This window comes from Nicotiana tabacum, chromosome 2, assembly GCF_000715075.1.
Source record: "Nicotiana tabacum cultivar K326 chromosome 2, ASM71507v2, whole genome shotgun sequence".
Classification (NCBI taxonomy): domain Eukaryota; kingdom Viridiplantae; phylum Streptophyta; class Magnoliopsida; order Solanales; family Solanaceae; genus Nicotiana; species Nicotiana tabacum.
The window spans coordinates 221537-293625 of NC_134081.1; the positions used below are offsets into that span (position 1 = coordinate 221537).

The following is a 72089-nucleotide window of genomic DNA, read 5'->3' on the forward strand; positions in this document are numbered from 1 at the left end:
ATAATGGTTATTCCAGTTATCCGGCACAGACTCAATGTGAGCAGCCGAACCTGCAGAGGGGTTGTTATGAGTGTGGTGATACAAGACACATCAAGAGAAATTGTCCCAGACTTGGGAGGGGTGGATTTTATCAGAACACTCAAACTACAAGCTTTATTCCAGTTAATACTTCACGTGCATAGTGAGTTAGAGGTGGAGGCCAGGCGGGTAGTGGGCGCCTAAGAGGTGGAGGCCCGACCCGTTGATATAATCACTATGATTTAGCTGAGGCCAATACACTAGATGGTGTCGTACATTCATGATTTAATTTATAATAAAAGGAGCACTATTCTTATTTTGATTCAATTCTGAATATTGAGGTGAGTCCTCCTATTATGCTCCGCTTATGGGTGAGCTTCATAATTTTATGACCCACTTATATGTTTATCCATGTTGGGAGAATTGAGGATGTGGGCCCGTGTCTGTTATTTTTATTTTTTGTGCACCATTGAGGGATATAAGTCCAAAAGTAAATTTTATTATTCATCACATTGGGTTTAATGTGTTTCGAAATAATTGATTCCAAATTTTATGAATTACATGCCCTACCGGTATAAGGGTTCATTATGTGTTGTGAAAAATATTTACGATATTTAGTGAAAAAAAAAAAGAAATTGAAAAATTTCAGTTGGCACAATGTACAAAATACTTGTGATCCGGAGTTGAGGACGAGATCATCGCATTTTTATATGATGTGAAATATTTAAATCGGGTTACAAGCCGCGGTGAAAGTTATATAAGGACGAGGTCTTTGTGGTGAATTATTTATGAGTTTAAATTCTCCCTTTGTGAAATTTAATTTGTACAATAGTATTAATAAGGAGTCATGCCCGTTAGGTTTATTGGATAATTCTTGTATATTTTTTCTGTTCATATTCAACCATTTTCGTGGTGTAAATATTGAGTTTTAGCCTATGAGGTGAGTGGCAGGTGGCATTAAATGTGACTCATTAATCCGAGTAAGTAATCATGAAGTGTTCATGCCTCACATTCTGTTGTTAGTGTTGTGAAAATTCGAAATGAGGTGGTGGTTAATATGAGATTAATTGATGATGCTGGAATTGATTATGAACAACTTAGAATGTAATCATTGATGATGCTGGAATTGATTATGAACAACTTAGAATGTAATCATTGATGATGCTGGAGGTTAATATGACATTTTTGTGCAGAGCCAGGTATTAGAGGTATCAGACCCGGACAGAGTTAGAATGTGATCGCAAGGATTCAAGGTAGAGCTGCTTGGTCATCGCAGTCCCTTGGAGTCTCTTCATTTCATTGTACTGTTAATTTTTAATCAAACAGTATTGTATATTTGGTCCTCGTGATTATTCCATGTATTTAGTTAGAGTTCGTAACTCAGTACTACCAGTCTTGGGAGGTTGTATATTCTTATTTGTTCCGTTGTTAGTTTTGATTACTTATTTAATTAAAAAAAATCTTTAAAATGTAATTGAAATCGGCTTACCTAGTATTAGAGATTAGGTGCCATCACGACGCCTGTGGCGAGATTTTGAGTCGTGATACTTTTCTTGAGCTGCTTGTAAGCTGTCTGCATGAGCTGCTCGCAACCTGCCTGTTTAATAAGAAGTTGTTGCAAATCATTTCATTTAGTTGCTTGCAACCTGCGTGCATCAACTGCTTGTAGATAAATTTCAATAGTGATAATCTTTTTCAGGAAGAATTATCTATAGCGGAGTAATAAATGGACATCCACAATATAATATTTTCATAACAGAGGTGTATTTATGCGATTCCATAATGAGGATATAATTAATCCTTTTTATTACTCCCTTAATATTCCAGTATTTTCAAAGGTATAATTAATCTAGGACAGTACTGTGAAGCTAAGGGCAGTTAGCATGTGGGTTACGGGTTCGATCGAATTCAGTAGTTTGGTCTAAAGTATTTGTTATAAGAAATTCATTGGATATGTACAAAATTATTAATTTAAAACCCAATAACTTAAAAGGATTAGAATCCCGAACTCATAAGTTTCAAGTTCCGACTTCGCCTCCGCATAAGCCACGTTGATTTCTATCAAACTACCTCGTAATGCTTGATTTTAATATCTTTTTTGCACTCCCCATTTCCTATATATTCCATCTAGAGTTTTATGCCACAGCATATGTTCTTTGGTTAAATCGTTCAGAAGGTGAAATTTCATTCCTTTTTAATTCACCCAATAACTCACTATTTGTCAACTTCAAACTAAATTACTTGTAAATATCGATTAAGAAATCTCTAGATTCAATTTTGTTTAATCTAATTTAACAATATTGAAATTGATTTTTGATTTGGATTTTGTTGCAAAAATATAACCCCCCCCCCCCCACCCCCCACCCCCCCAAAAAAAATTTTGGACCCAATTAAATTCTCCACATGTTAGTTGAATCAAACTCAAGTTAATGAAACGACTCGAGATTATTTTACTAATAAAAAGTTGTTAGAGGAGATGGACTTAAATTATTGCACGTTATAGCACATGGATTTGACCTGGAACTAAAATTTCAATAATATTTCATGCACATGTTTCTATTATAATTTAAACCTTGATTAGCTCATAATTCACAATAGGAAACTTGATCGTTGATTTTTAGGTGTCCCAAGTTTGAAATCCACCAATATGCATGTACCTGTTTGCACACCATGATCTTTTCTTGGCCAGTGTTTATTCTACACGGTAGAATGTTAGAAGGTAGTCCAATTTTAAATTTTTATATCAATATTATTTTTTTTTGAAAATTTTCACTTGTAGCCGCTACCCTTCAGGTGTGCACTGGGTAACCTGCTCACTGTGCAATAACTCGCAAATCACACAGGAGATATAAACCGCACCGGCAAGCCCGGTGCCACGAGCACTGACTGAGAAGGCTGCTGGTGAGGAAAATCGATTCCAGATCTCCTATATGGGAAACAACTCACCTAACCAACTCAGTCAACCCTTACGGGCATATCAGTATTATTATTGTTATTCTCGTATTTTCTTATTTTTCAATTTTCATTACTACATGTTTCCGTTCTGTGGGTTTCTTATTGTTTTGTTATTTTGATGTTCTGACTATTCATTTCTTCGGTATTTTCAACACGGCTTCTTCATTTTTGTTCTTTTTTTTCTTGTTCAAACCTGCTGAGAAATGCTTTTTCTTGAGCCGAAAGTCTATAGGCTCCACAGGTTAGAGGTAAGGCACCACACACATTATCCTCCCCAAACCCCATACTGTAGGAATACACAGGGTATGCTGTTGTTTTGTTTATCCTACAATTTAAGCTATATTCAATGTTCTAAAATAATTCAACTGCTCCTCCTCTTCCTCTCCTCCTTATTAGTGTTGTTACTTTAAGAGGAAGCTTCCCTAATTCTATTAAAGAAAAAAGAAAAAAGTTTTGGCCATAGCTGCTTATAATCAGATTCAAGGTCAGCAAAAACGGCGAATCTCATTGCTTATATGCACACGATTGAAAGTTCTCACAAATACAGGATTTCCAAGAAAGAGAGAAGAGACTTAAAAGATAAAAATGAGGACCAAGTATTTAACAAGGACATGTTCTTCTTAACATATGAGTATTCCACGAAAAACGCTCTCGTCAAAACACACACTAATTGCTGCTCAAAATTGCTTATTAGTAAATTCTAATTTTCAAAGTTTAAAAATTGATCCTATGATGTACCACCACTACATTTTGAGTACAAATAAAATTGGACCAATTCCAACCCGTCATATAAGTCTGAGATTTGCTTCCTCATATTGCCAACCCTGTGTTCTGCAATGTGAATATTTCCCAAGTTAACGTAACATACACCACCTCTTGGAAATCTAGTATTTTCCTTAAAAGTATGAAATACAATCTCTCAAAAATGTGATAAACCTAAACGCAATTGAAGTTTGTCCGTCCCCCTATCTCCATGTAGTTTTGCTAAACTCAATCAAACATTGAGGTTGTGACCCACAATCACCCAAGACTGCATGCGGAGAGGCTCTAATACCCTATCTACCAACACAACCCTCTAATGATAGTCCTCTAAGCTAGCACAACTTTAAAACGTGTAGACTTACTTATACAGTCGAACATCTCTACAACAATCAAACATCTTTACAACGTTTTTGGTTACTATAGTAAAGTGTTATTATAACATAACATACAGATTAATTCCAAGAAAAACTTGACTTTTATAGTGAACGACTGTTATATAGATATGTTATAGATAGATCTGACTGTATATCCAACATCCTATTAGTAGATTTTCAGGCTTTTGTCAGTACCCATGCTATGTTAGGATATTTACTTTGAGATGTCATGCAGTAAAAGGCTTTAGCCCAATTGCAGTCAGTAATAAATTCATTACATCAAATTCTCCTGCTTCTAATGCAGTCAGTTCTCATGTCTTGGCATTAGGGGAACCCAAAATATTAGCTGCACCCTTTGCCAAATGGCCTTTCATACCCCCACCAGCTTGTGCTGAGCCCTTTGCATTTGTCATCTCGGCAACTAGACCAGATTTCTTTATCTGCCAAAAGGACGACCAGTCAGCAAACAATAGCGCAACCAGAATCCACACCATTTAACAATTGACCTATATATGTCACATTATCTTCTCACCTTGAAATAGAAATGTAAAGACAAAACCAATCACACCCAAACACCTCACTTCGGTTTGGGGATATGAACATACTTCGGAACTTTTTGTGGGACAAACAAGGGGAAGCAAACAATTTGACTTACCGCTGCAATTCTCTCCTTGTGGATGTCACTTGTAAACTGAGAAACCACAATTGAAACAATCAAATATCCATAACAGATCCGATCAAAGATAATATCGCAAGAAAGTACCTTCTCGGAAAAATCTAATTTTGAAGTGATGCTTTCAGAATAAAGGAGTTATTGAACTCACCGGCTTCTTGTAGGTCCTGATCTCATCCCCACTAAAACCTGGGAGGGTCATGTTCCAATTCCTTTCTGAACCAAAGAATCTATAATAGGTTAGGTACTGCATATTGCTGGACCAGTCAGGAATAGAAGGTAACTTACCAAGATGCAGAAGGATGTCCTTTGCTTCCAAAGTATTGGATTTTCGATGCTTCGCCAATGAACAGCCAAATGTGGTAATCTGGTCAAGAGCAAAGTAGTCAAGTACAAGTGAACAAATGATTAGCACACTGCCAAAACAGAATTCTCATTTGCCTGAAGATTACACAGGTGACTTTGATATTAACAACTTATTCACCACAAGAGATTCAAGCATAAATTAACCCGAAACCGACAAATACGGAAGGGCTAATTTGAAGAGAGATTGCACCATATTCAACATCCCCTCCTCTACACTCTTTAGGTTTATAGAATTACATATAATATAGCTAAATTGAAAGGAAAAAAAAGCTTTTAAATCGCTTGACATTTATATAAAGTTACATTTCAAACAAATCAAAGTATCCAATTGGAAGAGATAAGTGATAACAAGCCACTGATCTGCATGGGAAGAGACATATCATAAATAAAACAAGAACTTAAATGAAAATTGGACCATGATTTAAAATTCACCTTAAAACTAAGAACATTGGTTTCATTGTAGAAAACAACTTTATGTAGAATAGTCAGATCTAAGAGCAAATTTTATTTCCTACTTCCTAGAATTTATTGAGTTAATCTAGGAAACAAATAGTAGTATTTACAAATTCAAGTAGCAATTTCAACCTTTCTTGTACTTACCAGGACGTAAGCTATAAATGAAACCACTATACCCCTGAGCTTACCCTATTTCTCTTTTTAATTTTTGAGATAAATAACCCTGAGTCTACCACATTAAGCAGAACAGAATAGTAAAACTGAAAAGTAATGGCATTAACTATGACAACGAAAAAGCTAGCTTTATCATATCAAAGCAAGGCCAAACCTCGACCCCACCAGAGTTCTTCTAAGAGTAAGCTACAATATAACAACTCCTAACCTATCAGATTGTCAGGTTACATTTTAAATTGAAAGTGATGTTTCAGTGTGAAACAAGTAAAACATGAACTTACAGATTCCACAAATTCCTCTGCTATATCAACAAGGACGTCTTCAACTTCAGCATCCAATTTCTCTGATGGATCTATCTGTCAAGGAGAGATGCAGGTCAAGCAATCGCATCATAAAGGCAAAGAGAATACACAGATACTTGATACCAAAATCGAATACCAGGAGAGACAAAGAGGACACAATGCTAAGAGAGGTTTTGTTCACTTTCCAAGTTGACTATGAATGACAAGGCTACTATTATTATATTTATACACCTCAAAATTCAATAAGATTTCACTCCTTTTCCTCCCTACCTTATACCTTTAAGAGGTTATTTTGGCAAAAATGAGGCCAAAACAGAACTTCGTACCAAAACCTTCACCTGTGGTAAAAGCCCCTTGTGGATTCTCCACTCCACGTCTACCTAAAATGATAAAAGTAAACTAAAGCATATTTTTAACTATAAAGATAAAGACTTAATTTTAAACTAAAGGATAAGATGAAGAAAAAGTAACTTAAGTGCAATCCTTTTTTATCGGGAGCTACATCATCTAGTTAATAATTATAACTTCCCAATCACTGAACCTAGTACTGCTGCATTCTCAACAGAATGCACCTCATCCTATCAACTGATATGGAGTTCTAATAATCTTACTTCAACAAAAATTTCAAAACCATTTATCTCACATGACTTCGCAACAAGAACTACTAATTAGAAGAAAACAAAACAAGAAAACTGCGAAGTAATTTGCGGTGAAAGGTCCTCATCCTTTGCAGGAATTACTATTGTGAAGTGATCCATCCAGCTATGAGCCAATGTAGTGAAGATGGTAAAGCTTTAAACATATATTCTCCTTTAGATTAAATCAGTATATACAGGAATAACTTCAAAACAAAAGGAGTCTTTAAATTAGGTGGATCATGGAAAATGTGCAAAAATGAAGAAACAATGAGTTTAGCATGTCCACAGTAACCTGGGCCAGAATCTCCTGGATGCTTCTCTTGCTTAGAATCCTAGTACAAGGTTCCTCAGTCTCTAAAGTGGTAACCTTACTAGGAGGTCCTGGCTTGACCGTAGCAGATTGCATCAATGCATGAGATGAAGGTCTCTGTACTCCCAATCCCTGCCCCCTGGCAAGTGGCTGATTAGATAATGATTGTGGGATCCTCGATGGGGGCATCTGTTGTCCCATATGATCTTGGGATTGACTTGAGGTTGAAAGCTGTGACTGTTGGGCAGAGGATGAGGTAGTAACAGTATGCTGATGCTGCGAAAGAATATGGGACCTTTGATGCAAAGTCTGAGGGCTAATTTGAGGCCTTAGTGATGGTGTTGGCAAAGGGGGTTTTCCTTGTGCTCCTGAAGATAACCACGGCTGATTCTGGGCTTTTGGACTTTGAGACATAGTATGCAATTGGGAAGAAGGTAATCCCACTGACTGAACTCTCAACATGCCATGGCCTTGAAAATTCTGCAATGGTAAATAAAAAAGAAACAGAAAACCTCAATAATTTACAGCCAAAAACCATGTGAATAATGATCTACAAGCACAATCTGAACATAAACAACCAAATAGTAGAAAAGGACATACAGAGAAATGTTTCTATCTTGCAAGGAAATACTAACCTGTGTAGCAGCAGACTGACTACTGATGCTCGTCTGAGGTCTAAGAGAAGAGGCGACAGGTCTCAGCTGCTGAGGAACCCCTGCTGGCCGCATTGGTGACGTTGAACCAAGTGATCCCATCATTCCCATCCCATGCATTCCTTGTACTGGCTGCCTCACCTACAGACAATATAGAATCAGTTAATATCCAATACAGAATGTAAAGCAAGAACACAGGGGCGTAAATGCACACAAAAGTATGAAGTACCGAAACACCCAACTCAACAACAACAAAAAGCCCAGTAATTTCCCACGAGTGGGAATTGAGGAGGGTAAGATGTACGCAACCTTACCCCTGCCCTGCAAGGGCAAAGCCTCTGAAAGACGGTATATATCAGCATTCAAACCTATTCCTTCGTGGCTAGCCCGTTTCCGATAGACCCTCGGCTGGAGAACGGATGAAAAAAGTAATAGCAACAAGTAGGAATAACAACAAGATAAAATTAAGACCGAAGCCAAGAAAGCAGTTAAATTCTAGGTACTAATATCAATCAATGAATAAAAGGATATCATACTAACACTAATGCTAGCTAACTAAGTAAGACAAAGAGAAACATTCGACTACCTACTATCCTTCTGCCCTAATGTTCGACCTCCGCACCCTTCTATCTAGGGCATGTCCTCAGTCAGCTCCAGCTGCGCTATGTCCTGCCTGATCACCTCTCCCCAAGACTTCTTAGGCCTACCTCTACCCCGCCTAATACCCACTAAGGCTAACCTCTCGCACCTTCTAATTCTGGACATGGGAGTTTTTGACAAGCCAACACTCTACTCCATACAACATAGTTGGTCTAACTACTACCTTGTAGAACTTACCTTTAAGTCTCAGCGGCACATTCTTATCACATAAGACACCGGAAGCGAGCCTCCACTTCATTCATCCTGCTCCGATACGGTGCGTGACATCCTCATCAATCTCCCAGTTAACTTGTATTATAGATCCAAGGTACTTGAAACTCTCTCTCCTGGGGTGACCTGTGTATCAAGCCTTACACCCATGTCCGCTTCCTGGGTAACTTTGCTAAACTTGCACTCCAAGTACTCCGTCTTGGTCCTGCTCAGCTACACCTCCTCGAGTCTCGTCAATCTGAACTATGTCATCTGCAAATAACATATACTACGGCACTTCCCCTTGAATGTGTCGCGTTAATGCATCCATCGCCAACGAAAACAAAAACGGGCTAAGGGCTGATCTCTTATGCAACCCCATCACAACCGAAACACCAAACTCAAATAACCATATTCATAATTCAATTAAATAGACCCAACCACATAAACCAGAATAACCAAGATCCAAAAATCACCTAACAGTTCATGAATTATGTTCCGGTGTTTTAACAGCGATTCAGAATACTTAATCATGCATCCTGAATTGTTATCTATTTGTCTTACTATTTAGTACTCCTCTGGTCATTTTTGTTTATCATTTGAATTTTTCACATACCCATTAAAAAATCGTTTAATAGCATTATTCATTAGGGGTATTCAATTAAATTAGCATGATTTCTTCGTTAAAAGAATAAGTAATTATGATTGTATGCCTTCTTGGAGTAGTAAGGGTAGAATTGGAAAAAATATGTTAATGTCTTCTTGTTTATCTTAAAATATTAAACAGTATGGAACAATTTTTTTTGACCCAAACATCATGGCATAGTCAATTATCTCTTAACTTAGTTATGTTAGGCTCTTTCCTCCGCATCTAATGATAGTACTTTATATTGTCTCCACAATAAAAAGTGAGTGAACGGCTAAGACTGGACCCTGCATGGTGGATTCACAATCCAGTGCCCGGATCCTTTTGACTACATCAGCCCTTACACCTTCACATGTTAAAGTCTCAAATTTGATTCTCATATTACCCAATAATGTGAATTTAATATGGTTATAGCAAATTGTTTGAACTCTAGACGTAGCATGGTACTTATCTTAATTTTTTGTAAGGTGGTGTTCGGACCAGTTTGCACGCATCTCATCGAATAAATTTGTGCAGCTTTTTTGCCTTTGATTGATGGGATTTAAACTTTGAACTTTCATGGTCTTCATTTCTCTTTATCTACCCCTAAGCCACAGGCTTGGATGCTCCTCTAATCTTTTTTCAGTAATTTTACTGCTTAGCTTCTCTTGTTTAAATATCACGAATGATCTTCAGGACCTACTCCTAGTGGATTAGTTTATAAATTAGGCTGCAATTGCAAACTTGTTGCTTTTGCAGGAACTAAAACATCTAATACGCAAAAAAATTAATTGCAATTGCATTCACATAGGAAAAGGATGCACCCAATTTACACGACACTATTTCATTATTAGTCCGTTCCAGAAAGCATGACACGTTTCTATATAGACTAACAATTTAAGTTTAAACTTTCCATTTTACTTTAATAAGAAGCTTTTATAGCCATACAAATGTTAATACATGTTCAAGACAATAAATTTCAAAAGTTTTACTTTCTTTCTTAAACTCTTAGTGGAGTCAAACTATATCACATAAATTGAAACGAAAGGAATAATAAGAAAGTGAAAATTGAATAATACCTGTGAGGCAGTTGAGCTGGGGGCAGAAGAATCAGGCAAATTGCGACCAAATTGCTGCCCAAAAGAAGGCGGCGGCGGAGTCAATGAGGAGAAAGAGGTAGGAGGGTGATGAGCAGGTACTCCCATGGCCATTCCACCACCTCCTCTAGGGTTTTGCATAGAAAGGGAAGAAGACGAAGAAGTAATCGAAGAAGATGATGATGAGTGAGGTGGCGGCGGCGGCGGTGGAGGAGGTAAAGAGAAGTGTTGAAAAGGTGAAGGCTGTTGCCATGGCCTGTTAAAGGGTTGTCTTGTTTGAGCATTTTGTAAAGTGGGTGTTAAAGGGTTTTGCTGTTGAGTAGATGTGGCGGCTGCAGCTGCGGCGGCGATGGTAGTGGTGGTGGTAGGGTTTAGGTTTTGTGGTGGTTGTGATTGTACTACTGAGGTAGTGGTTGTTGTAGTAGACGGGAGTTGACTGGTTGCGGCGGCGGAGGAGGAAGGTGGTGGAGGCGGAGATGGTGGTGGAAGCTGTTGTTGTTCAGTTGGCTGTGAAGTGGACGTCGACGGCGGCGGTGTCGGCGGTGGTTGAGTTTGCTCCATTGGAATGAATAATTTCTTGATTTCCTATGATTAATAGAGGGGAAATGATTATATATAAATGATTAGGCTGATAATATAATGTTTACAATTTAATCTCACTTATTCAAGCTGAGATGAGAAGTTGGCTTAGGAGTTAGGACTTGAAGCTGAGTACTCAGTGCCAAATGTTGTAGGAGTTCGATTTAAACCGCGAGATGGTTAAAATTATGTTTCAATTGCTAGAGAAAATAGATTGTAATGTAACCGATAGTTTACTAAAATATTCTTAGTTATTTTAAATATTAAAAAAAATATTCCTTAGATTAAACAGTATTAGCTAAAGGCAGCCTCATACTTCATGTTTAACATCATGTACTTAACACGGGTTACTTACTAGAAGTACTAAAACAATAAACATGCCAATATATGCACGAGCCACAATATAAAGATAGTGTTATAAGAAAAATTAAATTATGGTGGATGTATACTTTTCCTCCATAATTCTCAAATGCTTAATGACATATTTCTATGCTTAATGACATATTCAATGACATATTTTTCTTCACTTTTCATGCCTATATAAAGGCCTTGTAATAAATAGGAAAATACACACAATTGAAGAAGAAAATCTCTTTCTTCTCTCTATCTCCATTTCTTGTTCATGTTTTACTAAATTGCTTTTATTTCATAACATGTTTTATTCATGTTTTACTAAGTTGCTTTTATTTTATAACACGTTATCAGCACGAATTGCTCATTTCATGATCTTCTACGTCAAGACTATGTAAATTATAAGCAAACAATGAGATCAAGTACAATAAAAAATGTCTTGGATGATAATACAGAGATAAGTTTTACATCCATTTAAACTCATTCATACTTTCATATCTTTGCATTAACTTTATGTGCAGTGTTTAGTAAAAATATTTTTTTTCAATTGTATCCAGTGAAATAAAGAACTGGAAAGGTATGTCTTTATTTGCTACATCTCTTATAGGACAAAGATAATATTCCAATGTATATATATGTTCTAACCTTTTACATACTATGATAGATAATTATTAAGGTAATTTAGTAATAATATTTTTACCATAACATGATGTATTTCATTGAAAGCAAAATTGGCATATATTCTAACTAGCATTTTTGTTGCAGATGAACTGTATCAAGATTGAAATAGTTATATATGTCTTCTTGAAAGTTAATTTACTTATGCCTATAACTATGAAGTAATAATATTTTAAAGGCTCGAGTGCGAGTCCTAGTGAATTTTTGCCTATTATGCCAAAGATTGAGGGTAAGACGATGGATTCAAGTCCCAACGCACTATGTTGATGAAAAGACGTTGGATTCAAGTTCCAACGCATTATGGCCTAGCATGCCTTTATATGGGTAAGGCATTGGGTTTGAGTCCTAATGCACCATATTGATAATAATAATAATAACTAAAGAAAAAATAATGTAATTTTCATGAAAAAGCATGAAGCTTGTCCCACTTGATTTGCTCCATTCTTGAATGAATGTGATAGCAGTGCATGATAAGTCTAAATAAAGACAAGTGGTTGACCAATGAATGTGGGCGTGCGAAAGGCCAAAATAATAATAGTTATCACTATGGTAATTATAAAAAGGGAGAAATTCTTTGAAGAGAATGTGACTTGTGATAAACATTGAGATTGCATACTCATTCCTGAAAGTGAATGTGAAAATATATATATATGATAAAGATTATGCATAATAATGTACTTGTGCATAGTTGGATAAATACTACAACTCACCTCTAAGGGAGGTTTGAGACAAAGAAAGATAATGAATATTATTGTGTAGTTATATGAATATATCATTGGTCGCATGCATGTGATACGCCAAAAATATTTTATCATGCCTTATAAAAGTTATTAAAAGCAAAATTAAAGCAATAAATTATTTTGCTTGTGATGATTTTGAACATGACAATTATTATGATATGATTCTCTTTGTGAAAGGAGACATTCATTATATGGATGGTGTGACAAAAGATCTTGTAATACAAAAGCAGTTAAGAGCTCTGAAAGAACTAATTTGTTACTACCCGGATGAATGAAATTGTTCATGACATTAATATTATAGTAAGTCTCAAAAGAAATATTTTGATTTACAAATAGATTAGCCAAAGTGGTTGGCATATTGAGACTATAAATGAAAAGAAGATTGAATATCTTTATATTACTATAATCATACCGAGTAAATATAAAAGGTTACCTGACTTTTCTTCTATTTGTACTATACAAGTATAAGTGAACAAGCCACAAGTAAACTAGAGGTTTACTGAAATAAATATTAGTTGGCATGACCGGTTGACCATCTCAGTTCAATTATGATGCGAAAAAATTAATTGAGAATTACATTGGCATATATTGAAGAAATATAAGATTCTTCAAGAATTCTTTTGTGCTGCTTATTCTCATGATATACCAGTTAAGGTTGGGATTGAATCCCTTGATTTCTGGAACGAATAAAAGGTGATAAATATATGGGCCCAGTCACCTTCCATGTGGACTGTTTACTATTATATGATTTTAATAGATGCATCTATTCTATGGTCACATGTGCATTTGTTATCAACTTGTAGCTTGGCTTTTGCAAGATTGATTGCTCAAATTATTAGAGCACAGTTCCAGAATATAAATTATGATGATTTACCTTGATAATACTGGTTTAAATCCAAGTTGGTTTAGCAGAAATTGTATGCCTCCAATTATATCTAAACCATTGGTTATGAGAACAAAATTGCCAAAATAAAATTTGGTATGTGATGTATTATTTAATATACAACAGCACTTGTATGCATCTAGCCAAGTTATGATAAGTTCTCCCTATCACAATCGGTTCAGGGTCAGGAACCAAATAATTTCCATCTAGAAATATGAATGTGCTATATGATTTAATTATTTCACCACAATGCACAAAGATGGATCCCCAAATAAGGCTAGGGATATGTGTTGGTGATCCCAACAATAGGGGGAGAAAATGGGCAGCTGAAAAAGTAATGCATGTAATGAATTATTATGAGTACATCGAGATCCTCGTACGAGAAAATGTGAACTTGAAGTTCAAGTGATAGTTCATTTGCAAAATATTGTCAGGCGTATTTGCTGACCCAAAGCTAAATGTCATATTCAGCTGCTAATGCTCCAAATAAAATAAAGTTCATAATGAATAGAGTCCATGGCATGCATAAAACATAATAGACTAATCGGTTCCAAAGATAAAACTCCTTGAAGAAGGAGAAGAACAAATGTTCAGGATGGTCATAATAAGGAGGCAAGTGCTCTAGAAGAGTACCACGACATAACACTTCATAAGACCTCACGGGAGAGGCTCAGGTACTAGAAAATAATAAGATAAAGAGATCTCAATAAGTTATGTCTTTATTGGGTAATAGTAGAACCGATATAAAATGATCGTCGACGATATTGTTAATATAATGTAGCGCTCAATATTATTAATATTGACGAGGATCTTGAGCTCAAATCTGTCATGAAATTTGGACAGATAAATGATTGGCCAAATGAAAAATACGCAATGAAAATTAATTTCACATGAAAAATATAAAGTTGGACGGATAGTCCCAACACCTGAAAGTATAAAGTCAGTGACGGTATAAATGTGTTCTTGTGCGAAAAAAAAAAGGTCAAGTCGATAGACATAAAGACGACTTGTGTTACAAGAAGATTTGTAAATATCCTGGCATTGATTATATAGAGACATGTTCTCCTGTGGTGGATGTCGCCATTTCAGGTTTTAATCTGGCAATACAAGAAAAACGTGATATGCGTATAATGAAAATCATTGAAGGATTTAAATTGTTCTGAAACATATTAAGGTTTTCAAGAAATTTATTAAATAAAGCTTCAAAAATCCTTATACGGATTGAAGCAATCAGGGCGCATGTGGTATAATCGCCTGAGTGAGTACATGTTGAAAGAAGGGTACAAGAATGATTCAATTTATCCTTATGTCTTTATAAAAAGATCTGGATCTAAATTTGTTATAATCACTGTGTATGCTGATGATTTAAATATCATTGGAACTCCTAGGGAACTTCCTAAAGAAGTAGAGCTTCCTAAAATAGTAGACTATTTAAAGAAAGAATTTAAAATAAAAGATTTTGGAAAGATAAAATTTTATCTTGGTCTACAAATTGAGTATATGAAAGATGAAATTTTTGTCCATCAATCAGCATACACTAAAATGATTTTAAAGCGATTTTATATGGATAAAGCACATCCATTCCGACCTCATGAAAATAATGAAGAGCTTCTTGGTCCCGACGTACCATATCTTAGTACAATTGGTGCACTAATGTATCTTTCTAACATTACAAGGTCTGACATAACTTTTTCAGTTAATGTCTTAACAAGTTATAGCTCTGCTCCTACAAGGAGACATTGGAATGGAGTCAAACACATATTGCGGTATCTAAAGGAGACTACCGATATGGGATTATTTTATGGTAATGATTGCAATCCTTATCTTGTTGATTATGCCGATGCTGGGTATTTATATGACCCACAAAAAGTTCGATCTCAAACAGGCTATGTGTTTACATATGGAGGCACTGCCATATCTTGGCAATCGACTAAGCAATCAATCGTGGCTACTTTATCTAATCATGCTGAGATAATTGCTATTCATGAAGCAAGTCGATAATGTGTATGGTTGAGGTCTATAATACACCTTATTCGAGACAAATGTGGTTTGAAGTATGACAAACTACCCACAATTTTGTATGAAGACAATGCAGTATGCATAACCCAGTTGAAGGGAGGATTCATAAAAGGGGATAGGACAAAGCACATTTTACCAAAGTTATTTTTCACACATGATCTTCAAAAGAATGGTGATATCAATGTGCAACAGATCCGTTCAAGTGATAATATAGCTGATTTGTTCACCAAATCTCTACCGACGTCAACCTTCAAGAAACTAGTGTACAAGATTGGGATGCGAAGGCTCAAGGATGTGAATTGATGCTCTCATCAGGGGGAGTTAATACGCGTTGTACTCTTTTTTTCTTACAAGGTTTTGTCCCACTAGGTTTTCCTTGCAAGGTTTTTAATGAGGCAACCAAAAGGCGTATTTCTAAATATGTATACTCTTTTTCCTTCACTAGGATTTTTTTTCCATAGAATTTTTTCCTAATAAGGTTTTAACGAGGCACATTATCTATGGACATCCAAGGGGGAGTGTTATAAGAAAAATCAAATTATGGTGGATGTCTACTCTTCCTCCATGATCTTCTCAAATGCTTAATGACATATTCAATGACATATTTTTCTTCACTTTTCATGCCTATATAAAGGCCTTGTAATAGATAGGAAAATACACATAATTGAAGAAGAAAATCTCTTTCTTCTCTCTATCTCCATTTCTTGTTCATGTTTTACTAAATTACTTTTATTTCATAACATGTCTTATTCATGTTTTACTAAGTTACTTTTATTTTATAACAGATAGTTATTTTTCTTAAAATGGTATCCAACGGACAAGTATATTTATGTGCCAATTGCGAAGGCTTGCTATAAGCCAGTTTGACATATGGCTGAGCACAAAAAAATCAATAAATAAATTGTGATCAACATAAATTTTAATTATAGCATAAACAGTTCGGAGACATGAACAACAAAAATAAATTTGTATATGAACGTAGAAATATAATGTGAGCCCTAATAGAGAAAAATAGTTTGAGAACTAACATGTGATAGATATTTGCAAATCACTGACGGTATTTTAATTGCTTCCAAGGTTAAGAACGAACCACAACTTGGAATGAGAACGACAAATATATATTTGGGTGGAGTAAGTATAAAATAGGATAAAGGGCAAAAATATAATTATAGAATAATAAGTAAGGGCATAATTGAAAAGAAGAGTATGAAACAATCCCACCACACCGATTTGATTGTTTCAAAAAATGGGCCCTTTCGTTGTTTCGAAATAATGGATTTAACAATAATGCAATATAATCAATTTTAAATAAACAATCAAAAAAAATATTATTTTGAAATAATAATACAATACGATACAATGGGTAACAACCATCCAAACAAGCTGTAAGTCTTGACTTATTTACTATTTTTATAATGATATCAGTGCCCGAGTGAGCAAATATTGCGATTAAGGAGTCGGAAAAATTGAATCTTGTTACTTTCCATCAACACAAATATTTGAATTATTCCATCGAATTCTGTTATCTATTGCCAGGACAAGTTCCTACATTCTCATTCTCAACATTCAAGGCTATTCTTTTCACATCGTCGGCAAATTCAACTATTTACCTAGCTTGAATCTTGTTCAATTCATAAATACGTGCAATCCCAATCTCTAACTAATACCACTTGACCGATCTCATCCACTTAAAAATTGGTGTAAAAGTTGCTAATAATTGACTCTTGAGTTTCGTTGCTCGGGAAGAAAGTTCCATAATTCAATTAAAGATAGATTGAAGGGAGAATGCCGCTTTAGAAAAAATTGCCTTACTTAGTACATTAAGACACCCGTTGCGCAGTAAGGCGAATAATCTATTGCCAGCACAAGCATCAAATATTATAGTACAACTAAATAAATGAGAAGAAATCACTAATAATTTTATTTCTCTTAAGATTTGAACTTTGATCTATAAAAATTGCACTTACTTCATTGACAATTAGATCAGTAATAACAACATAGGAAAGAAACTATAGTAGTGAAGAAGTCATGAAAAAATTAGAAGCAATAATAACATCAAGATAATATGAAAACTAAAGCAGGAAAGATATCATGTAATAATAGAGATCTAAGAATAAGAAAATACGAGAATAATACTAGTGCTACCATTAAGGGAACGAAAAATACTCAACAAAGATGATCTCAATGAAAGACAAAGTAGAAACTGAATCCAAAGTTGGAATTAATCATAAACTGAATCATGACATTGTGAGCCCGAAAGACTGGAGAGATTGATGACTGAGTGAGGTCGAGGGCCGGATTGTGAGGATAATTATGGGATCGGGCTGCACGCCGCAACATGCCAGATTGGCTTATTATAGCACGTGAGTTGTCCGTGCGGATCCAGATATTATTATAGCACGTGAGTTATCCGTGCAGCACGTGAGTTGTCCGTGCAGATTATAGCGCTTGGGCTGAAAAAGCCCCTCCGGAGTCTGTACACACCCCCAGTGAGTGCAGGTACCTACTGAGTGCGAGTGCCGAGTGCCGAGCGATTGGGAGGACTGAGTAACTGGGAGGACTGAGTAAAATGATACTCTAAGAGTATGCATATGATTTTATCACTGAGTTGCATCGCATTGACATGCGCACAAGACATACGGGCATAGAGATGTATTTTCCTCATGCTGTACAGTATCACATCATTTATTATTTCTCACACATGTTGATAGATAGGCATAGTGATGCATTTGTTTTTACATGGGTTATTTGGAAAGAAAATGAAACATCTCATTTATTATTGAAAGGATTTTGGAAAAATTATTGTTTTCAAACTTATTCATATTTTTGGCAGTTTCGGTAAACGATTTGGGTTTTCATTGATGTACTTGAAAGGATGAACTATTATTTGCTTTACGTTGTTATGGACTGTTGTGGACTATTCGTTTTGGACCCGACCTTGGTAAAAGCTCGTCACTACTTTCAACCTAAGGTTAGTTTTGTTACTTATTGAGTACATGGGGTCGGTTGTACTCATACTACACTTCTGCATCTTGCGTGCAGATGTTGGCTGCTGATGTTGCTGTGTTCGATGGGAGTTGGATATGATGATGTACCTGCATTCCGGTTGTAGCTGCCTCTTGTTCATGGTAACATTAGATTTATAACAATCTGTTCATGTACATTTCGAACAGATGATGTATTATTTCATACCAATTTTGTAAATTCTATTATTAGAAGCTCATGATTTGTACTACCAATTCTTGGGGAATGTATAAGATTAAGATATTTCAGTACTTAATTGCTTTATCAATTATTATTGGAATTTGGTTAGTGGTTAAGTGGCTTACCTAGCGGGTGGGTTAGGTGCCATCACGACTAGTCTTATTCTGGGTCGTGACACTTAGGAGCATACTCAAAGTTCTCATCCATGTCAAAGGTTCATTACCTTCACAATTCAATTAGATTAACAAAATTCTTGTGGTTCACTTGTGAAAAGTTATCAATGTATGATGCATATTAGCTGAATATCATACAATCTCTGAAATGTATTTTTGAAAATGAAAATTCTAAAACCTGCTACACAAACACTCCTCTGACTTGACAACTAAATTTCCAGTTATTCAATAACCATCATCAGTACTATAGAATCAAAAAATGTTTGGTGTACATGCAGAACTTGACAAAGAGAATTTTTCCTTGCTGTTGCATTTATTTTTACTAAACAAATATGTGTTCGAGCATCTTTAATTTGCCATATTCTAACTTTATGGAATAGGTACACATTTGTGGCTCGTTTATTCTGGAAAAGTTGAATTTCATTCCACCCTCCCCCCTCCCTTCTTTTCGATTAGTAAGTTTCTCACTCATTTTTTTCCTTTTTGCGTTTATGATGGAAGCTCTTAAGCTACACAAAATTGTAACATTGCATGTGATACCATTTGCGATATAATTTCTTTAGAGGTAGCCTGCTAACTTTTTAGTTTGCTGTCAGGGGTCTCTTTCTCATTTTCATCAGAAGTTGATATGCAAAAAGTAGAATCAAAAAGAGAAATTTCCTTTGGGAAAAGGGTATGGCTATAGAGATTCCAGTTGCCGCTTTGTATGAAGGCTCACCAAGCGACCAACAATGTGATCAGTGTTTTTGTAGTCTGCATTGGAATTTTTTATAGTTAGCGTTCTCAGCTTGTTCTAAAGCTGCATTAGGAGAAAATGTTGTATTGCTTGAGAAACATTATTTAATGGTGTTATGAGATTTTTAAAAATAAAGTATGTATGTGACTCTTTTGTTTTTATACAAAATTCTTTTCTGGTGTATGACTCGTGGGATCAAAATTATATGAATGATTATGGTATAAGATTAGAATTTATTATTATTTTTAACATCTAAAAGGAAGAAAAAAAGCTATTGATTAATTGGAGGTAATTTCCTGACGTTTTTATATATGTGTAGCAAGGATGGGTATGATTTGCCGATATGTTTTTTTATATGTCGCAACTAGAATGAGTTAAAACTCAAAGTTTGTGACATTTGTAAGTGTCTTAAATAAATGTCACTATTTATTTGCCGATATTAATGTAAATGTCGGAAAATTCCCGACTTTGAAATTTACGAAATTTGATTTAAGTGTCAAATAAATGTCGGCAATTCATTTTGTGATATTTATGTGATTTAAAATGACGTTTAAAAAATATCGCCGTATCCAAACTTTCTTGTAGTGTATAGTAGTGAAGAAGTCATGAAAAAAGTAGTAATAGCATCAAGATAATAGAAAACTAAAGCAGTAAAAATATCATGTAGTGATAGAGATCTAAGAATAAGAACATACGAGAATAATACTAGTGCAACCGGTAAGGGAAGGAAAAATGCTCGACAAAGATGATCTCAATGAAAGACAAAGGAGAAACTGAATCCAAAGTTGGAATTAATCAGAAACAGTGTGTAAAGTATTCTAAACTACATTCTTGATATGGTATATACTAAGAACCAAGACTATAATCCTATTAACCCTGAACTGCTAAAAAAATAAATTTTCAGAAGTGTGTATTCTGAGTTTGTACAGCAACAGGACTTCTAACCCTATGAACATTATTAAACCAAGTATAGCTTCCAAAAACATCTTTGTTTAATGGTTGCAAAGGAGTGATATCCACTCGAAATGTTGCTTTACTTCCATCGCGTTGAAAGCTTAGGGTACTCGGCTTCACTTGTATTGAAACTCCTTTAGGATTTTCTATCTCAACTTGGAAATCAGTAGGATCGCCATATTTTCCTCGATAAGTGACTGTACGATAAACTGATATCGTCTTATTTCTCAAATTTGAAACTTCGATCAAGGGGTAGTTAAGATCGTAATGTGGAAGCTGACTATTATTAGAGCACTCAATTTGATATCCCAATAAACCTTGTAAAGTTCTTTGAGTGATTCCAACAGCACTAGAACATAGATAGGAAACTATATCTTCCATGTCGAAATCATAAACCAGGCCTGGATTTAGTGCAGCATTTGGGTTCAATAAACCTGAACCAATGTCATAAGGTGTTGCAATAACATTCCCTGAATCTGTTTGTATTGGCTTCTTAGAATTGTCCAAGTTATAAGCTGCATAAAACAAACCATATTGTTAAGATCAAATATGAGACACCAACCTTAGAATTTCTAAATCAAGAAAAAGAATTTCAAGTAATTGTTTAAGTATAACAAACAAGTTATTGCATTATGAAAAGGGTTCAATGGGATGGTTGAGATCCCTCTACCGTTAACAAAAGGTCTCGGATTTAAGTTATGGAATGAAAAACTTTTTGGTAGGGTGCGCTTTGCTCCCATAGTGGGCCTACATGGCGTCAATTCAGATTAGTCGGCCAGTGAGCTTCGAATTTCGGATGGTTACAACAACAATAACAAGGGCTTTAACACATTAGGTCAATTAGCTAAAAATAATTACAGCCGCTATCCAAATGTTAGAAAAATACACTTATTATGTATAAAATACGTATATTATATGTATATTATACATTAAATATATCAAAATATACATTTGCCAGCTATTATTTTGGAGATGTATATTTCCCTAATAACTATGCGTTAGTCCCAAACAAGTTAGAATTGATCATATGAATCCTCATTGACCGTGTTGCTCCATTAAAACTCATCTCATGCCAAAAGCGATATCGGATGGTTGAACTCAAAAAATCAAGTTTAGTCTGTCAAATACTTTTTTTTAGGAATCCTAAACTTACGAGCCCGATTAATCTGAATTCGAGCCGCCTATGAGCTTGTTTTTTAGCATTAGTAAAGAATACATACCTGTTGTCATCAATGCAGATTTTATTTCAGCTGGACTCCAATGAGGATAAAGAGCTTTTAGAAGTGCAGCCACACCAGTAACAAGAGGGGTTGCCATTGAAGTTCCTGACATTATATCGTAGAATATCGAGTCTGCTCTCGCCTTTTCAAAAGGAGGCCAAGCTGCTAAAATGTTTCTTCCTGGTGCTGCTAAATCAGGCTATAACCAAACTAGTGTCAGCACTTGATTTACGTTAATACAAACAGACAGAGGCGGATTCAGGATTTCAAAAGGATGGGTGCATTGTTATAAAGAGGTGGATCTAGAATTTACACTTCACGGGTTTAACTTTAGTCTTTTATCATAAACTCACTACACTTTTAAAATTACAGGTTCAAAATTATATTCTTTTTGAAATTTTAGTAATTTTCACATATATATCTATACTCCATGCAGAAAACAAGATCGTTTAGAGTGGCATTTTCACATATATATCTATATTTAAGTAATTTTGAAGCAATATAACATTGTTATACATGGTTCAGGGAGAAGAGTATTGGTTCACGTGAACTCATGCCCCTTAACCTAGATACACCTCCGCAAACAGAGGCGGAGTCAGAATTTGAAGTTTATGAGTTTTGAACTTGCCAGCAAATCCATCGCTCGTTTAAGTAACTGAGTACGCAATTAAACATTTATACGTATATAATAAATTTTCTAATACAAATATATGATCTACTAGGTCCGATCCTGGTATAAAATATTTTTTAAGAAAAATAAATGAATATTTAAAAGAAAAAAGAGTACCTTAATGATGCCAGGGGCACTGCCAGGTCCTCTTGAAGAGAAATATGCCACAGTAGGCTCATGTTGTGTAGGCTGTTGAACTGATGTTCTTAAAATGATAGCAAAAGGTCGACTGTGTATACATTCAAAAACATATCATAAATTCAAACCACTAATAAGTTAGTTATGTGATAATTCTTAGCGACTCTGAAATGATTGGTGAAGTCAGCAATTTCGCTAAGGATATTTAAGGAACACTCGGAATTTTAATATATATGCGTAAAAAATAATATTTGACCTATGTCTATACATGATGTTCAACTAATTACCCTTGAGCCTATGCATAGGCGGACCCTGTATATGAAAATGGCAGGAACACTACTATCGAATAAAATTTAAGTAAATGCTGGAGTGAGAATCAAACTTAGACAACGCATTAAAAGTCAAGTTGTCTCCCTTTCCCCCTCCCAAATCGGCCAACACAGTTGCCTAAGCTTTGAATCTTAGGGTGAATCAAAATATATACATATTATTTAAGATATATATATATATATATATATATAGATACACGTATTTTTGCCAAAATTATCCGGGGACTGGTGACTCCCTACCCTAAGGTAGGTCCACCTCTGAGCCTATGTGGCTACATGGCGAAGGGTGTTCAAGATTTTAATATATGTTTAAAAAGCAAAGAATAATGTAAATTAAAATGAAAGATTTTAGTGTTATATGACTTACTTTGATGATTTCATGTATGCAAAAAGCTTTTCACCTTCTGAGGGAGTAATTGTAGCCAAAGGAATATCATAAGACAAACCAATTTCCTTAGTACCAGCTCCATCAATAACTATAACACCAACTCCCCCCTTTTTTGCGTACATTTACTGCTTTATCATACTTTGAACTGCCCCAAATATCATGAATATCCGTTGTTGTGCAAACCACAATCTTACCATAAATCAAATTATAATCCAATGAATCAGCATCATTGCAAGAGCTAGAAAAAAATATTAAAAAGAATTAGTTATTAGAAAGAATACCATGCAGTGTAAGTATTTAACATAAAAAGGAGCAGCTCGGTGCACGAAGTATTCCGTGTTCACAGAGAGTTAGGAGAAGGGTTACGTTCACGGTGTAAATATTTAACATAAAAAGGAGCAACCCAGTGCACAAAGCATCTCGCGTTCACCGCAGGGTCAGGAGAAGGACTGTTTTCACCTGTGTTCTCGGTGTAAATATTTAACATATCAAAAAAATAAAGTTAATTACCTTGCTCTGTCAATATAGGCATTACCAATTGCTGCATCTTTTGCAACAACAAGGTTTGCATAACCAGTCATCTGATTAATATTGCGTGCAAAACCCTAAAATTCAAGTCGACAAAAAAATAATTCAAAATGAAGAAAAGAAAAATCGAAAGGAGAAAAAAATTTAATTTCCATTCCCTATGGCATAAGTTAACATTGATCTGTCTATTAAAGTCAGAAGATGTCCCACAAATATTATGATAGGTTTAAGACTAAAGTCTTAGAAGTGTTATAGGCACACAAATATTATACCAGTATATTTACATCATAAGTTTTAAAATGTCTTTCTTAAACTCCATTTTGAGGCAGACTACATCACATTAATTGAAAACGGGGAAATATATTTTATAGCCCCATCTATGGGTGTCAATTTTTTTTTTTGGGGGGGGGGGGGGTTGGTTGGCTGATATTGGACGGGTCAAAATGGCTTAAGTGGGCGGCGGGCTGAGACGGGTTGGGTCAAAAAGGGGTAAAATTTGGCATAGCCTAATCCCTCCAACTCTAAACAAGCTTTAATTAATATGTTTGTTTTGTTATGGTTATCTATAACATATCAAATAAAACAAAAAAAATTTAAGATATTCTGGCAAAGTTACTCATCGATCAATTTGAACTAAAAATTAGTCTAATTTTAAATACACTGAGATGAGTTATGTCAAAATGAGCCGAGTTCAAGAAATGAGCGGGTCATTGACTTACCATCAAGATTTAGATACATACTCTCTATCAGCTGCAGATGAGACCACGACGCCGTTTTGGAACGCGTGCAATACCGCGATGGCGTTACAGTCCTGAAGAAAAGTTGGATGACCATCCGTGACAATATTACCGAGTGAAATTGATATGACATCTACACCATCATAAATCGCGTCGTCAAAAGCTTTGAGTAAATCAGAACAAGTGCACCCGGTTGAGCCAACATGCTTTGTAAATAGCTAATCTTGCTTTTGGAGCTCCCCCTCTCATTGTGTCGCCGCTGCCGTCATCGAGCGAAACCGGTACTCCCACGGCGGTAGACGCCGTGTGTGTACCGTGACCAAAATCATCACGGGCAGACATGTAATATCGATGATTTAATGAACTTATAGGGTGGCCTTGCTCCTTCTCAAATCCTTGATAATAATAACGGGCACCAATAATTTTACTGCATACACAAATGAAATAGGAATATAAGTTCCTTTTGGTGTAGTATAAAATATGAGGATTAAACTTCTTAAGTAGTTTAAAATATAGCATGAATTACATATACTCGCGAAGCCATAAAATTCAATATTTTGAACACTCTTTGCTCGTGTGCTATATAATTAAGGGTGTTGAAAATCTATTGTTTGATTAATACTAAGTACTAATACTTTACCCTATACACAATATAATTTTTCGACAAAGTGTGTTCAATTGACCTCACATAACTTCGCCCCTAATCATACACACACATACACACACTCTATGTATATTATATTATTAAACATCTTTCACTTTTTAAAGACACGTTAAAAATGGTACTTCATCATGTCTTAATATTAGTCGTTTTGGCAAACTAAATTTATTTTAAAACATGACATTTTAGACACATAAGGTGTGGAAATTCACACTTACTGCTCCAATTGGTATATAAATATTAAGTTAGATGTTTAAAAGAGATAAGGGATAGTTTAGACAAATAATCTTATATTATTAAAGCTATTAAATACTTATAAGATAGTGCACGAAAATCTTAAAAGACAAACAATATTAAAAAAAGACAGTATTAATTTCTTACCGAGGGCATCGAACATCGTGATCCCAACATCCACCCCTCCATCGTGATGGCACAGGTCCAAGTAGGGGTGGCAAGTGGGTCGGGCCCGGTCCTAAGTGAGCTTTGCGGGCCCGGTTCTAAGTGGGCCGGTCTTATGCGGTCCGGTCCTAAACGGTCCTGGGCTTCGCGGGCTTATTGCTGGAACCGGCTCGGGATCGGGACCACGAACTAACGGGCCCGGGTTAAGTGGGTCGGTTCCGGGCCCAAACGGGCCTAAACGGGCCCAACAGAAACTTTTTATTTTTAATTTTTTTTTATAGAAGTTAGAGAAAAAAATAGTAATAAAGATATATAAGCTATATTCGATTTATATACTATATATACATCTTAAAATATATATATACTATATTATATATACATAGTATACATCTTAAAATATACTATATATACATCTTAAGATATACTATATATATATATAGTATAGTATAGTAGATCTTAAGATATATATACATCTTAAGATATATATACATCTTAAGATATATAAGCTATATATATATATAGTAAGATGTATATATAGTATATCTTAAGATGTATACTATCGAATATGACTTATAAACTATGTATATATATTATAGTATATATATAGTATATTATAGTATATATATACATTCTTAAGATATATATATATATATATATATATATATATATATATATATATATATATATATATAGTTATATACACACTATACTATATATACATAGTATATTCGATATACTATAGTATATATACATATATATATATAAGCTTATATATATATACTATACTATACTATACTATATATACATCTTAAGATATATAAGCTATATTCGATTTATATACTATATATACATCTTAAAATATATATATATACACACACACTATATACACATACTATACTATATATACATAGTATATAAGTCATATTCTATAGTATACATCTTAAGATATACTATATATACATCTTAAGATATATATATATATACACACACACTATACTATATATACATAGTATATAAGTCATATTCAATAGTATACATCTTAAGATATATATAATATATATAGTAAGATGTATATATATTATAGTATAGTATAGTATAGTATAGTATAGTATATACTATATATACAACTTAAGATATATAAGCTATATTCGATATACATATATATATAAGCTTATATATATATACTATACTATACTATGTATACATCTTAAGATATATAAGCTATATTCGATTTATATACTATATATACATCTTAAGATATATATATATATACACACACTATACTATATATACATAGTATATAAGTCATATTCGATAGTATACATCTTAAGATATATATAATATATATAGTAAGATGTATATATATTATAGTATAGTATAGTATATACTATATATACATCTTAAGATATACTATATATACATGTATATCTACTATATATATCTAGTATATCTAGTATACTATGTATATATAGTATATCTTAAGATGTATATATAGTATAGTATATATAGTATATCTTAAGATGTATATATAGTATATCGAGATGTATATATAGTATAGACTATAGTATAGTATAAATATAAGCTTATATGTATACTATACTATACTATAATATATATACATCTTACTATATATAAGCTATATTCGATTTATATACTATATATACATCTTAAGATATACTATATATACATGTATATCTACTATATATATCTAGTATATCTAGTATACTATGTATATATAGTATATCTTAAGATGTATATATAGTATAGTATATATAGTATATCTTAAGATGTATATATAGTATATCGAATATAGTTTATATATCTTATGAGATGTATATATAGTATAGACTATAGTATAGTATAAATATAAGCTTATATGTATACTATAAGCTTATATATATATATATATACTATATGTATAGCTTAAGATATAAAAGAACAAAAATATTGTAAAGAGATATTCAAATCAATGCGTTATATTTTTATTACAGCATTAAAAATCATGGCAATATCTTTCTTAGTCTTTCTCCCTCCTATGGAATGAGCACAACAAGGTGCTAATACCACCATTGAGAAGAAAAAGAAACTAATCAAGATGTGCCAAAATACAAGTTACATATTAATTTATATGGTATCTCTTACAAATTTCATAAATCCTTCAAGGTCCGGAGGAATTTCCGTTGGTGGTGGCGGAAATGAAGCTTGCTCATCACCGCTTCCAGGCGAAGCATCATCCTCCGCAAGTTCAGCTTACATTTCTTCATAAGCTTCGTCTACCTCTGGTTGTGATTCAGCAAGTCCAAAATTTCTTCTTTCCGAACGGATCCAATCTCTGAAAAGTACTGATTTTTCCAAGCTCTCCCTCATAGACACTCTATAATCACCGAGTTGAAGTCTTGCTTGACTGAAAGCGCTCTCTGATGCCACTGTTGAAGCTTGAATAGTTAAAATATCTAGGGTCATCCTTGAAAGAATCGAAAAGTATTTTTCGATGTCCTTCCACCATTCCAAAATATTAAAGGAGCCGTCGGGATTCACTTCCTCAATTCCCCGTGACAAATAAACTTCAAGCTCATTTAGTTGTGAAAAATCACTAGTACTAGAACCTTGAGAACCCCTGAACCCTGCCCAAGTACTAAGTGCTCTTACTCCCGCAGTTCTTTTAGATGATTGAGAACTAGAAGAAGAAGGAGTTGGAACATTTGGTCTAGCATGATCTAATGCAACTTGATAAGCATTATAAATAGTTTGAACATTTATTTTAATTGAGGCTATTGCGTTCGGAAGTTTAGACAACTCCTCATCTTCAAGTGCTAAACCATTATAAATAGTTTCATACCAAAATTGAGGACCTCCTAATTTCATAGTAGGATTTAACAATGCAGAAATACCATAAATAGGGAAAATAGGGAAAAAATATTTTTTAAACTTTTTTCTCATGGAATCAATAGCAAGTTGATAAATTTCCCCACCATCTGAAAAATGATCAAACAAATTTGCAAGTTCTGCAATATAACCTAAACAGTTAGAAATAGTAGGATAATATTGCCTAGAAAATTCATTTGTAGCAATATGGAATTTTTCTAAAAAATCTACAAGCATTTTAACATTAGCCCAATCCGCATTTGTAAGGTGCTCATCATCATCACTTATATGAGCATTAAACGTTGAGTTTATGGGGTTTCTATATTCATATGCAATAACTAAACTTTCATACATGTAATTCCATCTAGTTGGACAAGGTTTAGGAACCTTTCTTTCTCTTAGGCCAAATTCATCGCATCTTTTAAAATATTCTCTAAGTCTACTTCTACGATTTGAATAAAAAAGCCAATTAAGAGCCATTTTAACTTTTTCAATTTCAACATTTAAAATTCGCATGCCATCACCCACAATTAAATGGTAAATATGATAAATACATCTAACATGAAAAATATTACTAAATACAGGACTTAGTATCGTGGTAAGCAAGGCTACAACATTTGTGTTACTAGTAGCATTATCCATTGAAACTGATATTATTTTATCACTAATGCAAAAATATCTACAAATATCCGCAATCGTGCTAGAAATAAACTGCCCTGTGTGACGTGAATTAATTATTCTATAAGCAATAATGCGCTTTTGCATTATCCAATGCTCATCAATCCAATGACTGGTAACAGTAAGGTAATCACAGTCATTACCACTTCTACCAATATCAGTTGTAATAGCAAGACGACAATTTATATGAGTAAATAAATAGCGCAAATATTGTTCATATTCATGTTTATATTTATAAATATCACTCTTTACGGTTGTGCGAGGAAAACCTTTATAAGTAGGATTATAAATTTTTCTAATATAATGCACAAAGTGGGGGTTAGAAGGAAAACTATAGGGTAAGCACATAACAGTGACCATTTTTGCCAATTCTTCCCGATCTTTTTTTGGATCATAATATAAAATACCACCGGTAACAGTGTTAATTCCCGGTTGAAATTGATTTGACCCGGTACTAAGGTCAGCCTGACTAGGTGCACTTGTCCCCTCAGCCAAAGCTTTCATACGAAAATATCTAGCTTTATCTTGAGGGTGTAGCAATATGTGTCTAGTCAAACTTCCCGTCCCCCCCCCCCCCGACTTCCAACATATTGAAAAACTAAATCTTTGCCACAAGTTTTACACTTAGCCCTATTTTTTTCTCTTAGTTGAGTAAAAAATTGCCAAACAAGAGATGTTTCTGCCCGTTTAGGAGGTTGTCTAGAAAAAGTAGGGGCACTAATAGGAGGGTCAGATGGGGGATCATCTAGATTATTATTAGTTGGGTTAACTTCAGGAGCAGGACTAGTGGGTGTATCATCATCCGGTTGCGTTTCATCAAAATCTATTTCTTCATCATCATTTTCATCAATAGTTGGATTACCATAAAGAGCATTCATATATTCATGGTTTAATTGTTCACCGGGTGTTATATTATGGAAAAATTGACTCTCGATAAATTGTAATAAACTATTATCGCTATCAAGAATAGGAGATGTAGGACGGGTAACATGTTTGGGTCGGGGAGCCGGGGAAAGTGGATGAGGAACATATTGGCTACTAGATTCACCACTCTTCGATTTTCTCTTATTTTTACTAAACATATTTTTTAAGGAATAAGCCATCTTAATTAATCAAGCAAAATAAATAAAACAAAAAAAATTATAATATTAAAACTTAAAAGTTGGAACGAGTTTACCGAATTGATGAACAACTTATTGGAAATTGATTATCGTTGAAGACTTCAATTCACCAACTTCACAATTGTTTCATAAATTGTAACAATAAAGTAAGCAATAGTAGAAGTAAATTAGAGAGAGATTGTGATAGATTGATGATTTTGTAAGAAAAAATGAAAGAATGATGGGGTATTTATAGTTGAAAATAGGGAAAAAGTGTAATTATAAAAAGTTTGGGATTAAAACAAAGTTGAGGGGTTAAATGGCTATTTCATAAATAGCCAACGGCTATTTTTGACAGTCCAACGTTTTAAAAAAAAAAAAAAAAAAGCCGTCGGGCCCGCTAGGCCCGCTAAGGGACCGGGCCGGTCCCGGTCCGGTCCCTGACGGGCCAAACGGTCCCGGGCCTGGCGGGCCCAATCATAGGACCGGCCCACGAGACCGGACCAGGCCCGCTAAAACCGAACCAAACGGTCCTGGCCCGTTTAGCCGTTTGGCCCGTCTGGCCCGCGATCCTGGACCGGTCCCAGGCCTGGGCCGGCCCACTTGCAAGGCCTAGGTCCAAGTCCTTCCGCGCTAAAACTAGGTGCCTCGGGCCAAATTCCTATTAAAAGGTAAATAATTATGTTATGACATAGTTCTTTAAAATGATCGACACTTGAATTTAGATAAATTAAGCAGAACAAACATGACATATATAAATGCATACCAGAATCAATATCACCAACAATTACATCATAGTCTCCTTGAATAGCAGTAGCATCAAATATGCTATTGGTTGGGGCGTCCAAAAAGTCCCAAGATCTCGTAGTTTGAAGGTAATACGTTTGACTCTCGAAAACAGCAGCAACAGACTCCTTTCCTTCCATTATAAAATGGAGAGAGTTTGAAAAGAAAAAGATAGAGAAGTTAAAAACACGTAGTCGTAAATATATTATTCAAGTAGCACGAGTCGACAAAGTTTAACTTACTAGTACAAAACTCGACTCGATGTTGGTGGATTAAAGTCAAACTATATTAAGAGGTCTCTTAAACTTATTTGATAAATATCATATAATGATGAGACACAAAAGAAGTTATCTTTTGATCTATGAATTAATCAAACATGACAAAAGAAAATAACTATGTTTACCGGAAAAATCGGATAACGTTAGATTTGTGTATAGTTCTAAGGATACGCGATACAATTTGATATAAATCGAATAGAGAAATAGAAATAGGTGTATTCTTGAATATGAGAATGAGAATAGCGAGCAGAAAGAATGAATAATGTAAAGTAAAACAAGTACAATAAAAAATACGTAGTGGAGAACCCATGATATATTGTCTTTTCCTCGATTTACGCCAAGATTCTCTCCCATAGTGCGGTTGCAACGGCCCTAGTCTGCGAGCTCGATACTGGCTCGAGCTCGGTACTGGATCGAGCCCTCGGCCTTGGTCCGAGTTTAATTCTGACTTGGGCTCTCGGTATACGGGGTGAGTGTTGGTCAGTCTATGCATCTTTGATAATCCCCGCTTTACCTCATAGTTTGATTTGGATATGAGCTCGATAATGATATCAAACTTGTCATCGATCAGTCTTAGAGCTCGAAGCTTGCCGCCCTTACTTTGGACCTTGACCGAGCTTGTCATGCAGGTATCCTTTGATCGAAATATTATTGTCTCGACCAGTCCGTACGACTGACTCAACTCGTTTTGACCGTACACAGATAGTCCCCTCGTTTCTTGGAAAATGATGTGACGAGAAACGATATGATTTTCCAACAGCTCGATCAGATATATACTGACGTTTTCATCGATCCCGACCATGACGTATGTGATATCTGTCCCATCGGTTCGGTTTTACCGAGGCATTTAATGTGTCAGATGGTGGTCGACCACCTCTGATATTGAACCGTCATTGCTTCAATCTATAAATAGCCTTTCCTTCCACCGTTCATCATTTTTACGTCTTCAATCTTCCAAAATTTTCAAGTTTCTTTTCGTCTTTTCTGAGTTTTCTGCCTGTAAACCTGTGAGTTTTACTACAAACTCTTCCTTAGAACTCCAAATACTTCCGTTCTTTGTTTACGAAATTTTAAATGGCAAAAATGTCTAAAGCTGTTCCGCAAAAAGAGACCGATTCTTCATCTCGACCTGCTGGTGGCGAGGATGTGGAAGAGCTCCGCCCTGAGGAATTCGTTCCGGTTGGATGTTCGACCATAGGCGATTTTAAAATTGAAAAGCCTTCTCCAAAATCGGATCGGTGTGAGCCGATGTCAAGGTACCAATGTTAAATCACCGAAAAAGTTCTCGATAAAGTCATACAAGAATGCAACTGGGATAATAAACTCTTAGTAATCCCATCGCCCGATGAATCGATTACTACCTACGTCGAAGGGTTCTTAAGCGTTTATACTTATCCTTTCACGTTGGGACCCCTAGATCTTGTCATCGTTGCCTTTTGTAAGAGGAACGATGTGACCCTCGGCCAAATCCACCCTTCCTTTTGGAGGATAGTGATTCTTCTTCGATTTTTCTCAAGCAAGGTCAAGGGGCGTATCTTCACCCTCGATCATCTTATGCGTCTTTACAATCCCTGACTTTATCGAGGAGGGCTGATCAAGCTTACTCGCCGAGCAACCAAAGCGCCATTCTCGAGCATAGACGAGACCCGGGATCGGGGTTGGATGGGCTTTTTTGTTCGAATTAGAACCTCGGATCTGATCCCTGCCGATGACTTGCCATTTCCCGAGAAATGGAATATGAGCCGTGAGTAAACGTTTCTCTTTATCCGTTTTGATTTTGTGATTGCTTTCTATTTTGTTGATCCTTTTTTCATTATCGCAACCGTAGCTCAAATGCCGGAACCGATCCCGGATCTTAGACAATGGGTCGAAAGCCTGGTGTTGCAGAAATCGTACTCCGAGCGTGCTTGGGTCGAATTATCAAAGGGTCGATAGGAGGCCAGCAGTCATGGTAAATCTTTTTGTCGACTTGTCTTTTCATCGGTTTATATGGTAAATCTCTTGCTTTCCTTTTGTAGGACTTGGGAAAGATGTAGTCATGAGGCCGTCATCTGGTGGCGAAGAAGTTCCTGTCCTGAAGCAGGTGAAAGAAAGGAAGAGAAAAGACGTATCGGGCTCCCCGAGCTCGGAAAAGAAGAAACCGGCTAAGAGATCTCGAAAGCCGAAGGGGGGCTCTGGTGTTATGTCTTCGGATGCGGTCCGCCATTCAAAGGCCGAGCCCGAAGAAGGAGAGGAGAATTTAGCATGCGTACGGGCTAATGTTATGATTCAACAGTCTTCCAATTTGGTGGAAGAAAATCAAGGAACCTTGGCCATAATCCCAGAACAAGAAAAAGCCGAGATTATCCCTTCTCGAGCTAAGATGATTGAAAGGGATATCGAGGGTGGATCTTCTCAGGCAGTAGAAAATATTTCAAGGGATGAATTCAGGATAGTTGACATTGGCAGATCCCCTCAAATTTCGGATGCCATGATTCGAGAGGCCGTCATGTTGGAGGATCGGTCCTATGAGGATATTCAGGAGTCGACCGATATTCATGGTTTTCTGGAGGGGCTCGAGTCAGGTGCCTCGGAGGAGGTTACTGGTTTTGGTGGAATGTCGGTACCCAGAAAAGCGTCGTGGTCGGGTTCTACTGAGCCTTCATCGATTCATAAACTGGTGGACCGATTTCTGGCCCCGAGTATCGATCCCGATCGAAGGCGGAAGATATTGCTCTCCGTACCTGCGGATACCCGAATTTTTTATTCCCCTGTGGGGATTTCCAGTTACCTTCGATCCTTGATGACCGAAGAATATCAATCAGTGATGAATGCGGTGGGGCCCGCCTGTCTCTTCAACGAGGCCCAACATGCTTTGGATCGAGTAACTTTGATGGTTTTTTTGCCGCTTCTTCTACATAGAGTTGCAGGTAATTCTAACGTTTCTCCTTTTGTTTGCAGGCTTCGGTGTTGCATCACGAGGCCTTTCTTCGAATGAGGGAGGAGCATGATGCCGTGTTTTGGAGCCTCATTGAGAAGAGTGACTCGTACAAGCTTCTTAGTGAAAAACTTTGAGCAAATTTGACAACGGCTCGGGAAGAGCATGAGGAGATGGCTGAGCAGGTATTCCGAATGTTCCATGATAGTGAAGATGAAAAAGAGATAACCACTAACGATCTGATTCTGCAGGTTCGGCAAAGGATCGAGCAGATTGGGCGATTTAACTCACAGGTAGATGCGTTACTAGCCGAGGCAGAGGAATTTAATACCCATATGGATAACATTGCCTCGAAAAAGGAAGCCGTCGAAGCTCAGTTGGAGCTGTCCGATGCCCAACTTTGATATGAGAAAGAAAATGCTTTGGGGATGATTGAAAAGATGAAAGAGCTTCAGCATCAGTTGGATTTGGCCACTTTAGATAAATCAGATTTAGCCAAAGAACTCGAAATGGTCATATATGAAGTGATCGAGGCCAACAAAAGAGCCGATGCCAAAATGGCTCAGTTCAGGATCGATGTCGAGGTTAACCAAGACAAAGCTGCGAGCATGGTCGAACATGCAAAGTGGCAGGCTCGGAGAGAGGCTCTCGAGGAGGTCAGAGCTCAGGGCTTCGATGTTGGGGCCGAGCTCGGAGGTTGGCCTTTCCTGAGGAAGACTCTGATTTCTCGGGGGAGTCTGAAGACGAGGACGATGCCGAGAATACAACCTCCGATAAAGATTGATATTTAGGGCCTTAGGTCGATCACTGCGTTCTTTTAATACCGCTATCAATTTTTGTATAAAGAACTTCCTTTTGGAAGAGTAGCCGCCTCTGTACAACATATTTGTAAATATAAATCTTTCTTCTTTTTGAAGAAAAATAGCCTTTCAAATTAAATAGATAGCTTGAATTTAAATCTCTATTGCCTTCAGGCCTTGTGGGTAGTCCCCTTTGCTTTATCGGGCTCGAACATCCTTCAACTTAAATAGTCAAGTGTTCGTTTTAATTCGAAGAAATGAGTAGTTTTGCTCGAAATAATGTAGCTTGTAGGCGTAATGGTCGAAGTAGCCCGTAGGCTTAGTGGTCGAGTGAGTGCTTGCTCGAACTCGAAATAAAAGTAGCTCGTAGGATTAGCAGTCGAGTGAATGATTCGAACTCGATGTAATGTAGCCCATAGGCATAATGGTCGAAGTAGCCCGTAGGCTCAATGGTCGAGTGAGTGCTTGCTCGAACTCGAAATAAAAGTAGCTTGTAGGCTTAGCAGTCGAGTGAATGATTCGAACTCGATGCAATGTAGCCCGTAGGCTTAATGGTCGAGTGAGTGCTTGCTCGAACTTGAAATAAAAGTAGCTCGTAGGCTTAGCAGTCGAGTGAATGATTCGAACTAGATGCAATGTAGCCCGTAGGCATAATGGTCGAAGTAGCCCGTAGGCTTAATGGTCGAGTGAGTGCTTGCTCGAACTCTAAATAAAAGTAGCTCGTAGGCTTAACAGTCGAGTGAATGATTCGAACTCGATGCAATGTAGCCCGTAGGCATAATGGTCGAAGTAGCCCGTAGGCTTAATGGTCGAGTGAGTACTTGCTCGAGCGCAAAACAAAAGTAGCCCGTAGGCTTAATGGTCAAGGTAGCCCGTAGGCTTGATGATCGAGTGAGTGCTTGCTCGAACTCGAAAACGTAGTCCGTAGGCTTAACAGTCGAGTGAATGATTCGAACTCAATGCAATGTAGCCCGTAGGCGTAATGGTCAAAGTAGCCCATAGGCTTAATGGTCGAGTGAGTGCTTGCTCGAACTCGAAATAGTAGCTCGTAGGCTTAGCAGTCGAGTGAATGATTCGAACTCAATGCAATGTAGCCCGTAGGCGTAATGGTCAAAGTAGACCGTAGGCTTAACGGCCGAGTGAGTGCTTGCTCGAACTCGAAAAAGTAGCCCGTAGGCTTAGCAGTCGAGTGAATGATTCGAACACGATGCAATGTAGCCAGTAGGCGTAATGTTCAAAGTAGCATGTCGGCTTAATGGTCGAGTGAGTGCTTGCTAGAACTAGAAAAAGTAGCCCATAGGCTTAACAGTCGAGTGAATGATTCGAACTCGATGCAATGTAGCCCGTAGGCGTAATGGTCAAAGTAGCATATAGGCTTAATGGTCGAGTGAGTGTTTGCTCGTACTCGAAAAAGTAGCCCGTAGGCTTAGCAGTCGAGTGAATGATTCGAACTCAATGCAATGTAGCCCGTAGGCATAATGGTCAAAGTAGCCCGTAGGCTTATTAGTCGAGTGAGTGCTTGTTCGAACTCGAAAAAGTAGCCCGTAGGCTTAACAGTCGAGTGAATGATTCGAACTCGATGCAATGTAGCCCGTAGGCGTAATGGTCGAGTGAGCGCTTGCTTGAACTCGATCTTGTTTGCATAATAAATGTTGAACATAGAATATCGGTAAAGAAGAGGGCTTTCTTTGCAAGTTATTCTACATGGGCTCACATTTTGCGTCAGGGCTAGGGCCAACTACATAAGCATGGTTCGTTTTGACCATTTGGCTCTTACAACGACACTGTTTGTCATGAAATAACGAAGTAACGTCCTTTGCACCGAACTTGATAATCATCACAAATGCGTTCAATGATAAAGCCTTTGTATACGAGGTTGATTTTAAAGGGGCCTCGGATACTCAATAGTAATATTATTTCCGCTATATGGATGGTATCGATCTATGGTCAACTTTTGCTTTTTCGTAACGGACCTAGAGATCAAATGGTCATCTTCGACTCTTATTTTGGATTGATATTGATTGTGCACATCGGTCCAAGTAATAGCTGGGTACTCGATCAAATTTTTCTTCAGCCATCGTGAAGCCATCGTTTAGACCTTGAGTGAAAGCTTGAACAGCCCAATCATCTGTGATTGGTGGCAGATCCATTCATTCCATTTGAAAACATGCTACGAACTCTCTTAGCATCTCGTTGTTCTTTTGTATTACCTTGGACAGGTCTGACTTTCTGGTTTCCACCTTTATGGCTATGGCATGTGCTTTTACGAAGCAATCTGCAAGCATAGCAAAAGAATCAATAGAGTTAGATGGTAAATTATGATACCATACCATTGCCCTCTTTGACAGGGTTTCACCGAATTTTTTCAATAATACAGATTCGATCTCATCATCTTCCAAATCATTGCCCTTGATGGCACACGTGTGAGAAGTGACGTGCTTGTTGGGGTCGGTCGTTCCGTTATATTTGGGTATTTCGGGCATACGGAATTTTTTGGGAATTGGTTTTGGGGCTGCACTCGAGGGAAAAGGCTTTTGAATGAATTTTTTCGAATCTAACACTTTTATCATTGGTGGAGCTCCCGGGATCTGATCGGCCCTGGAATTATATGTTTCAACTTTTTTATTCTGGCTTCGACTCATTTTGTGAGTTCCTCGAGTAATTTAGTAATTTCGGGAGTAGTCCCCGATTCTTGCTCATTTGACTTCACTATGGCTGGTTCCGTTCTGCGGGTGATTTATCGAAGCGGATTGGGCTCCGGCCTGCTTCGTACCTGAGTTTGGCTCTGTAACTGAGCTATCGCTATTTGCTGGGCTTGTAACATCTCGAAGATCATCCGTAAGTTGACTCCGATCTCTTCTACGCTATGGGTGTCTTGAGTTACGGATCGAGTGCCGCCTTGAATGCTTTTTTCCGGTTCAGAACGTTGGTTCGCCTCAAGAGCCAGTCGTGAATTGACATCTAGCGGTACTTCGACTCAAGCTTCGGTGACATCGTTAACTTGCCTTCCGGCCCTGGGTGTCAAATTGTTGGTTTTATTTTGAAGGCAGGCTTCGTGGTTGTTAGGTAAAGCCATCAATCGAGGGTTTGCCATTGTTGATTTGAAGCTGTAAACTGGTGTGTATTGCAGATTTGTATCAAACAACCACTGTTACCCTTAGCCCCACGGTGGGCGCCAAACTGTTTACCAGAAAATTCGAATAACGTTAGATTTGTGTATAATTCTAAGGATACGCGATACAATTTGATATAAATCGAATAGAGAAATAGAAATAGGTGTATTCTTGACTATGAGAATGAGAATAGCGAGCAGAAAGAATGAAAAATGTAAAGTAAAACAAGTACAAGGAGATATCTTTCCATCTCAGGGGTCCTCTTTTGTTACAGCCGTCTCCCTCTTATAGTAGAGGGATCCTACTTTATATACAGTAAAAAATACGTAGTGGAGAACTCATGATATATTATCTTTTCCTCGATTTACGCCAAGATTCTCTCCCATAGTGCGGTTGCAACGGCCCTAGTCTGCGAGCTCGATACTGGCTCGAGCCCTCGGCCTTGGTCTGAGTTCAATTCTGACTTGGGCTCTCGGTATTCGGGGTGAGTGTTGGTCGGTCCATGCATCTTTGATAATCCCCGCTTTGCCTCATAGTTTGATTTGGATATGAGCTCGATAATGATATCGAGCTTGTCATTGATCGGTCTTAGAGCTCGAAGCTTGCCGCCCTTACTTTGGACCTTGACCGAGCTTGTCATGCAGGTATCCTTTGATCGAAATATTATTGTCTCGACCAGTCCGTACGACTGACTCAACTCGGTTTTGACAGTACACAGATAGTCCCCTCATTTCTTGGAAAATGATGTGACGAGAAACGATATGATTTCCCAACAGCTCGATCAGATATATACTGACGTTTTCATCGATCCCGACTATGACGTATGTGATATCTGTCCCATCGGTTCGGTTTTACCGAGGCATTTAATGTGTCAGATGGTGGTTGGCCACCTCTGATATTGAACCGTCATTGCTTCAATCTATAAATTGCCTTTCCTTCCACCGTTCATCATTTTTACGTCTTCAATCTTCCAATTTTTTCAAGTTTCTTTTTGTCTTTTCTGAGTTTTCTGCCTGTAAACTTGTGAGTTTTACTACAAACTCTTCCTTAGAACTCCAAATACTTCCGTTCTTTGTTTACGAAATTTTAAATGGCAAAAATGTCTAAAACTGTTCCGCAAAAAGAGACCGATTCTTCATCTGGACCTACTGGTGGCGAGGATGTGGAAGAGCCCCGCCCTGAGGAATTCGTTCCGGTTGGATGTTTGACCATAGGCGATTTTAAAATTGAAAAGCCTTCTCCGAAACCGGGTCGGTGTGAGCCGATGTCAAGGTACCAATGTTCAATCACCGAAAAAGTTCTCGATAAAGTCATACAAGAATGCAACTGGGATAATAAACTCTTAGTAATCCCATCGCCTGATGAATCGATTACTACCTACGTCGAAGGGTTCTTAAGCGTTTATACTTATCCTTTCACGTTGGGACCCCTATACCTTGTCATCATTGCCTTTTGTAAGAGGAACGATGTGACCCTCGGCCAAATCCACCCTTCCTTTTGGAGGGTAGTGATTCTTCTTCGATTTTTCTCAAGCAAGGTCAAGCGGCGTATCTTCACCCTCGATCATCTTATGCGTCTTTACAGTCCCTGACTTTATCGAGGAGAGCTGATCAAGCTTGCTCGCCGAGCAACCAAAGCGCCATTCTCGAGCATAGACGAGACCCGGGATCGGGGTTGGATGGGCTTTTTTGTTCGAATCAGAACCTCGGATCTGATCCCTGCCGATGACTTCTCATTTCCCGAGAAATGGAATATGAGTCGTGAGTAAATGTTTCTCTTTATCCATTTTGATTTTGTGATTGCTTTCTATTTTGTTGATCCTTTTTTCATTATCGCAACCGTAGCTCAAATGCCGGAACCGATCCCGGATCTTAGACAATGGGTCGAAAGCCTGGTGTTGCAGAAACCGTACTCCGAGCGTGCTTGGGTCGAATTATCAAAGGGTCGATAGGAGGCCAACAGTCATGGTAAATCTTTTTGTCGACTTGTCTCTTCATCGGTTTATATAGTAAATCTCTTGCTTTCCTTTTGTAAGACTTGGGAAAGATGTAGTCATGAGGCTGCCATCTGGTGGCGAAGAAGTTCCTGTCCTGAAGCAGGTGAAAGAAAGGAAGAGAAAAGACGTATCGGGCTCCCCGAGCTCGGAAAAGAAGAAACCGGCTAAGAGATCTCGAAAGCCGAAGGGGGGCTCTGGTGTTATGTCTTCGGATGCGGTCCGCCATTCAAAGGCCGAGCCCGAAGAAGGAGAGGAGAATTTAGCATGCGTACGGGCTAATGTTATGATTCAACAGTCTTCCAATTTGGTGGAAGAAAATCAAGGAACCTTGGCCATAATCCCAGAACAAGAAGAAGCCGAGATTATCCCTTCTCGAGCTAAGATGATTGAAAGGGATATCGATGGTGGATCTTCTGAGGCAGTAGAAGATATTTCAAGGGATGAATTCAGGATAGTTGACATTGGCAGATCCCCTCAAATTTCGGATGCCATGATTCGAGAGGCCGTCATGTTTTGACCGTACGACTGACTCAACTCGGTTTTGACCGTACACAAATTAATTTAAAAAAACTAAGTCAAAATTAGAAAGTGAAGCATCCGAAAATATTAAAAGGAAATAAATGTACATAGAGGATGAAAACTAGAATTAAAGAAGCAGATAAATATTATAACTAATGAGAGAGAAAATTACTATTATTGAATCACTCATTTATACAACTTGAATCAAACTAAAAAATACTAATCATTTATACCCTTCGGCCGCCCCTGTATTTTATCTTTTTACGATGTCAGTGCATATGAATCAAATTTACTAATTTAATATAAATAAAAGACATGTTAATGAGACTTACTTGAGATTTCAGCCGCCTGCTTAGGTGTAAGCATTGCAGAAAAACCTCTAAAAGTTTTGTGATAGTGGTGAACAGTAGCATTACGAGCATGATGAATACTTAAAAAACAAAAAAAAATGCAATTTGTTAATTAATTAGACTATCATATTTTAACTACGAAAAAAAAGATTAAAAAGAGAAGAAAATTAATGATGAAATTTACCTTCCAACTACAGAGGCTAATATATCATGGTTAGAATCAATAAGAGATTGATCGTTCGGAAATGAGTGGTTGCCCATATAGACGATGTATTGCTACAAAATTCAGAAGAAAAAAGAAAACAAAAACATAATTAGAAAACTTATTTATGATTAGATCCAAGAGTTCAATTTGGTGGCTTCAGTATTTAAGGTTTTTAATCAACACTAAACTCGTTATACTTTTTGAAATTATAGGTTCCAAATTTAATATTTTTTTTAAAATTGAATATATATATATATATATATATATATATATATATATATATATATATATATATATATATAGTCTATTATTATTGAGTTGCTCCATCCGCCTCTGATTATGTCTCAATGCTCATATCTCTTTTATGATGCCCGAAAATATGCAATTTAGAGTAAGGATTTAAGCTTTACGTACTAACATTATAACAATTGTCTACACTATCAACATAGTTTAACTGGTTATAGAAAAAGAATATAGAACAAGAAAAGAAAAAAGCTAGTTTAGCATTTGTTCTTTTTTCGAACATGTCGTTTTTTTTTATTTATGAATTGTTGTTGTTTAAATGTTTGCATCAGCGTAAGCTGCCTACATCACACCCATGGTATATGGCATTTTCCTAGATTTTGCCTATATCACACCCCTTGGGTGCCGGTCCAGGATTTTGTACACGCGGGTTCAATCTTAGAAGTACATAACTTTAGTCGTAAAATAGTAGTTGTCAAGTGGGTTCAAATAAAATATTTATACAAAATTTATACAGCTTTAATCCTAATTTATACATATATGAATGTGTATTATTTTTTGATAGTTGAACCCGCTTGACATCACGTGCGTCCGCCACTGTTCTCAGACCCTGCATAAATGCCGGATACCTTGTGCACCGGACTTTTTTATTATTTAACGTGCATGAAAATTTCATAAGAAAGAAGAAGATAATAACCTTGGGATGATCCACCCGTCCATTAGCAGCAAGAAAAGAAGAAACTAATTGCATGCAAAAAAGAAGACCCAATAAGAAAGAAAGAGTTTTCATTCTTACTGTAAAAATTGAAATATGCGAATGAATATGGTGGAAGAAGTAAGCTTTTATTATTAGAATTTATGTTATATATATCGTCAAATTCTTACACTATCAGGTCACTTTTACATGTTATATCAGTAATATGGTATGAAGTAATCGCAATTTGACTATAACTTAAACTCCATTATTAGTCATAAATCATAATTACCAAGTCCTCAAGTTTCGGGTTTACTCTAATCCACGGAAAAAATGAAAGAGAAAAAGAAAGTATATACGTTTATCAATTATCATAAATGTCACACATTTGGTATTTTTTTTCTTACTACTTAAATAGTTAAACAAAAATAGACCCTTTGACCATTATTTTCAGATTATTGTTGATAGTTTATAAAATCTTTGTTAAAACTTTGCTTGTAAATTGAATTAGGTTAGATAAGTCAAGATGGAGGAAGTATAACACATCAAACATTTTATATACTATTGTATATATGCTGCTAATTGATTCATTAATTTGCTAACTAATTACTTGGACATAAGAAATTTCATGTGGAGCTAATGCCTTCATAAATCATAATTACACAGGTGAACTTTTCGACTTCTTTCTGAAGTTTCAAGAAGAGATATGGGAAAAGGAAGCTCCTATATATCATTTGCTGAGGTGTTGTCAAATTCCATGTTTTCTATTCCGTGGTGAAATAAATATATAATACAGTCAAACCTCTTTTATAAGATTTTCGTTTTTTCCCGATATTTGGCTATTATAGTGAATGACTGTTATACGCCTAAATCCTAAATCGACATTTAAAATCTTTCCTTATACAACTATTCATGAAACAGTAGCCTCATGTCTACAATCTGCGCGCTCTTCATCTTCATTAAGAAGTTGGTACCTTTGATCTGCATTTGCTTCTTCTATAGCTGGTGCACTAACAGGATCCTTCGCACTGTTGATGAACAAAAGAAATGGTACTAGCTATATTTAGTAACTCATCAAGTCAAGAACTATAAATAGATCACTAATCCAAAGCTTACTAATTACAGTACCATATTTTACTCATGAAACTTGTCAACAATATTGTTCACATTTAACCTCCCGTATACTATCGGGCCAAATTACCCCCGCCCTGGTTACCAACCTTTTCAAAGTTACCCGAGCCATTGGAGGGGGAAGGGGGGGTTAATTTTGAAAAGTTAGCTAAACGGGAGGGGAAAATTTGGCCCGGTAGTATAACAAAGGTTAAATGTAGACAATATACGAAAGTAGATAGGTAAATTTGACCCTGGATATACTTTCTTTCTGGGTTTTAAAGCATAACAACAACAACCACTCACAGGAGGAGTCTGGGAAGGGCAGGATGTATGCGGCACCCTGGGAGGGCAGAGAAGTTGTTTTCGAAGTGTTTCAAAGCATGTCATTAGTTTTTCTGTTTTGTTTAAGGCATCTGGTATTCAAGGTGTCACACTATAGCATGTTTACTTTTACACGTTGGTATAAATTTTGCAGTCAGTTGTGCAATTTCCTGCATCCCTGTTTAATTTGATACTATGAATGTTTATAATCATGAGGCGAGACAACAAATACAAAGTGCAGGACATACGTTTTTGAGTATATGATCAGCCCCGTAACCACAAGTGCAAAAGCTACGAAGTACAGCCATTCAACCTGCAAATATCAATTAGGAGCGATCAACACAGGGTATATTAAGAAAACTAGAGATAGATACGGCTGAAACCATCAAAATTCAAATGAGCGAAGAGAACGAATAAACATACCTTTTGCTTGTAGAAAAATGTTCTAATGACAACTGCCCACACATCAGATGTGAGAAGAGATAGATTAAACAAAGTTGATCCGCTCATCTGTATCCATATTATCCTTCTGTTAGAGTTGATATTGAGATCACATGTTTCGGTTTTAGATGCATTTTAACTGATTTCAATTAATCCCTTATTCCAGAGTTAAAAAAATTCAACAATTACACCTCACGTCCTAGGTAGTTGGGGTCGGCTATATAAATACTCCCTATCCATTTGGCTCAGTTTGGACCGATTTCATTTCAGTATTCGATAATTTTGGGTTCTTTAATACTAGAAGTTCTCTAATATTGACGTCAGATGCTTAACATTGATATACTTTATCTCATTACAGTAATGAGATTATACTTTGTACTTTTTTTATTATAGCATTATATTTTTCCTAATAATATACAGTAATAAACTGAATATTGTATAGGATAAAATTATGTAATCTAAGGCGGAAGTAATGTTTTGGAAAACTTTAATCCGGCTTTCTGCCAATGCAGATTTTAACTTACAAACTATGTCCAATATAGCATCATGAACTAGATATCTAACAACAATTACATCAATTAGATCATTCAGCGGTTATCAAAGACAACGTCACAGTCGTTGTATTTAATTATCGTGTAACTTGTCTGCAAATGAAACGACATCTATGAATCAAACCTATAGCAACAGAATCAGTAGTCATTGGGACTATAAAGTGAAAGTTTTACCTTAAGAAGAAAGGGAACAAAGGTGTAGAACATAAAGCTTGCAGTTGCATAACCACAAAAGGCTAATATCTGGAAGAAAAAAAAAACAGAACAATGTCACATCGGATAATAGGATCTTTTTCTTTTCCTTTGGAAAAAAAAAAAGAACAATTTTTTTTATGATCGAGAAATCCGTTTGGTGCCAACCCTTAGGACCAACCGCAGCTTTCGAAACTCGTGGATAATGAATCCATCCCTCTATCTTCTCTATTTAAATTCCATGCTTAGTTCGCATGGCGCAAGGCTCGAACCTATGACCTATATCACAAGTCCTTCAACCTTTGCCACATGAAATAAGTCCTAGCTGTTAAGTTCCTATTAAGAGATCAAACTCTAAAAGGAATTGCATTATTTTAGTGTTTTCTAACTCTAACTGCATAATTTTTTTGAGAAAGTACTCTGTCTAAATTATTGGAATATCTAGGCCAAATACTAAACGAGAGAGATGTATGAGGTGGAAGAGGAAAATTAAAAAGAACATATCTCATGTTTCTGTAGGTAGAAGATTGAACAACAGAAAGGCTAAATCATGACTCCATTTTTAGAGTAACGGCCCTGGTTTTCATGAGATATTATTCTAACGGAAACACAGAAGAATATTTTTTTTGAGAATGAAGAAAAACACAGAAGAATGAGAAGCAAAAATAAGAACACACGACGCTAAGTCACTTACAATCTCTGCAGACCACTTGACTGATTCCAGACTCTTCCTTTCCAAGATTGGTCTGAAAATGAAAATTTGTACATTTCATAGTTCCACAGCTATATGAAAAACATCTTATGAAAAAATAGTTTTAGGTAGAAAGGATACATCTCAATTATCGTAACAAGCCACCCAAAAAGACCAATCATGGAAACCACTTCAATACGATCTTTCTTTTTGACACAAAACTCCTGCATTACAGTAAATGTACCATGAAATTTTGATAAGAAGTTATACATAAGTTAATATTAGAGTTGCAATTAGGTAGAAGGGTGGAATTTAGAAATAAAGACATAAGAATACACCAACCTCGCCGACATTACTCATTGCAAAGAAAAATGTCCCAATGATCACAAATATATCGCCAAGAAGAGGTTTTGAACCACCTGCAATGAAAATGACCAAAGTCCCCCAAAAAAAAAATTACAATTTCTTAAATGGAACAACTTCCTAACAAGGAATGCTAATTAACTTTTCTCCACCCCACCCCCGCATCTCTCTCTCCCTCTCCCTCTCCCTCATACTCTTTCTTTTCCGCTCAAGATATGAAGTGCTTTCAAAAACTCAAGGAAAGATGGAAAGGTACCTTGACAAAAGATGAAATACAACATTAAAATGTTCTCATTTACTACACCTAAATGAACCATTTAGGAAACAGACAGTCTCACCTCCACTACTCGCCTTAGCATCCGACAGAAGCACAAGTCCGAGACCAGCTAAACAGACTGCTGCACCCAAGAATTGCCATGGAGAATATCGTGTACCCAAAACTAACCATGTCAGAAGTATCACCCAAGCTATTGTCCAGCAATCCAGTATCGTCACGCTGGTGATTGATGAGTATTGATATGCTTTATTTACTGCAATACACTAAATGGAAATTAATTTCATATCCTGGATAATTAAGACTATGCTAAAATTCCAAATATCCTTCAATGACGAAATCACAACGAGGAACTATGTAATTTATAGTTCATTACAGAGGGTAAAAGAAAAGAAGAAGGCATATGTAATTTATAGTTCATTAGAGCTCAATCCATTGCATTCATCTAAAAGGCATGGATTTGAAGTAAACACCCAAAAAGCGTTCTGCAGAGTGTGCAACCATATGAGTAAGTATAGAACAGAAGCACTGTAAACACGAGAAAAAGTATCTTTTTCCTTCTCAATTATGCCCCAATTCTCCAAATGTCTTGAAACTTCCTGTAGAATTATGAACTTCTTGTCTTGTTTTATTTATACAATTTCCTGTTTCCAAGTAAGCTACGGTATTTTGGACCATTCAATATACTATCTATGAATGGATTCCAGAAACATAGGCCTCAGGAAACATTTCAAGAAAACAACTGCAAGAATGTAGGCCAGAACCTCGTCTAGTCATAAACTCACGAAAATTTAATGAGGCCTATTTCATGAATAGATGGTACTTCAGTTCCAGGATTCAACAGTTTACGAAAGCTATACCCTCAAACATTGCAAGCTGAGTGATGGTTCAAGATTTCCTATTATTGTGCGTAGCAAAGCCGCAGAATAATGTATGCAAAGCAAAGTTAGGGGAATAAACTCTTACCAAGAAAATTTCCCTGGACATCAGCAAAGCTTAAAAGGGCATACCAATACCAAGGAACCTGCAAGCTCAAGACAACATTCAATTCACAACAATTATGTAAAATCAAATGCTAAATACACTATTAAACAGATATCTCTCTCTCCAATATTACTCTCTTATGGAAAATTGCCACGACGAGGAAAATAATACTCCCTCCTTCAAATTTATGTGATGTTGTGTGACTCGACATAACAGGAAAAAAGACTTTTGAAACAATGTGGTTCAAAAATGAACATGTCTTAATTAATTATTTATTACATTGGCTCTCACAAGTCAAATATCGGTATTTATTGTCAGCTAATAACAAAATACCTGTAGTTTCTGCCGCCGGTAAATCATGATGCCTCCATACACCAAAGCTAATGCTGTGTAAGAACAGAATGACAGGGAAAGTGGAGTATTTGCACCTACAAATGCAACCAAAAATTACCAATATAATCAAACTGCTTCTCACCTTTCAATTTCTTTCACAAAAAAAGAAACCCCATTTAGCCTTAAAAAAATCAGAAATAATTCAAGTACATAAAAAAGTAACCCGGACAAACAACCAAGGTGGATGCAGCCTATAAGCATTGGGTTCATTTGAACCTACTTTCCACGCAAAGCATAAATTTATGAGTAAATCACTAAGAATCACAGCAAATAATAGATATGAACACACATAATTATAAAAATATAATAGGTTCAATAACAAGAACCTTAAATATTGAACCCATAAAGCTTAAATCCAGAATCCGACTCTATCCCAAAACAAGATTTGCCCCCAAAAAGCTCTAAAGAAGCAACATACCAAGATTTGCAACTAGAGAAGAAGTGAAACTCATAAGGGCCATAACAAAAGACACCATTTGACCCAACAACAAAGGGTAAAAACTCCTCAATATTCCTTCATAATTCCTCCACCAGCTTCTGCTGCTGCTATCCATTCCCAAAAAAATGAAAACTTTCCAAGAAAAGCTTACAATTAATAGAAGCTTCAACTACAAAGAGCTGAAAAAAGCAACAAAAGAAAGATTTGTGAGGTATTTATGGTGAGTTTTTCGTCTATATATTAAGTGGAGTCACTGTCACAGATCCCAAATATCAGCTTATGTTTCTTTCTTACAAAAAAAAGAGTCGTCTTTTGTGGGGTCTGCCCAGAAAATAAAATAATATACTAACAAGTGCGTATTAAGCTCACAACAATGGCGGGAGGTAGCTACCCAACGGTCAAAACACGTTTATATTGTTAGATTTTTCTAATTACACGTGCCTTAATTTATGCCGTATTGCTCAAATTTTGCAATAAAACGCAATAAAAAGTGATTGGGTCTTATAAGTCGCATTTACAGAATGCACTCTATTAGTCGCATTTACAAGCTGCGCTATCGTATGTTGCCACACTTATTGTACCAAATACAACATTACACTAAAACCTCCCATACTAGGAACAGAATTTGAGATATATCCCTTGTATTTTAAAATCAAATATTTATACTCCTTGTACTATGAAATCCTACGCATACACTCCCTATGAGTTACATCTATGAGTAAATATATCGAAATATAACTATTAAAAGATAAACTGATTGTATAAAGTTTTTCTCTTTTTCATTTTAGTTGTTTATTTATTCTTCCGCCTCAAAATTATTTTTAAATTTACTTTTTATTTGTTTCAGTATATAAGAGGTTTAAAATTTTAGAAAAATGAGGGTAACAATGTTATATTTACGAGTTTTAAATGTACAATGTATATTCTTTAAAATCAATGAGGAAATTGTTGTTTTAGATGACTTGAGATGACTAGATGTTGAATGGATGGACCGGCACGGTTTGTATAGTCAGGAAAGTAAATAATCATTATTATAGAATATTCTAAACTAAGAGCATGTTTGACCAAGTTTTGAGAGATAAAAAGCAAAGCTGTTGGACTAAAATGGAAAAATACTTCTTCTGCTTTTGGAGAGAAGCTACAAATTCTAGTTTCTTCCAAAAAGCAGAAGTAGAAATTTAATTTATTCAGGACAAAAATAACCTTACAATATTTATATTTTCCAAATTATCCCTCATTAATTTAATAATTTTTTTTTCCTTTTTATTTCTACTCTACATTTATTCTCTTTTTTATTTTAATCATATTTTTATTCTCTTTCTCATATTCCTAAGTGTCACGACCTAAAATACACTAGTCACGATGGCACCTAACCTAACCCGTTAGGTCAGCCAATTAACAGTTAACACAATTCTAATAAAAAAAAGGTGATCAACAAATGATATATCTGAATTCCATACAATATCCCAAGTACTGTTAGTACAAGTCATGAGCTACTAAGATTGGATTATTGCAAAAACTGATATGAAATGAATACAACTTATGTTTGAAATATACATAAATAGAATTCAACTCTAAAACTACTCAAGGACAAGTGGTAGCCACACCCGGAAGGCACGAACATCTTCAGAGTAAGCTCCCGTCATCCACCGCAGCTCAGCTCCAAGATCTGCACGCAAGGTGCAGAAGTGTAGTATGAGTATAATTGACCCCATGTACTCAATAAGTAACAAGACTAACCTTTGGGCTAAGAGTAGTGACAAGCTTTTTAGTTAAAAGATACTCACTCATATAACCTGTGCAGTAGACTAGCAGTAGAACAATACTACAACATAACAGAGAAGAGTACAAGAAACGAATATGCGAAGCAGTAAATGATTACTAGAAGAAATCGCGATTTAATATTCCTCAATATCACGACCAATCCTTTCCTTAGAGCGATGCCCAATAAACCACGATAGTAAATCCATAATTTTTCTAGTTTGAGAAATGTACTCAAAATATCAAATCGAATGGCACGGCAACACCCTTCGTGCATTTATCTCATCCTCACCAAATATGCGTATAACAGTACCAACCAGGTGAAAGAAAGTCAATAACAGTAATGACAAAATGGTAAATACATAGGTAGAAATAACGAACAAGGCAGTACATATGGACAACGGTAACAAACTAGGTAAAAAGCATAGAGGTAAAGACAACAATTAGGAAAGAAGAACATAAATTTCACTAACTAACATGGTAGAGGGCCTAGATGTATATATAACAAACAAAAGGGATAGCATGATTTCATGAGCTAACAAATAAAAGGCATGAATAATTAACATGGTAGAAGGCTTAGACGAAAGTGCAACAAATGAGAAACGACATGGATGTAGATATAACAACAAGAAGAAAACACATGATATTTGCAAGTTAAACAGATAGAAGGCATGAACAATACAACAATAATTAAGATAGAGGACAAAGACAGATTAACAACGACAAATCACATAGAAAACATAGGTGCAATAGTAACAACTCAAGGTAAAGGCATGAATGTATAAACAAGAAAAAAATATCACAACATAATGCATGTCCCTCGTCCTCGCCTGCACAAAAACACCCTTTGTGCCATGAACACATGATAATATAAAAATATGATAATGTAAATGAAATGGCAGGACATCACCCATGGTGCTTTTACTCTCATCCGCACATGATAATGTAAATGAAAATATAACAACAACCCAGTATAATTCTACTAGTGGGGTCTGGGGAGGGTAGTGTGTACGCAGACCTTACCCCTACCATGAGGTAGAGAGGTTGTTTCTAATAGACCTTCGGCATCCTTCCCTCCAAGAACTCCCCACCTTGCTCTTGGGGTGACTCGAACTCACAACCTCTTGGTTGGAAGTGGAGGTTACTTACCATCAGAGCAACCCCTCTTGTCAAAAATAAAAATATAATAATATAAATAAAATGGCACGGCATCACCCTTCGTATTTTTACTCTCATCCTCACATGATAATGTAAATAAAATGGCACGGTATCACCCTTCATGCTTTTACTCTCATCCTCACATGATAATGTAAATGAGATCATGATAATGTAAATGAAATGGCACCGCATCACCTGTCACGACCCAAAATCCATTAAGGTCGTGATGGCGCAGGACACCGCCATCAGACAATCCAAAAATAAATACTTGATTTGGTTCTTATTTTTAATATTTTTGGAATCATATTTTCCTTCTATTAAATAGTAAAAGATGGAATTCACAGTGTAAATAATAATATTCCTAATAATTTCAATACAGAACAACCCATAATCACCCCAAAACCCGATGTCATAAGTGCATGAGTATCAACTAAGAAGTAAAAATAAAGTATAACATCTGTCCGGAATACAACTTAGACAGAAAAAATACAAATAACTCTGAAGCAGACTCTGCTGGCTGCGGGTCGTAATATAGAATGCAGCTCACGTAAGTCCTCGCATGTATACGCGCCTCTGTTCTCACAAGGCTAGTAGTCACACATGTACCTGCACAAAATTGTGCAACAAGTGTAGTATGAGTACGTAATCAATGTGTACCCAGTAAGTATCTAGCCTAACCCCGGAGAAGTAGTGACGAGGGGTCGACATCGACACTCACTAGTGGTCCAATAATATCAAGTACAGTAAGGAGGTGAGCAAATACGAGGCAAAGTAAATAAATGGAATAAACAAGTGTAAATATGTGGTACAATTATCCTCCTTTTACGAGGAACTCAAGCTCTCCATTAGAAATTTTCTCCTTAACCGGAGCATATATATAGATATAGTGGATCTTATCAGATAGATTGTCATAACTCCAATCGAAAAAACTCATAGATACACTGGCTTCTTGCCAAATATTACGCACGATTTCCATGAGGATATGATATAGGGAATGCCGAGGCGCACGGCCCGATCCAACATAAATATTTAAACTGTGCACTGCCGAGGGTCGAACGACACGAAGCATAGATCCATCTATTAAACTGCCGAGGCGAACGACCCGCTCCCATGAGAGTGTAGTACATAAATTCTGCCGAGGCGATCGTCCCGATCCCATAAGTGTGAAATACATAATCCTGCCGAGGCGAACGGCCCAATCTTATAAGAATAAGAAGCTTTGACGGGTCCTTGATCTCACTCACGAATAAACGTGTGAGTTGCAATTTCTTTAATAAAAACCTTTCAATGAAGTGTGTATGTATATATATATATATATATATATATATATATATATATATATATATATATATATCACGGAAACATGCCGTAAGAGGAGTAAAGTTATTCGGTGACTAATCGTGAACTTGTGAAGTCTATACAATAACAAGTCTAGTCTCAAGTAGGAATGTAAAACAGAGGAATTTAATAGGTGAGAAAATGCTCAAATAGTGCAGCTACAATATGATGTGAACCTAAGCCTACCCGGACAATAACATGAATGTAGCTACGTACGGGCTCTCGTCACCTCGCGCGTACGTAGCCCCCACAACAAGTAACACACATCCATATACAACACCTAGGGGTAATTTCCCCCTTACAGAGTTAGACAGGAGACTTACCTCACTCTGACGTTCCAAAACCGGCTCCAACACTGCCCTAACACCTCAAACCGGTGACCGCCGATCCAAAACTAGTCAAATAAGATGCAACCCAATCAAAATATACTCTAATACTCATAATTAATCAATTTATAACAATTTTTAACTCCGCTCGAAAAATCGATAAATCAACCCTCGGGCCCACGTACCCGAATTTCGAAAAATTTTGAAGACAAGCACTACTCATAGCACTATGAACTAAAATATATAATTTATTCTCAATTTCATGCCCAAATTCGCAATCAAAATTCAAGAATATCAATTTCTAGGTCTTTCTTCAAAATCCCAAACTTCCACAAATTTTCAAGTCTAAATCCATATATAATCCAAATATTTAACTTGCAATAGGTAGGAATCACTTACCTTGACATAGATAACGGAAATCTCCCTTCGAAGAGCTCCAAAAATCGCCCAACAAAATGAAAAATGGAGGAAAATGGCCAAATCCCGTCTTTTTAAACCTCACTGCCCAGGCGACCCTTCTTTGCGATCGCGGAAAGACTATTGCGATCGCAAAGGCCAAAGCAACACTGCCTCTAATTTCCCCTTCGCGTTCGCGTTCCACCAGCCGCTTTAGGCCCCCGCTCACTCATTTCCTCTTTGCGTTCGTGGTTGAGCCTTCGCGTTCACGAAGCACTACCAGGCCCACCTACGCATTTGTAGGCCCTTCACCGCGTTCACGTAGGGCAAAAATCACCATCCCAGGAAATTCTCCTTCACGATCGCGGGACTCCCTTCGCGTTCGCGAAGGACAACATCAGAACCAGCAACAACAACAGCCAAAACAACCCGAATTGATCCGAAACCACCCCGAAACATACCCGAGGCCCCCGTGATCCCGTCCAAGTCGCACAAACCAGTCCCATAATATAACACAGACCTGCTCGAGGCCTCAAATCACATCAAACAACACTAAAATCATGAATCGCACCCGAATTCAAACTTAATGAACTTTAGAACTTCAAACTTCTACATTCGGTGCCGAAACCTATCAAATCACGTCCGATTGACCTCAAATTTCGCACGCAAGTCACATTTGACATTATGGACTTACTCCAACTTTCGGAATCGGAATCCGACCCCAATATCAAAAAGTTGCCGGTCAAACTTCTCATAAACCTTCAGATTTCTAACTTCCGCCAAATAACCCCAAAATGACCTACGAACCTCCGAATCCACTTTCGGACGCGCTCTCAATACCAGAATCACTATATGGAGCTATTTCCAGGCTCGGAATCCCAATCAGACATCAATAACATTGAAATACGCCTCAACCCAAATTTTATGAAATTCTTCCAAAATGCCAACTTCCACAATAGGCGCTGAAATGCTCCCGGGGCATCCAAAACCCGATCCGGACATACGCCCAAGTCCAAAATCATCATACGAACCTGTTGGAACCTTCAAATCCCGATTCCGAGGCCGTTTACTTAAAAATCACACTTTAATCAATTCCTCCAACTTAAGGCTTCCGAAATGAAAATTTTCTTTCTAAATCAACTCCGAATTTTTCGAAATTCGATTCTGACCACACGTACAAGTCATAATACCTAAAGTGAAACTACTCAAGTCCTCAAACCGGCGAATGACGTGCTAGAGCTCAAAACAACCAGTCGGGTCGTTACATCACCCTTTATACTTTTGCTCTCATCCTCACATGATAATGTAAATGAAATGGCACGGTACTACCCTTCGTGCTTTTACTCTCATCCTCATATAATAATGTAAATAAAATGGCACGGCATCACCCTTCGTGCTTTATACTCTTCCTCACCAAGCATATGTATATCAACGACAAGCAAGGTAGGAAGCATGAAAAATATCAAGGAGAGTGATTAAACAAATATTTCAAATGAACATCAATCACAACTTTCAAGCCAATAACAATTCAATAAACCTCAAAAACCTTATTGTTAAAGTATTTCAACAAGTCTCAAAAATGATCTTCAACTCAAGTATAGAACCCAGCATATCAAGAATAACGGTCGTAGCAATGTATTAGTGATTAAGCATAATGATAATGATGACCGAATTTAACACATCAATAGTTTCACAAAAATCCGTCAAATTTTAATCAAGTTATAATAAGCTAGATCTTAGTTTGTAGTATTTAATTTAATATTCTTAGTAATCTAGGAGTCAAGTAAGACATGAAACAAGAAGGTCACATAATTTTACAAGGCATAATTAATCGTATAATTTATCCGCAAGCATGATTAACTCGTATAATTTATCCGCGAGCATGATTAACCCTGGCACATACATATACGCTCGTCACCTCATATATGCATCACCCTTGCATGTAGCAAACAATGGAAATTAGTAGAAAAAAATTCACCTAATAAAGTTAGGCAAGACACTTACCTCAAACAAGCCAATTTTTTTTTAATAAACTGCACATTTTGTTCATCTCCAACAAAGATACATTCAGCTGAGGGAGTATAGATAAACTAGCTAGCTTCCTAGATCACCCTTGTATGACAGCAAATACCAACTTTTACAAATGAGAAGTAAATACATATGAGAAACATTACACAAGTAATGTGCCTGGAAGAAGTAGATCCAACCTGTTCAAAAAAAGTACTAACATGAAGTCTATCCCTACTGTTAAAGACTGCACGGTCAAGGAGGATCAAAGGTAATGCATGTTCTGTTTAGTCTAGTCCTTCGAAATACTGGCAATTCCCATCTATCCATGCTCATGAGGCCCTTGATTTGAGGAGGAAGGTCAGAAAACACTCGAAACAGTTGGGAATGAGGGATAGAGTGACTGATGAATGCAAGTTTGTCTGCAAATCACCTTCCGAACGGCTCGAAACTAGCCAAAAGTAACTCAAAATTATCAAATAATGCCATAAAAAGCAAACCCAATCGATAAAGTTCTAATATTTACACATTTATTCAAAGTCAACCAAAAATTCAAACCCAAGCCCGCACCTCGGAACCCGACTTAACTCATAAAATTTGATAACTCATTTATTTACGAGTCCAACCAGTCACTCAATTCCAACTCTGAATCGATGTTCAAAACTCAAAAATTCACTTTAGGAAAGTTTAGACAAAAGCCCTCAATTTATCTTTTGAAATCATCAATCAAATGCCAAAAACGAAGATGAAATCACAGAATATAATCAAAACCGAGTAGAAAATACTTACCCCAATCCATGTGATAAAAATCGCCTCCAAAATCGTCCAAATTCGAGCTCCCCAACTCAAAATGTGATAAAATAACTCAAAGGTCCGAAATAGAGTACTTATATGCACTGCCCAGGTATATTCTATGCGATCGCGGGACCAGCTTCGCGATCGCGAAGCACAAAATGCTTAGTCTCGAAGAATCTCTACTCGAACGTGGCCCCAGGCTCGCGATTGCGATGAACATCTGCACAGACTAACACGAACGCGGACGCAACTGCGCGAACGCGATAAAGAAGTCATGAAGACCAGCCCAGCAGAGCTCTACACTACGCGAACGCGTAACCACTTGAGCGAACGTGATGCTTAAGCTCCAGCAACCTACGCAAACGCGGTCGAATATTCGCGAACGCGAAGAAGAAGATACCCAGATCCAGAATTACTACACGATTGCTTTCCCTGGTTCGCGATCGTGATGCTCTGCAAACACACCAGTAACCAGCAATGCAAAAACCATTAGAAATGATCCGAACCACGTCTGAAACTCACCCGAGCTCCTCGGGACCCAATCCGAACATACCGATAAGTCCCAAAATATAACACGGACCTACTCGAGGCCTCAAATCACACATAACAACATCAAAACCACAAATCGCGTCTCAAATCGAACTAAATAAACTTTTGAACTTTCAACTTCCAAATCTCGTGCCAAACCATATCAAATTAACTCGTAATGACCTCAAATTTTGCACACAAGTTTTAAATGACATAACAAAGCTATTTTAACTCCCGAAACTAAAATCCGAATACGATATCATCAAAGTCAACTTCCGGTCAAACTTATGAACATTCAAAAACTCCAAATTGCCAACTTTCGCCAATTAATGCCAAAACCTTCAAAAAAAATCCAAATGCAAATCCGGGCATACGCCCAAGTCCAAAATCACCACTTGGACCTAACAGAACCATCAAAAATCCGATCCAGGGTCATATACGCAAAAGTCAAACTTGGTCAACTCTTCTAACTCGAAGTTGCTAACATGAGAATCCTTCTTCCGAATCGATCCCGAATCACCGGAAAAGTAAAATTAACTATTCACACAAGTCATAAGTACGTCGTATGAAGCTACTCACGACTTCAAACAACTGAACGGAATGCAAATGTTCAAAACGACCGCTCGGTTCATTACACTAAGAGTAGATTTTAAATTTATATTGAATGATGTATTTTGACATATTTAAATTATCATGTAAATAATAAATAATACCAAACACTCAATATTATTGATTTGGAATAATTATTAATACGAATTTTTAATTTATATTTTTACTTTACGTTTTATATTTTAATTGAATTCTTTTCTAATAAATATTTAAATTTATTTTTGTTTTCTAAATAATACTAATCGCAAATTGAATCTTTACTGTCCTTTTTCGTAATTTGATATTTGAAAGTGCTTTTTTAAAAGATTGGCCAAATACAATGAGCTTGCAAAAAGCACTATTCAAACGAATTGGCCAAAAATAAACGGCTATTTTGCAAAAGTACTTTTTCAAAAATCACTTTTTAATATAACCGCTTTTCAAAATAAGCAATCTTTGACAACTTGGCCAAACGGGCTCTAAAAGGAAAAATAAAATTCTCTAATTAATATAGATCCTAAAGTAGAAGGAAGGTGGTTATTATAGAATATCTCTGTATTTAACAATACAAAGCAGTAAACATAATGATGAAAATTGCTGACTCTGATTAAAATTTAAGATTTATTACAAGATGAGCACACATATATGGTTGTATGAACCTTATTTGCCACAGTATCTAATTATCTTCGAGATTATTCCAACAACAACAACAATAACAAATTTAGTGTATTCTCATAAGTGGAGTCTGGAGAGAGTAGTGTATATGCCAACCTTACCCCCACCTTGAAGATAGAAAGGTTATTTCTGATAGACCATCGGCTCACGAAAAACCACTACTAAAAAATAGCAAATTTGTGACCGTCAAATCAATCGAAAATCGTGTTTTTCCGACGGATTTAAGACTGAAAAGTGTCAGTTGGAAAATACATGGTCGCAATATATTTGCGACAGAATCGGTCAAAAATTTGCGACGGATTCAGTCGCAAATTGAAAAATACGGGGACATTTAAAATTAGGCCATTTGCGACCGAATCATTCGCACATTTAGCGGCTGATTCAGTCGCTAAACAGAATTAAAAAAATAAATATAAATTAAAAGTTGCGATTGATTCAATCGGAAAATTAAAAAATAAAATTAATTTTTAATTAATTATTCCGACTGAAACAGTCGTAAATATTGATTATTAATTAATTCATCTGCGACTGATTCAGTCGCAAATCTTAATTAAATTTTGTTAGAAATTTTCATTTTGCGACTAAATCAGTCGCAAATCTGGGTAATTCCTAGTGAAATTTGTGACTGATTCAGTCGCAAATCTGGGCATTTTAAAGCAGCCGGCTGTATTTCTAATTACACCACCTGCCAAATAAAACAGCCAACCAAGCACCTAACAACCGAACAAAAACCTAATATAACAATCCAAAACCTAATATAACAATCCAAATCCATTATTTACTACAAAACGAACAGTAATATTTATAACAATTCAACCAACTAATCAAACAACCAACTATCAAACAACATAAAATACACATGTCTCTAACTTCAACTTTAAAACATTCAAATAGCCTATTCAAAATGAGTCTCCTCCTCAGACTCCATTGCAGCTCCTTTCTTGCTTTTCTTTTTTTTTATTTTTTTTGGATCAAAGCCTGAGTTGCTTGAAATTCTTACGACATTTGATCCACTCTTTGACGCATAGCTTCCATGTCCTAAAACATAAAAATTAATCTAATTTATTTCAAATTAGCATATGATAGCGCTCTAATACTTAGTCGATTGCATTTTCTTCATTTCGTTTCAATAATAAATAATATAATTAACACATAAATAAGGCATGGAGAATTTCTAAATGAAAAGCCGAAACAGAGAAGTATTGGCACTAAGTTATTTCTTAACTAACATAACTTGAATGTATAAAAATTCTAACTCTTTAAAATATTGTTTAACTCTAACTATTATAACCTAAATTATACGAAGTATTAGCACTTAAGTTGTTTCATTAGTTATTTTTTATATAAACAAGAATTTCATACTTATAGAACATACCCAAATTATTCTAATTTTTTTTCTTGATTTACTATTGAATACATACAAGTATACTAGCCATTTTCACAAGAACATCTAACTAAAAAGGAAAAAAAATAGCTAATTAATCTAAACAAGTATATACATATTATATTGTAAATATTATTGCTAATTTATCTATACTATATTGTAAATTATATAGCTAATTTGTACATACTATTTTGCTAAATTAATGCAAAAAAACCCCCTGGAAAATGACCAACGGATCTGCTGCCGACCCACCACCGGAGGGGAGATGAGCCGCCGGATTCCTATACTAAAAACGAGTTAAACAACTTGGGAACAAAAAATTTGGGGGGCGGGACGGGAGGGCGGGGGGCGGCTGGACGGAGGAAATGGAGCGGGTGAGGGAGAGTGAGAGGGAGAGTGAGAGAGAGAGTGAGAGAGAGGGAAATCATACCTAATATGGTTAGATTAGAGGCGAAAATCAAGAAATAGAGCGGGTGGGGGTAGAAGAGGAGATGTGAGGAGAGAAAAAAAAGTTAGAGAAGAAAGAAGAAAGAAGAAAGAAGAAAAAACGGGTTAGAGTGTATTACAAAAAAAGAATTGTGACTGAATCGGTTGCAAATTTGAAATTTGAATTTTCAAATTCCGACCGATTCGGTCGCAAATCCCGTTGACCAGTCAGACCTCGTTTTTATTACAGATTCCGACCAAATCGGTCGAAACATTTAATTTAATTTTTTTTAATTTTAATATTTGCGACTGATTCAGTCGCAAACCATAAAAAATATTTTTTGCGGTATTTTCCGCGTAATTGAGCGACTGAACCAGTCGCAATTTTGAGCCAAAAGTTTTAAAAAAAAATTAACATGTATTTTTAATAAAGTTTCGGACCGAATCAGTCGAAAATTGCGACTGAATTAAATCGGTCGGAATTATTGAGTTGCAAATTTCCTGTTTTTTTAATAGTGAACGAAAAGAAGATTATTCAAACACAATCCCTTATATTCAGGCCAATTATGGCTCAACTGTTTAGTCTAAAGTCTAAAATGCAATATCTGTTCAAAGAAATATTTGTTTAAAAATTGTATTTAGCATTTTATTTTACATAATGGTTTTGAATTGAATGATGTCCTGAGATTGCAGGTTTCGTTGTATTGGTATGCCCTTTTAGGCTTTACTGATGTCCAGGGAAATTTTCTTGGTAAGAGTTTGTTCCCTAAATGGACATAACTTTGCTTTGCATACATTATTCTAAAGAGCTTATTCTATCAAACTGTCGGGTTTTGTTATTGATGTTTGTACATAAAAACAGAAAAAAATAAACCAATGAATCATCTTCACTGTGCAAACTACTCATAAGAATGGCCACAGAACTCGAGCAACTCACTCATAGGGACAATTTGTCGAGCATTTAGTAGATAAATAAAGTGAGCTGAAATAAGTAATTGAACTATAATACAATATCCTTCGGAGGGAGAATAAGGGATTAACGGCCTAACTGTAGTTAAGCGTCGGTTAGCTGATAAGAAAATTGGGACTTATTTTAAAAAGGGAGAAAACTGCAACTTACGGTTAAAGAGAAATGGATACGAAAGTTAACCATAAGTCGTATTCGATTAATGCGATTTATAAGTCTTATATGTCAACTGCGATTAAATATTACACTAAACTCCGCCATAGTATGATACAAATTCATATATCCCCTTGTATTTTAAAATCAAATACTTATACTCCTTATACTATGAAATCCTACACATAAACTCCTTATGAGTTATATCTATAACCAAATATAATTATTAAGATAAACTAAAATTATAATAAAGTTTTCACATTCAAGATTATTCCAACACACCCCTTATATTCGGGCCAGTATGTAATGCCCCGCAAATATTTTTTCGCTATTTGTTACCTTCTCGTTCAGGCTCCAAGTTAGATACACCGTTGTTTTAAAAGTTATGAAGGTGTATAATGCCCAGATCTAAAGTTCGATAGGTTGTAGAAATGTTTAGAAGAGGAACAAGTATTTTGGAACAAATTGAAAATGTTCAAGAAAAAGAAGCGAACTGTGATGACCCATAAGGTCATCTTTAAATTTAATAATTAATTCTTTAATCTAAGACCTCGGAAAGCATTATTTATTAGTCCTCGACTTGCGTGCGCAGTCCGTATAATTTTTCGGAAAGTTTTATATGAAAAATGGATTAAAATGTGAAATAGAGCCTTAAAACTTAATTGAGTTGACTTTGGTCAACATTTTGAGCAAACAGACTCGGATCAATATTTTGACAGTTCTAGTAGGTCCGTATCGTGATTTGGGACTTAGGGGTATGCCGAAAATTTAATTTGGAGGTCTCTAGCTCAAGTTACGGCCATTTAACGGAACTAGAAATTTAAAGGCTAAAGATTTTCAAAGTTTGACCACGGATTTGACTTTTTGATATCGGGGCCGGAATTCGATTATAGAAATTGGAATAACTGTGTTATATCATTTATGACTTGTCTGTCGAATATGGTGAGAAACGGAGTTGATTTGACGTGATTCGGACGTTCGATTGTGAAAAATAGAAGTTTTAAAGTTTTCTTAAACATTTCATTTGATTGGTGTCCGATTCGTAATTCTAGGTGTTAAATTGGTGTTTTGATCGCGCGAGCGAATTCATATGAGGTTTTAAGACTTGTGTACATATTTGGTTTGGAGCCCCGAGGGCTCGGGTGAGTTTCAGATAGCCTACAGACCATTTGAACTTTGAGAAAAATCTGGTTTTTAGCTTCTACTGTCATCTGGTACATTGTGCTTCGCGATCGCGAAGAAGAAAGTTGGACTGGCACATTTTGTGCTTCGCGTTCGCGACCGAGGGCACGCGTTCGCGAAGGGTCGAAGTGCAAAGCTTCACGTTCGCGATCGAAGCCTCGTGTTCGCGAAGAGGGAATGAGGCAGAAGCTGAAGTACCCAAAATTGTGCTACGCGATCGCACAAGTCAGTACGCGATCGTGTAAGGTTGAGAAAATATTCTCTACGATCGCATAGCCATTTACGCGATCGCGTAGAGTTAAAATTCCGGGCAACCAAAACATGATTCGCGATCGCAAAGTATTATCCGCGATCGCGAAGAATAAAATGGACCTGGGCAAAAGTTGTTGTACGCGATCGCGAATGAATTTCCGCGACCGCGATAAGTAAAAATCTGGGCAAACAGAACTTAAGTTCTCGAAATGGGATTTCGATCCACTTTTCACCATTTTCGATTTTGAGCTCGGGTAAGACGATTTTTGGGCGATTTTTACGGAAAAACATTGGGGTAAGTGTTCCTTATCCTATATTGATTATATTTCATGATTCCATACTCATTTATATCATGAATCCGTGAAAGTTTGTGAGAAAAATTAGATTTTTATGAAATCTTCCAAAAATATAAAATGAAGATTTGAAAGCCAATCTGATGTCGGAATTCGATAATTTTTATATGGTTGAACTCGTATCGGAACGGGTGTTCGAATTTCGCAATTTTTTTTTCAGGATTCGATATGTTGGTCCCACTGTTGATTTTTTAAAATGAATTTCGGATATTTATCCGAAAAATTTATAAATTCATATGAAATTAATTCCTACGATTTGTATTGAGTATATTGAATTGTTTATGACTAGATTTGAGGGTTTCAGACACGAATTCGCGAGGCAAAGATTTATTGGATTCTTGAAATTTGGTTGCTAAGCAAGGTAAGTGTCGTGGTTAACCTTAACTTGAGGGAATATAACCCTTAAATTATTTGTTATGTGAAATGCATGTGAACAACGTATAGGCGAGGTGACGAGTGTCTATACGTCGTCAAATTAATTATTTGCATAATTATTTAAAAATCATAAATTGTTCTAAGACACGAATTAATTGTTACAATAATTATTTCTCTCCTATTCTTTGTCAAATATTAATTCTTGAATTCCTGCAATAATTGTTACATGCTTATTTGATTTATGTGTCTTAATTGCTACTTGACATTTAGCGTATTAAATATTATACTGCCTATTTTCTCCCTGATTTCCACAATTAATTGCTACTTGTCATTATTTATTTCATAAAGGAATTATAATTATTGTATGCCTTGATACTTAATAGTTTCTCATTGAACGTGGTATTTATTGGAGTAAATTTTATTATATTTATGAATTGTTAAGATATATTGGGGGATCGGATTGCACGTCGCAATAGACTTATTTAAAAGTCAATATTGGGGGATCGGATTGCACGCCGCAATAAACTTATTTAAAAGTCAATATTGGGGGATCGGATTGCATGCCGCAATAGAATTATTTAAAAGTCGATATTGGGGGATCGGGTTGCATGCCGCAACAGACTTGTTAAAAGTCCATATTGGGGGATCAGGTTGCACGCCGCAACAGACTTGTTTAAAAGTCCATATTGGGGGATCGGGTTGCACGCCGCAACAAATTTATTTAAAAGTCTATATATACTTGATTAAAATAAATATATTGGAGGATTGAATATGAATATATTGTAGGAGCGGTGTGCACGCTGCAACGGAAATTGATGGAAATAATAATTGGTTATGACTGATGAGTTGACTTCAACTGTTAAAATGAGTTACCCGATTTATTTCTATTATTGTTGTTATTACTATTATTGCGTACAAGTTAATGTAAGTGATCTGCCTTAGCCGCGTAACTACTTCGTTGAAGTTAGGCTCAACACTTACCAGTACATGGGGTTGGTTGTACTGATACTACACTCTGCACTTCTTGTGCAGATTTTGGAGTTGGTCCCATCGGCGTACCATAGACTTGCTCAGATTTCAGCTATTCAGAGGAGACTTGAGGTATAACTGTACAACGTCCGCAGTTCTGAAGTCCCCGTCTACTTAATTTTAGCTGTGTATTTGTTTTCGGATAACTTTATCTTATTCAGACCTTTATTTGTATTATTCTAGAAGTTCGTGCACTTGTGACACCAATTATGGGATGGTATTTAGATATCGTGATTATTATGGATTATTTACTTTATTTCAGACTTTATTTCCGCATTTGTTTTCTTGTTATTAATTAATTTAAAATTTTGTTAAAATGACTTGTTATATTCTAGCGTTGGCTTGCCTAACAAGTGAAATGTTAGGCGCCATCACGGTCCCGAAGGTGGGAATTTCGGGTCGTGACAGTTGGTATCAGAGCACAAGGTTACGTAGGTCTCACGAGTCACGAGCAAGCTTAGTAGAGTCTGAAGGATCTGTAGGGAGACGTCTGTACTTATCTCTCAGAGGCTATGAAGTTTAGGAACAATATCCATTCATTCTTATCCTGTCGTGCGATTTTATTCTATCACGATAATTGAACCATTCTATTCTTATTCTCTCACAAATGGAGAGAACACGTAATACATCTACCGACGGACAGGGATCAGAGCCCTCGGTGGAAACTATGGCCAGGGGTAGAGGTCGAGGAAGAGGCACAGCTCAGTCTAGAGTTCGAGCAGCCGTACCTGTTGTAGAACCTCCGGTGGATCTTCAGGAGGAGGTTCCAGTTCAGACTGTACCAATTGGACCAGTTCAGGTCCCGGAAGGATTTATAGCTACTCCAGTGATTCAGGACGCTCTAGTCCGTTTGGTAAGTCTTATGGAGGGCTTGGCCCAGAATGGTACATTTCCAGTGGCACCAGTCATCTCACAGGCTGGGGGAGGAGCACAAACTCCCACTACTCCCGCTCCTGAGCAGATGGCTCCCCAGAATCAGGCTCCAGTAGCCCCGCCAACTGGGGTAGTTCAGCCAGTTGTTGTGGCACAGGCCGGTGATAGACCCGCATGTCTTCTGAGGACCCACAGGATTATCTTGACCGCTGCCATGAGGTGATGTAGAATATGGGTATAGTTGATATCAATGGGGTCGATTTTGCTGTATTTCAGATGACGGGTTCTGCCATGAGGTGGTGGAGAGATTATACATTGACCAGACCAATTGGATCGCCTGCACTTAACTGGGAGCAGTTCTCAAACTATTTATGGAGAAATTCCATCCTATCACACTGAGAGAGGATTACCGCAAGCAATTTTAGCATCTATAACAGGGCAGTATGACTGTTACTCAGTACGAGTCCCGTTTTGTGGATTTAGCCCGTCATGCTCTCCTTTTACTACCTACTGAGGGAGAGAGAGTGAGGAGGTTTACTGAGGGACTCACTCACCCTATCAGGCTTTAGATGGCCAAGAAACTCGGAAGTGAGATTTCCTTTCAGGCGGCTACTAATGTCGCAAGGAGGATCGAGATGGTTCTTGCACAGGATAGAGGGCAGAGGTCTGATAAGAGGCCTCGTCAGTTTGGTGGTTTCGGTGGTGCCTCATCTGGAGGTAGGGGTAATTTTGGTAGAGATCATCCTCCCAGACCATTTCATTCAACACTTCAGGCATCTCCCAGTACTTCAGGGAGTCACGGTCCTATTATGCCTTACTCTGGGCAGCCATCATTTAGTGCACATTCAGCTCCTATCAGTGCACCACCACTCTAGAGTCACTACGGCGGTTATCCAGCCCGTTCGGGTCAGCTTAAGCTTCAGCAGCAGCGACATCAGGATGGGTGTTATGAGTGTGGGAACATTGGTCACATCAGGAGGTATTGCCCTAGGTTGTCGAGTAAGAAATCTCAGTAGGATTCTCATGCCATCATACTGGCACCGGTTGTTTCACCGCGTGCTCAGCCAGCTAGAGGTAGGGGTCAATCAGCTAGAGGTAGAGGTCAGGCCATTAGAGGTATAGATCAGACCGTTAGAGGTGGAGGCTAGCCAGTTAGAGGTCGTCATAGGGACGCAGTTCAGAGTGGTGGGGCCCAACCCCGATTTTATGCTTTTCTAGCTAGGCCTGAGGCCGAGTCATCTGATGCTGTGATCATAGGTATTATTCCAGTTTGCCATAGAGATGCTTCAGTTCTATTTGATCTAGGATCTACTTATTCATATGTGTCCTCCTATTTTGCTTCATATTTGGTTGTGCCTTGTGATTCTCTGAGTGCTTCTGTGTGTGTATCTATACCGGTGGGAGACTCCGTTATAGTAGATCATGTCTATCGTTCATGTGTGGTTACTATTGGTAGTCTCAAGACTAGTGTAGATTTTCTACTTCTTGATATGGTAGATTTTGATATCATCTTGGGTATGGATTGACTGTCACCTTATCATGCTATATTGAATTGTCATGCCAAGACAGTGACCCTAGCCATGCCGGGGTTACCTCGATTAGAGTGGAAAGGAACTCCTGGTCATTCTGCCAGCAGTGTTATTTCTTATTTGAAAGCTCGACGTATGGTAGAGAAAGGGTGTCTAGCCAATTTATCTTATATTCGCGACCCTAGTGCGGATGTTCCTTCTATGGACTCAGTACCAGTTGTTCGTGAATTTTCAGAAGTATTTCCTGCAGATTTGCCAGGGATGCTACCCGACAGAGATATTGACTTCTGTATTGATTTGGCTCCGGGCACTCAGCCCATTTCTATTCCACCATACCGTATGGCATCGCCGGAGTTGAAAGAATTGAAGGAGCAGTTACAAGACTTGCTTGATCAGGGATTCATTAGACCTAGTGTCTCGCTCTGGGGTGCACCAGTACTATTTGTAAAGAAGAAAGATGGTTCAATGTGAATGTGTATAGATTATCGGCAGTTGAACAAAGCTACTATTAAGAACAAATATCTGATGCCAAGAATTGATGACTTATTTGATCAGCTTCAGGGTGCCAAGATATTTTCGAAGATCGATTTGAGGTCTGGTTACCATCAGTTGAAGATTAGGGCATCTCATGTCCCTAAGATAACTTTTCGGACTCGGTATGGGCATTACGAATTCCTAGTGATGTCATTTGGGTTGACAAATGCCCTAACAACATTTATGGATTTGATGAATCGGGTGTTCAAGCCCTATTTGTATTCTTTTGTGGTTGTATTTATTGATGATATCTTGATTTACTCCAGCAGTCGAGAGGAGCATGAGCAGCATCTTCGGAGTGTGCTTCAAACTTTGAAGAATAATCAGTTATATGCTAAATTTTCAAAATGCGAGTTTTGGTTAAATTCAGTTGCCTTTTTGGGGCATGTTGTATCAGCATAAGGCATAAAGGTAGATCCTAACAAGATTGAGGTTGTTTAGAATTGGTCTAGACCTACTTCAGTTACAGAGATCCGGAGTTTTCTGGGTTTGGCAGTATATTATCGTCGGTTCGTGGAAGGGTTTTCATCTATAGCAAGCCCATTGACCAGACTAACCCAGAAAGGTGCCCCATTCAGATAGTCAGACGAGTGTGAGTTGAGCTTTCAGAAGCTCAAGACTGCTCTGACTACGGCACCAATATTGGTATTACCCACAGGTTCAGGATCTTATACGGTATATTGTGATGCATCTCACATTAGGCTTGGTGCAGTATTAATGCAAGATGGCAGGGTGATTGCATACTCGTCGCGACAATTGAAAGTTCACGAGAAGAATTATCATGTTCATGACTTAGAATTGGCAGCCATTGTTCATGTGCTAAAGATTTGGAGGCATTACCTCTACGGTGTCTCGTGTGAGGTATTTACTGATCATCGTAGCCTTCAGTATCTTTTCAAACAAAAAGATCTTAATTTGAGGCAGAAAATATGGTTGGAGTTGTTGAAAGACTATGATATCACCATTTTGTATCACCCCGGAAAGGCTAATGTGGTGGTCGATGCTTTGAGTAGAAAGGATGTGAGTATGGGCAGCGTTGCTTATATTCCGGTTGGTAAGAGACCGTTAGTTGTAGATGTCCAAAATTTGGCTAATCTGTTCGTGAGTTTAGATGTTTCAGAACCTAGTCGAGTTCTAGCTTGCATAGTCGCTCGGTCTTCCTTATATGAGCGCATCAGGGAATGACAGTATGATGATCCTCATTTACTTGTCCTTAAGGACACGGTGTGGCACGGTGATGCCAAACAGGTTGCCGTGGGGAAAGATGGAGTTCTGCGAATGCATGGTCGTATTTATGTGCCTAATGTGGATGGGCTTCGTGAATTTATTCTCAAAAAGGTCCACAGTTCCAGATATTCTATTCATTCAGGTGCCGCCAAAATGTATCAAGATTTGCGGCAACATTATTGGTGGAGGAGAATGAAGAAGGATATAGTTGCATATGTAGCCCGATGTCTAAATTGTCAGCAAGTCAAGTATGAGCATCAGAGACCTGGTGGTTTGCTTCATAAGTTAGAAATTCCCGAGTGGAAGTGGGAGCGTATCGTTATGGATTTTGTTGTTGGGCTCCCACGGACTCAGAGAAAATTTGACGCAGTTGGGTTATTGTGGACAGGTTGACCAAGTCATCACATTTCATTCTAGTGGCAGTTACCTATTCTTCAGAACGGTTAGCTGAAATTTACATTCGTGAGATTGTCTGCCTTCACAGAGTGCCCGTGTCTATTATTTCAGATCCAGGTACGCAATTTACCTCACACTTCTGGAGGGCTATACAACGTGATTTAGGCACGCGGGTTGAGTTGAGCACAACATTTCATCCACAGACAGACGAACAGTCAGAGCGCACCTTTCAGATATTGGAAGATATGCTTCGCGCTTGTGTTATAGACTTTGGAGTTTCTTGGGATCAGTTCTTTCCACTTGCGGAGTTTGCTTATAATAATAGCTGCCAGTCGAGCATTCAAATGGCTCTATATGAGGCATTATACAGGAGGCGATGTCGATCGCTAGTTGGCTGGTTTGAACCGGGAGAGGCTCGGTTGTTGGGTACCAATTTGGTATAGGATGCCTTGGATAAGGTTAAGGTTATTCAAGATCGACTACGCACAGCTCAATCTAGGCAAAAGAGTTATGCTGACCATAAAGTTCGTGATATTGCATTCATGGTTGGAGAAAGAATATTGCTCCGGGTTTCACCTGTGACAGGTGTAATGAGGTTCGGAAAGTAGGGCAACTTGAGCCCTAAATATATTGAATCCTTTGAAATTCTTGAAATGGAGGGTGGAGTAGCCTACATGCTTGCATTACCACCTAGTTTATCAGCGGTTCATTCGGTGTTCTATGTGTCTATGCTTCGAAAATATCATGGTGATCCATCCCATGTGTTAGATTTCAGCTCAGTCCAATTGGACAAGGATTTGACTTATGAGGAGGAGCCGGTAGCTATTCTAGCCCGGAAGGTCCGACAGTTTAGGTTTAAGAGTTATCCATCAGTTCGGGTGCAATGGAGAGGTCAGCCGGTAGAGGAATCTACCTGGGAGTCCGAGTCGGACATGCGGAGTAAATATCCACACCTTTTCACCAGCTAAGGTACTTTTTCTAACTCCGTTCGAGGACGAACGTTTGTTTTAGAGGTGGAGAATGTGATGACCCAAAAGGTCATCTTTAAATTTAATAACTAATTCTGTGATCCAATACCTCGAAAAGCACTATTTATCATTCCTCGACTTGCGCGCGCAGTCCGTATAATATTTTGGAAAGTTTTATATGAAACATGGATTAAAATGTGAAATAGAGCCTTAAAACTCAACTGAGTTGATTTTGGTCAATATTTTGAGCAAACGGACTCGGATCAGTGTTTTGATAGTTCCAGTAGGTCCGTATCGTGATTTGGGACTTGGGTGTATGCCCGCAATTTAAATAGGAGGTCCCTGGTTCAAGTTATGGCCATTAAACGGAACTAGAAATTTAAAGGCTAAAGATTTCCAAAATTTGACCACGGATTTGACTTTTTGATATCGGGGCCGGAATCCGATTTTGGAAATTGAAATAGCTCCGTTATATTATTTATGACTTGTCTGTCGAATTTGGTGAGAAACAGAGTTGATTTGGCATGATTCGGGCGTTCGGTTGTGAAAATAGAAGATTTAAAGTTTTCTTAAAAATTTCATTTGATTTGGTGTCCGATTCATAATTCTAGGTGTTAAATTGGTGTTTTGATCGCGCGAGCAAGTTCGTATGAGGTTTTTGGACTTGTGTGCATATTTGGTTTGGAGCCCCAAGGGCTCGGGTGAGTTTCGGATAGCCTACGAACCATTTGAACTTTGAGAAAAATCTGGTTTTTAGCTTCTGCTGTCATCTGGTACATTGTGCTTCGCGATCGCGAAGGGGAAAGTTGGACTGTCACATTTTGTGCTTTGCGTTCGCGACCGAGGGCACGCATTTGCGAAGGGTCGAAGTGCAAAGCTTCGCGTTCGCGATCGAAGCCTCGTGTTCACGAAGAGGGAATGAGGCAGAAGCTGAAGCACCCAAAATTGTGCTACGCGATCGGACAAGTCAGTACGCGGTCGCTTAAGGTTGAGAAAATGTTCTCTGCGATCGCATGGCAATTTACGCGATAGCGTAGAGTTAAAATTCCGGGCAACCAAAACATGATTCACAATCGTAAAATATTATCCGCGATCGCGAAGAATAAAATGGACCTGGGCAAAAGTTGTTCTACGCGATCGCGAATAAATTTCCGCGATCGCGATGAGTAAAAATCTGGGCAAAGAGAATTTAAGTTCTCGAAATGGGATTTCGACCCACTTTCCACCATTTTCGATTTTGAACTCGGGTAAGACGATTTTTGGGAGATTTTCACGGGAAAACATTGGGGTAAGTATTCCTTATCCTATATTGGTTATATTTCATGATTCCATACTCATTTATATCATGAATCTGTAAAATTTTGGGAAAAAATCAGATTTTTATGAAATCTTCCAAAAATGTAAAATGAAGATTTGAAAGCCAATCCGATGTCGGAATTCGATAATTTTTGTATGGTTGGACTCGTATCGGAACGGGTGTTCGGATTTCACGAGTTTTTCTGGGATTCGAGGCATCGGTCCCACTGTTGAGTTTTTAAAATGAATTTCGTATTTTTATCCAGAAAATTTATAAATTCATATGGAATTAATTCCTACGATTTATATTGAGTATATTGAATTGTTTATGACTAGATTTTAGGATTTCAGACACGAATTCGTAAGACAAAGGTTTATTGGATTCTTGAAATTTGGTTGCTAAGCGAGGTAAGAGTCGTGGTTAACCTTGACTTGAGGGAATAGAACCCTTAAATTATTTGTTATGTGAAATGCATGTGAACGACGTATAGGCGAGGTGACGAGTGTCTATACGTCATCAAATTAATTGTTTGCATAATTATTTGAAAATCATAAATTATTCTAAGACACGAATTAATTGTTACAATAATTGTTTCTCTCCTATTCTTTGTCAAATATTAATTCTTGAATTCCTGCAATAATTGTTACATGCTTATTTGATTTATATGTCTTAATTGCTACTTGACATTTAGCATATTAAATATTATACTGCCTATTTTCTCCCTGATTTCCATAATTAATTGCTACTTGTCATTATTTGTTTCATAAAGGAATTATAATTATTGTGTGCCTTGATGCTTAATAGTTTCTCATTGAACGTGGTATTTATTGGAGTAAATTTCATTATATTTATGAATTGTTAAGATATATTGGGGGATCGGATTGCACGCCGCAATAGACTTATTTAAAAGTCAATATTGGGGGATCGGATTGCACGCCGCAATAGACTTATTTAAAAGTCAATATTGGGGGATCGGATTGCACGCCGCAATAGAATTATTTAAAAGTCGATATTGGGGGGATCGGTTGCATGCCGCAACAGACTTGTTAAAAGTCCATATTAGGGGATCGGGTTGCACGCCGCAACAGACTTGTTTAAAAGTCTATATATACTTGATTAAAATAAATATATTGGAGGATTGAATATGAATATATTGTGGGAGCGGTGTGCACGCTGCAACGGAAATTGATGAAAATAATAATTGGTTATGACTGCTGAGTTGGTTTCAACTGTTAAAATGAATTACCTGATTTATTTCTATTATTGTTGTTATTACTATTATTGCGTACATGTTAATGTAAGTGACCTGCCTTAGCCTCGTAACTACTTCGTCGAGGTTAGGCTCAACACTTACCAGTACATGCAGTCGGTTGTACTGATACTACATTCTGTACTTCTTGTGCAGATTTTGGAGTTGGTCCCAGCCGTGTACCATAGACTTTCTCGGATTTCAGCACTTCAGAGGAGACTTGAGGTATAACTGCACGGCGTCCGCAGTTCTGAAGTCCCCATCTACTTAATTTTAGCTGTGTGTTTGTTTCGAGACAGCTTTATCTTATTCAGACCTTTATTTATATTATTCTAGAAGCTCGTGCACTTGTGACACCAATACTGGGATGGTATTTAG

The 72089-nt window shown here is 36.9% G+C and overlaps 3 protein-coding genes across 5 annotated transcripts; all 3 read right to left on the bottom strand.

The window, feature by feature from the left end:
- Window positions 1-4187: 4187 nt before the first annotated feature.
- LOC107829325 (transcription initiation factor TFIID subunit 12) lies at window positions 4188-11030 on the bottom strand. 3 transcript variants are annotated; one of them, XM_075229737.1, is made up of 9 exons: window positions 10235-11000; window positions 7664-7822; window positions 7011-7508; window positions 6419-6460; window positions 6060-6134; window positions 5071-5149; window positions 4934-4998; window positions 4765-4800; window positions 4188-4549 (listed from the first exon to the last, which is right to left on the bottom strand). In XM_075229737.1, the coding sequence occupies exons 1-9, from the start codon at window positions 10811-10813 to the stop codon at window positions 4421-4423; spliced, it is 1662 nt and encodes a 553-aa protein (XP_075085838.1). In that variant the 5' UTR covers window positions 10814-11000; the 3' UTR covers window positions 4188-4420. The 3 variants fall into 3 exon arrangements, 2 of the variants coding, with proteins under 2 accessions (XP_075085838.1, XP_016512283.1); XM_016656797.2 differs by lacking the exon at window positions 6419-6460 and having other exon boundaries at window positions 10235-11030; XR_012698766.1 differs by lacking the exons at window positions 4188-4549; window positions 4765-4800; window positions 4934-4998 and having other exon boundaries at window positions 5103-5149; window positions 6358-6460; window positions 10235-11002.
- A 9438-nt stretch (window positions 11031-20468) lies between these two features.
- LOC107765467 (subtilisin-like serine-protease S) lies at window positions 20469-22913 on the bottom strand. Its single transcript, XM_016584121.2, has 3 exons — window positions 22577-22913; window positions 21790-21988; window positions 20469-21084 (listed from the first exon to the last, which is right to left on the bottom strand). Exons 2-3 carry the CDS (start codon window positions 21899-21901, stop codon window positions 20516-20518), a joined length of 681 nt encoding a protein of 226 aa, XP_016439607.2. The 5' UTR covers window positions 21902-21988; window positions 22577-22913; the 3' UTR covers window positions 20469-20515.
- A 19975-nt stretch (window positions 22914-42888) lies between these two features.
- On the bottom strand, window positions 42889-48239 carry LOC107763029 (uncharacterized). Its single transcript, XM_016581437.2, has 11 exons — window positions 47925-48239; window positions 47447-47541; window positions 47096-47153; window positions 46194-46385; window positions 45835-45911; window positions 45634-45716; window positions 45496-45547; window positions 44784-44852; window positions 44041-44127; window positions 43866-43930; window positions 42889-43211 (listed from the first exon to the last, which is right to left on the bottom strand). Exons 1-11 carry the CDS (start codon window positions 48058-48060, stop codon window positions 43094-43096), a joined length of 1032 nt encoding a protein of 343 aa, XP_016436923.1. The 5' UTR covers window positions 48061-48239; the 3' UTR covers window positions 42889-43093.
- Window positions 48240-72089: the final 23850 nt, after the last annotated feature.

What these genes read in the sequence shown, in the direction of transcription:
- LOC107829325 (XM_075229737.1), bottom strand. Translation starts at nt 10,813, where the DNA reads ATGGAGCAAACTCAACCACCGCCGACACCGCCGCCGTCGACGTCCACT. An exon ending in ACAAGGGGCTTTTACCACAG is followed by an intron (nt 6,135 to 6,418) that starts GTGAAGGTTTTG and finishes TCTCCTTGACAG; the next exon opens with ATAGATCCATCAGAGAAATT. An exon ending in ACAAGGAGAGAATTGCAGCG is followed by an intron (nt 4,550 to 4,764) that starts GTAAGTCAAATT and finishes TCCTTTTGGCAG; the next exon opens with ATAAAGAAATCTGGTCTAGT.
- LOC107765467 (XM_016584121.2), bottom strand. Translation starts at nt 21,901, where the DNA reads ATGTCAGGAACTTCAATGGCAACCCCTCTTGTTACTGGTGTGGCTGCA. An exon ending in ATCTGCATTGATGACAACAG is followed by an intron (nt 21,085 to 21,789) that starts GTATGTATTCTT and finishes TGTTTTATGCAG; the next exon opens with CTTATAACTTGGACAATTCT.
- LOC107763029 (XM_016581437.2), bottom strand. Translation starts at nt 48,060, where the DNA reads ATGGATAGCAGCAGCAGAAGCTGGTGGAGGAATTATGAAGGAATATTG. An exon ending in TTCTCTAGTTGCAAATCTTG is followed by an intron (nt 47,542 to 47,924) that starts GTATGTTGCTTC and finishes TTGCATTTGTAG; the next exon opens with GTGCAAATACTCCACTTTCC. An exon ending in CATTTTTCTACAAGCAAAAG is followed by an intron (nt 43,931 to 44,040) that starts GTATGTTTATTC and finishes TGATATTTGCAG; the next exon opens with GTTGAATGGCTGTACTTCGT.